This window comes from Mobula hypostoma, chromosome 3 (genome assembly GCF_963921235.1).
Source record: "Mobula hypostoma chromosome 3, sMobHyp1.1, whole genome shotgun sequence".
NCBI classification, from domain to species: Eukaryota; Metazoa; Chordata; class Chondrichthyes; order Myliobatiformes; family Myliobatidae; genus Mobula; species Mobula hypostoma.
The window spans coordinates 147,118,811-147,187,210 of record NC_086099.1 but is presented as its reverse complement, the minus strand read 5'-3'; the positions used below and the strand labels follow the sequence as shown (position 1 = coordinate 147,187,210).

The 68,400-nt window shown below is 38.1% G+C and overlaps 1 protein-coding gene across 2 annotated transcripts; it reads left to right on the top strand.

Moving 5' to 3' along the window:
• Positions 1-10,553: 10,553 nt before the first annotated feature.
• On the top strand, positions 10,554-59,742 carry zgc:85777 (uncharacterized protein LOC405871 homolog). Of its 2 annotated transcripts, none has more exons than XM_063043830.1 (9): positions 10,554-10,766; positions 30,467-30,587; positions 34,588-34,717; positions 37,859-37,965; positions 42,346-42,513; positions 43,967-44,140; positions 49,601-49,762; positions 55,911-56,061; positions 57,885-59,742. In XM_063043830.1, the coding sequence occupies exons 1-9, from the start codon at positions 10,572-10,574 to the stop codon at positions 57,976-57,978; spliced, it is 1,302 nt and encodes a 433-aa protein (XP_062899900.1). In that variant the 5' UTR covers positions 10,554-10,571; the 3' UTR covers positions 57,979-59,742. The 2 variants fall into 2 exon arrangements, with proteins under 2 accessions (XP_062899900.1, XP_062899901.1); XM_063043831.1 differs by lacking the exon at positions 10,554-10,766 and adding an exon at positions 13,585-13,795.
• Positions 59,743-68,400: the final 8,658 nt, after the last annotated feature.

The following is a 68,400-nucleotide window of genomic DNA, read 5'->3' as shown; positions in this document are numbered from 1 at the left end:
TCAGGATATGATCATTACTGACTATGACTGAGAGGGTATGAAGATAGCCAATGTCAAGACAGTACTGTTTGAAAGTATACATTTCCAAAATTATAATTTAATTAATTTAACATGCTTAGTGAATAATATGTTTGGATGTAAGCACTTTACTCCTCTCTATAGCTGCTGCCTAACCTGCTGAGTTCCTCCTACAAATGTTACTAAGAAATTTGAAAGAAAAAAACTTGATTCGGCAACCAGTTAAGGTAAATATAAAAATAACTGGAGGGACATAATATAGTACAGAATGTTCAGTGCTCTCTGTGCAGAATTTTGTTTCCAGACTGTCTGTTTGAGATTATTACGAGACAGGTTAGTTTTGGTCCAAGAATGCACGTTGCAGACTGCTTACAAAACTTCTAAATATACTTCTTCTGAATTACTCTCATTGCACTCTGCAGTCTGTAATTTCCCTTTAAGCGATATACATTTGAATTGTCTTAACGAACTAGTGATTTCACAATCTTTTGAAGGACTCAGCAGACTTAACTCCCAAAGTAGGTGCGGCATCATTAAGCAGACAAAGGGACATTGGCATGGCTGGAAGAGAGGGAAGAGGAAAGGACTGCAAGCCAGGCTGAAATGGCGAGGAATGAAACTGTCCACGCAACATCTTGCTAGCAAATGTACACTCATTGAAGAACAAGACTGAGGACCTATGGACAAGATTGATGTATCGGTGGGAAATGAGGAAATGTGCTTTGTGCTGCTCTGACACAGCGATCTTGTCATGCTCATGTTCCCCTGACCTGGAAAATCTCATGATTATGTGCTTACCATCAGAATTCTCCTTCATGATCATGGCTGCAGTTTAAATACTGCTGAAGGCAGATCCTAAACAGGCACTTAAAGTATTGAGAGCATTGATCAGCAAACAAGAAACAGCCTACCCTGACTCCTTTCAAATCATTGTCAGGGAGTTCAATCAGGTTTGTTTGAAGAAATCTCTGCCCTATTATTATCAATGTATTACCTGCAGCACCTCTGAAACGACCTATGAAAAACCATCTCACGGGCGAAGTCGCAATTTCAGACCAAACTTGAATCATTAAAGGATGCTCGATTGATGTGGCAGGGCTTAAACATTACCTGCTACAAAGTGAGGCTATGTGACAGAGGTGACGACAAGGCTTCTCTCTCAGATGAAATCAATGCCTTCTATGCTTGTTTGGACTGTCAACACATGGAGGCACCTTCCCGCGCTCCCACAGCCTTGATTGCCCTGTGATTTCAGTCTCTGAGGCTGACATAAGGGCATCTTTCAGGAGGGTGAACCAAAGAAAAGTATCTGGCCTAGACAGGGTACCTGACCAGTACTAAAGACCTGCGTTGATCAACTGGTTGGATTGGTTATGGACATCTTTAACCTCTTGCTTCAGCAGTCTGAGGTACCCACCTACTTCAAGCAGGCTTCAATTATGACAGTACTTGGTAACCTGCCTCAGTAGCACTTACATCCACTGTGATGAAGAGCTTTGAGAGATTGCTGTTGAAAAGTATCAGCTCCTGCCTGAGAAGCGACTTGGATCAACTCCAATTTGCCTGCAGTCACAACAAGTCAACAGCAGATGCTACTGCATTGTCTCTGTAGTATCCAAGACATCTTCAAGGAGCAGTTCCTCAGGAAGACAAAATCCATTATTAAGGACCCCCATCACCCAGGGCATGCCCTTTTCTCATTGTTACCATCAAGAAGGAGGTACAGAAGCTTGAAGGCACACATTAAGTGACTCAGGAACAGCTTCTTCCCTTCTGCCCTACAATTCCTAAATGGACATTGAACCAATGAACACCACCTCACTTGTTTTATATATATTACGTCTGTTTTTGCACTATCTTTAATCTATTCAATATACATATATATACTTGCTGTAATTGATTGATTGATTAATTGATTCTTTTCTATATTATCATGTACTACTGCTGCTAAGTTAACAAATTCCATGAGACATGTTGGTGATAATAAACCTGAATCTGATTCTTCATTTAATCCTGGAACATCTGGACAGGGAAGATGCATACATCAGGATGCTCATCATTGACTACAGCTCACCATTCAATACTATCATCATCTCAAAACTAATCAATACCTCCTCGATTTTCTCACTTGCAGACCCCAATTAGTTGAATTGGCAACAGCATCTTCGCAATCTCCCTCAGCACAGGTGAGGGAGTGCTGCACGGAACTCTGTCGCAGGACAGCAGCATCCATCATCAAGGACCCCCGCTACCCAGGCCATGCTCCCTCCTCACTTCTGCCATCAGGAAGAAGGTAAAGGAGCCTCAGGACCGGAACCACCAGGTTCAGGAACAGTTATTACCCCTCAACCATCAGGCTCTTGAACTAATAGGGATAGCTTCACTCGACCCGTCACTGCACTGTTCCCACTGAACTGGATTACTTTCAAGAATTCTTCATCTTGTGTTCTCCATACTTATTGCTTTTTCTCATTTTCTCTTTCTTTCTGCATCTGAATGGTTAGTTTTCTTTTGCACATTTATTGTTTGTGTCCTTTTGGGTGCAGCCTTTCACTGAGTCTACTGTGTTTCTTGTATTTATTGTGATTGCCTGTTAGAAATGAATCTCAGGGTTACTGGCAGGAAACTAGACATTTCAGCTATGATATGACTGTGTGACGATGAGTGTAAATATGCCAGTTTCTGTAGACTTTTAAAGAACTAAATGATTGAATGGTGGCTCCAATAGAAAGTATGTTTGGAAAATTAGAAATTAAGATGGTTGATAATTTAAGAAAGGAACTTTTTTTCATTTCTGACGAGGGGACTGTTTCTCTTTCCACATACACGGCCTGACTTCCTGAATTTCTCAAGTATTTTTAGTTTTTGTTCCCAGAAATGTCTGTAACTTGGAAACTGGAAAGCAGAAGAACACAGTAAAATGATAATTACCTGAGCAGTGGGGCCCTAAATTGTTTGGAGCTGCTGACTGCAAGTTCCAGGGTTCTGATCGACTTCATCCTAGCATTTTAAAAGAAGTGGCTGGCGACAGAGTTGATCTATCAGCTTTAATGTTTAAGAATTCTCTAGATTTGGAGAATAGCAAATGTAAATTCTTTATTCAAAAAGGGAGGAAGACAGTCAACAGGAATTCACTGGCTCCTTAGCTTAATATTTGTCACATCAAAAATGTTAGAAGCAATAGTCAAAAATGTTATTACAAGTTACTTACTTAAAATAAGCCAAAGCAAAAGTTAATATATTTTCATGAAAAGGAAGTCACATTAGAGTAACTTATTCAAGCTCCCTGAAGAAATAATGTGTGCTGTGGATAGAGAAGAATCAGTGGATAAATTAAGGTTCACAGTGACAAAGCACTACATCAGAAAGCACATGTATAGGTGGTGGAATATTGGTTGGATAATAGATTGGCTGCCTAACAGGAAACAAACAGTTGAAATAAATGGCTCCATTTCTGGCTAGCAAAATATAATGATTAATGTCCCATAGAAATCAGTGTTGGATCTGCAAATTTTTACAATTTATATAAATGATTTGGATAAATGTTTTGCTACTATTTCCTTAGTAATTAACTTGAGCAGTTTCCTCATGAGAAGTATTTGGATTATAATTTCTTGCTATCTTTCTCCTTTCTCAGATAGGGCTCATGCTACCAATTTCACGGACAGTTATTATCCCTCAACCATCAGTCTGTTTAATCTGTGGGGATAAACTTCATTCAACTGAACTGTTCCCAGAACCAATGGACTCACTTCCAAGACTCTTCATCTCATGTTCTTGACATTTATTGCTTAGTTATTTATTATTATCATTTCTTTATTTCTGTATTTGCACGGTTTGTTACCCTGTTGGGTGCAGTCTTTCACTGATTCTATTATGGTTCTTGGACTTACTGAGTATGCCTGCAAGAAAACAAATCCCAGGGTTGTATATGGTGTCATGTATCTACTTTGATATTAAAATTACCTTGAACTTTGTTGTCCAAGGAATTTTTCAGCCTTTAATCCCATTAGTTTGCCTAGTACTTCATCTCTAGTGATAATTATTGTCTTAAGTATTTCTGTTTTCCCTTGATTTTATATTATCATTGGAATGCTATTAGAAAGAAAAATACAAAACATTGCTTTCCAAGTCTTATTTCCCATTTTTAATTCCTCAGTCTCATCTATTACAGAGTCAAAATTTACTTTAGATACTTTTCTTTTATATTTTTGTCCTATTTTTAGAAGCACCTCCATTTTTTATATTTATTGCTAGTTTGCTCTCATAATCTATTTTCACCTTGTTATAATTTTCTAATTTTTGAAATGTTACCATTTTTCTAGTTGATTATATGCTTATCTTTCATTTTGACCTTAACCAAGCATTGGTCATCTTTCTTACCTTTAAACTAGGGGTTCCCAACTTGGGGTCCATGGACCCCTCAGTTAATGGTAGGCATTCATGGCATAAAGAAGGTTGGGAACTCCTGCTTTAAACCTATTTTCCTTGTCCAATTTGGTCAAAATTGCCTTTATAATTAAGGAATAGTTATATTTAAGACAGTAGTTTGAGACCAACTTTATCTCTCCAACTGAATGTAAAAGTCTATCATATCTTCTCTAGAGGATCCTTTATGAAAAGATCTTTAGTTATCTGATCTAATTGCACTTGACTCTATCTGAAATTGCCTGTTCACTAGCTGATTTTGGTAGGGCCCACTCATTGTTTGCAAAATATATTGTTTGGCAAAACTGTCTGAAATTTATTCATAGATCATAGAACAGTACAGTACAGTCTAGGCCATCAGCCCATGATATTGTATCAACATTTTAACTCACTCCAGGATCGATCTAACCCTTCTCACCCTCATAGACTACCATTTTTCTTTCCCTATGTGCCTATATAAGAGTCTTTTAAATGCCCCTCATATATCTGCCTCTTCCACCACCCCCAGCGGCACGTTCCATGCATCTAACACCCTCATTGATAAAAAAAAACCTAAATGAGATATCCTCCCCCACTTTCCTACAATCATCTTCAAATTATGCCCTGTTGTAACAGCTATTGTCACCCTGGGGAAAAGGTGCTGTCCAATCTATCTATACCTCCCATCATCTGATACACCTCTATCAAGTTATCTCTCATCCTCCTTCAATCCAAAAAGAAAAGCCTTAGCTTGCTCAACCAATCCTCATAAGACAGGCTCTCTCAATTAGGCAGTTTCCTGGTATATCTACTCTGTACCTTCTCTAAAACTTCCACAGCCTTTCCATAATGATGCAACCAGAATTGAACATAATACTCTAAATACTCTAATTTTATAGAACTGGAACATTACCTCAGAGCTTTTGAACTTAACCTCTTGGCTAATGAAGGCCAACACACCCTATCTTTCTGAACCGCCCTATCAACCTGTGCAGAAACTTTGAGGGATCTGTGGCTGTGGACCCCAAGATCCCTCTATTTCTCCACACGGTCAAGAAACCTGCCAATAACATTGTACTCTGTTTTCATGTTCGACCTTCCAAAGTGTATCATTTCATACTTTTCTGGAATGAACTCCTTCTGCCACTTCTTTCTGCCCAGGTCTATATCCTATCTATTGTAATCAGAAAAATGGTCCCATGATTGGGCTAATCTTAAATTGGGGCTTGTTGGATGGTGCGGCTCGAAGGGCAGGAAGGGTCTGTTCCATGCTGTATCTCAATAATAAATAAGATGAAGGAAGATAACTATTTCTTTTCCCACAGATGCTGCCTGACCTGCTGTGTGTTTTCAGCATATTCAGTGCCATCTTCTTTACCATTATTGTCCATTCGTAGGTTCTATCCTCAAATGCTTGTATCTTATGCCCTCATTTAATATCTATGGTTATCAATCACCTCTCATAATTTCACTATTTCTCATATCAACATTTTCATTCAACTCGCCCAATTTTCTGCCCATCTTAACTATCCATTTCATGGATGCAGATCACAGGTTTCATGCTAATTGGAGACCTCCCACAATTCCCCACAAATTGTTTCCCTTAATACTCCATTTACAATGTGCTCTGCAATCTTTCCCCACTTAATTGCACCTCTCAAGATCTATATTTATCAGTAACCTCTCCCATTTCCCCATTGGTTGAAGACCACTATAATTCCCTTTGCAACTAAATACCTCATGTCTTCATTGGCTGACCTCATTCAGTGCAGATTGGTAACAACAGCTCCTCCTTGCTGATTATCAGCATCGTTGTACAATTGACAGGCGGCGATGAGTCATCTTACCAGAGTGAGGTAGGGCACCTGGTTGATTGGTGCCACATCAGCAGCCTCTTGCTCAGCATTAGCAAAACTGAAAAGCTGATTTTTGTCTTCAGGACAGGGAAAGAGGGCGAATATACACCTGTCTACATTGGGGGATCGGCGGTAGAAAGTGCCTGTCCATTAACATCTCAGACCACCTGTCCTGGGCCTAGCACACAGATGCAAACATAAGGAAAGCATGCCAACAAATTTACTTTCTTAGGAGTTAAGGAGGCTTGGCTTGTTACCGAACACCCTCACAAACATCTACAGGTGTTCTGTGGAAAGTATCTAGACTGGTTGCATCAGGGTCTGGTACAACAGTTTGAATGGTTAGGAATATAGGAAGCTGCAAAGAGTAGTGGACTCTGCCCAATACATCACAGACGCATCTAGAAGAGGCACTGCCTCAAGAAGGCAACAAGTACTATCAAAGATCCCCACCATCCGTGCCATGCCAGCTTTTCAGGCAGGACTTACAGAAGCCTTAAGTCCCACACCACCAAGATCAAGGACAGCTACTTCGCTTCAATATTCCATTCTTGAACCAGCTGACAAAACCCTCATCATTAGTTTAATAACACTATGAACATGTTGATCATTTTATTCTAATTGTATTTTCCTGTGAAAATTTGAAACTATTATATTTATTTTTGTTTTTCTTGTAAATATTATTCATCTGATGCATTGTGCCTGTGATGCTGCTGTAAGTTTTTCATTGTGTGCAGACATGTACTTGTGCATATGACAATAAACTTGACTTTGACCTCCCTTAAACTTCAAGTGTCTGTCAGTGAAATGTTTCCTACCTCAAAGTGTCTTTAAGGCCAGAGTAGTTCTGAATGGCATAAAGCATGAAGTGTTACTATATACTTATGTCTTATGAATAAAGGTCTTTTCATATAGTGAATATAAAGGGAATCTGTACTTTTAATTTCCTGAAGTGTTATTAGCTCTTAATTTATACACCTGTTTTAGATGCAATCATGAAAAGAACTAAAAATACAAATTGTCATAGCAATTTTCTAAAGCACTTTTACAGATAATTGCTTTTGCTATATCATCAAGTAAAATCTAGTTGAAACAGCATTCAAATCACTTAAAGGGCCATAAATTGCAATGTCAATGATCAATGAATCTGAATTTTAGTGATGGTTGAGGGATATGTATGGGCCAGTGTACTGGAAATAACATGTTATTTACTGGAAATAGTAAGGGATATTTTGAAATTAAACTTTATGAAAATATTCCTATACGAAAATGTTTTTAAAACTATGACTTTGAAATATTTAAAAATAGTTTATTTCTATTTTCATTAGAACAGTGTATTTATTCTATTTTCACAATTGCAAACACATTGCTACACAGAGCTGCCCATATCACAGAAATAGTCTAATTTACAGACTTTGAACATATTTACATTTTTAAATTGGCAAGTTGAATAACTTTTATTTTACAAAAATAAAATACACCAGTATTAGTTAAACTTTAAACTAAAAATATGTGTCTTTGCTTGTTGTAGCCTTGTCATGGCCTTGGCATTTTGCATTGTTTGTTCTTTTCGCGCACACCATCCTTGCACACAAGGTCAGTAATGTGTTTGAAACTCCCCCATCTGCAAGCCATAACGGCAAAATATATTTAGAAACCTAGCCACTCAGAAGTCCTCACGACATTTTCAGACCATCTGGATTTTGGTGGATTTGTTGAGGGAATGTTGATGATTTTGGAACTAGCTACATTAATAAAAAAAACACCCAAAATTATTTTAGTTTTGATCTCCTGCAAGCAAGCAAAATGGTCAAATGTCGCTCGTTTATCTTGAAATAGAGAGTTACCCAGTTCAGTTGCGAAATCCATCATTAGGTATATTGACAGATGGATGGCTGTAGAAAATAGTTCAGGGTTATGAACAGTGTAAGTTAAAATCAGGAAGATCAAAAATCCAAAAGTATGCACCACCATATACAGTTTATCTTTTAAGTAAATGATGCATATAATGAACTGGGTGGCAGGTGGAGATATGTCTCTACCAAAGGAGATGCAATGTGTGCCTTCCCTCCACTAGCTTGCAGGTCACCCTTGGATAAGGTGTAGCACCTGCTTAGTCGCCCAGTCAGGGTCAAGTGAAGCCATGGGAGCAGGTGATGGATAGTCATATGAGTGGCTGGTGCATATCACAACTCCTGATTATTCGACCACGGATGCCGGCCAGGCAATCACTGAAGAGCATTTATAATGGCTGAAGTCACATGCCTTGTAAAGACACTGCCCAAAAGAAGGAAATGGCAAGCCACTTCTGTAGAAAAATTTGCCAAGAACAATCATGGTTATGAGACCATGATCACTTATGTCAAATGACATGACACATAATGATGATGACAGTGATGACTTATAAATGAATCACAATACAAATATTTTAATTCCCACTTTAACGCTGTATAAATTCTGATATCATTCCAGTACTTATCCTTGCCTGTAAGATGTGGAAGAAGGTCTAGTGTTGGATGAGACTAAAGTGGAACTACTTGACCTCAGTACTACTGCTTAGTGTGGTATAAATCTAATACTGTGCATCAGCCAGGTAACACTACCCCTCCTGTAAAGTATGGTGGAGGTAGCATCATGCTATGGGGGTGCTTTTCAGCAGCAGAGAATGGAAATTTGGTCAGGAATGATGAGAAGATGAATGCTGCTAAATACAGAGAGATCCTGGGTGAAAATGTGTTCAACTCTGCCAGAAAGCTTAAACTGGGGAGGAAATTCATCTTTCAGCAAGAGAACAACCCAAAGCACACTGCCAGATTAACCATGGGGTGGCTTCAAATGAAGAAAATTGATGTCCTTGAGTGGCCCAGTCCTGGCCTTTTCTCCTTGGAGCAGTGGAGGATGAGAACTGACCTGATAGATATGTATAAGATGCTGACAGGCGTTCATCGTGTGGATAGTCAGAGGCTTTTTCCCAGGGCTAAAATTGCTATCACGAGAGGGCACAGTTTTAAGGTGCTTGGAAGAAGGTACAGAGGAGATGTCAGGGGTAAGTTTTTTTCCGCAGAGTGATGAGTGTATGGAATGGGCTGCCAGTGACGGTGGTGGAGTTGAATAGGGTCTTTTAAGAGAATAGGGTACTTGGAGCTTAGAAAAATACTGGGCTGTGGGTAACTCTAGCTAATTGCTAAGGTAAGGACATATTCGGCACAGCTTTGTGAGCCTGTATTGAGCTGCAGGCTTTCTATGTTTTACCTCTGTATCTGTCATTGCAACTTTTCCCCATCATGCAGGTCCCCAACCTGCACTACCATAATAATGCCCAGGTCACTCCTGTTTCAGTTATTGGTAAGTTGGTTTATTATTGTCAGATGTATCATATGTGTATGGTGAAAAAGCATAGTGAAAAACTTGGTTTTGTAAGCCATCCATATAGATATTTTTATTACATCTGTGCCTGTGGTAGTGCAAGGGAAAACAATAGCAGAATGCAGAATAACGTGTTACAATGACAGAGGAAGTGTGGTGCCAGCAGACAATAAGATGCAAGGTAATTGTTGTTCAGTCGTTAAGTTGATTCTGACTCTTCCTGACCTCATGGACTCCTGCACCCAAGCCTTCTTGTTGGAAACTGCCTCTCTAAGATCCTCCAAGATCATACACATTGTCTGAGTAATAATATCTATCCATCGTAGCCTCTGCCATCCTCTCCTTCTTTTACCTTCTGTTTTACCTAACATGGGAGTCTTCTCCAAGGAATCCTGTCTTCTCATGATGTGGCCAAAATATTTCAGTCCTTTTCTGTTGATCAATGTCAAAAAAGCCAAATTAAATCTACTGTGATTCAATGTTAAAAACAATAAAACGTAAATCTCCGGGGAGTTGGGGTGAATACTTTTTGCAGGCACTGTATACAACTCTATCAAGTCACCTCTCTTCCTCCTTCGCTCGTCAGAGAAAAGCCTTAGCTCGTTTAACCTTTCCTCATTAGACATTCTCTCTAATCCGGCCAAAATTCTGGTAAATCTTCTCTGCACCTTCTCTAAAGCTTCCACAGCCTTTCTAAGATTGGGCGACCGGAGCTGAACACAGTGTGCTCTAACCAGAGTTTTAGCATTTCTTTTTCCCTTTTTTGCATTATATATGTATTTTATGTTTGTTAGTTTAGTAATTTCGTGTCGTTGAACAGTACTGCTGCCTCAAAACAAAAAAAAAATCACGTCCTACCAGACTGATGATAAAACAGATCCTAAGTCCGACCGCTGACTGCAATTTCGGGTGCCGTCACGGCGCATGCACAGTTTCAGCGCTATGGCTTCTTGCTGTACTCGGCTGCTGATGGGGTCTCGGATCGCAGCCGGTTGGCTGTTGGGTCCTGGGCCCAGATTTTACTCCGAGAAAGTGAGCCTGAAGGTTCTTTCCTCCTCGCCGATCCGAGATATTATCTACACTCAGGATCATGACAGTCTGAGAGAGTCGCTCCGGAAGGTAACGCGAGCTGCGGGTCCGACTTAACTGGGAGCCGCCTCCCGGACTCATTTTGACAGTGGCTGGTGACTGCATGGAATTGGTGCACACGCCGTCTGTCGAAACCTCCCGCTATCAGCCTTATCCTCAACTTTAACACTACCTCTTGTCATTCTTTAAACTGTAGTAAGTCCATTAGGACTTCGTAAACTTTCTGGAATAGGTTAGTGGTGACTTCCTGTATTTTAAAAGCTATGAAAGAGAGAGAAGGATTTAGTGTCCGGATTCCTGGAAAGCAGGATTGGTAGGTCAAAGTATCTGCCAATCGCACGAGGAAGAGGCAGTGGGTGAAACACACTTACAGTGAAATCACAGAGAGATTTGAAGATGTTGTTGAGTATTTTAATTCTGATCCCGCGAGGGAACTAAACGGTAATGTCAGCTATGAAGGTGTGGGACTTTAAGTGAGACTAATTGTGTGTGTGGAGAATTTTTGATGTTTCAGTCCATGACTCCGGTGTCTTGTGTCTGGTTAGTGACCCGGAAATGAGCTGGAAACTAATGAAAACTTGAGACTTTTGGTCACTTTTAATATTGAGTTTCGGACAATATTGGAAAAGTGGAAATGAGCAGTATTTATGAGGATTGAGATCCGATTCCAGGTTGAGCAGAATATTAGGCCTGGGTTGAGTTAGTGACCAGGAAGGAAATGGAAATTCAGTGAACAAATGAAATTATTTTCAAAATACTTTTGAAGAAATGTTGACATATTTTCACTTAATGATAGTCAAGCAGGTTGACAACACAAAAAAAGGTGTGGAAGATAAAGAACGTGACACCACCCATTTCAGCTTCTCTGCCAGTGTAATAATGGAGCCTGGGTCTGGCATGTTTATAGAAGAAAGTTGGCAAAAAAAAATCTGGTAATATATACAGTGGATTCTGGTTAATTGGGCCGTTGGTTATTCAGGGCAGCTGCTTCTTTAGAACAACCCTTATTTGGGACACTGTGTTACTTAATTGGGACAGAAGTCTGTGCCAACAATTTCTAACTAGAGTCAGACATGTGCACTTGTGTCGCCATTAGACAACACTGGGTTTCGAGCAAACTTTTTAAAAAGATTCAGTTGCGTGTATTTGTGTTCAAAAAGCAGCGTTTTTTTTTGTCACTGATAGTTGGTGAGAAATAGGCAGTAAGACAATTCAGAATTGTTTAGCTCACTGCAGTCTCAAACGTTCAGGCTTGGAGATGCTAGAAACAACTGTAGTGAAACTGAAACTATATTACTACTTTCACAAGTTAGGAATCACAAAGAATTTTAATGTATTGGCAATCATCTTGAATGTTATGAAAATGAAGATTTGGAGGATGCGATTGTCAAAAATTGTATGAAGGCAGTCTTTTATTTACACTAGGTATCTGTGCTGATTTTCATTTATTACAGTCGAGAACACTAGCCTATACTGTATACATCGATAACTGTTAAGGAACTAAGAGTTTTATAGTACTGTAGTAGTATTTGTAGTATTTGAATTTGTTCTGTACTTTATTTAAGTACATAATTTGTTACTCAGTTAAATTTAATTTGTATTTTTTTTATACTTCTTTAAACTATTTCCATGAAACTTTGGCTAATGGGGCAGCCGCTTAACTTGGCCAAAATGTACTGGTCTTGATCTGTCCCAGTTAACTGGAATCCACTGCATATAGAAATATAGAAAAATACCAAACATTGTAGAGCAAAGTTCAGATCATAACAAAGAAGTCTTTTTGATTATAGAAAGTCAGAATGTATCTGTATTTTCTGAAATAAATTATTTGAATTTATCACCGTGCACAGATCTGTTTTAAGGTTGCACAAACAAATTTGGTCGCATGTGGCTAAAATATTGTCAGGCACCTAATTAAGTTACTCTTCATATATGCTGGTGTCTGAACAGAATTTATGGCAATCAAGTCATGCATGTATTCAAAGGTAGAATCAAAATTAGCATTAGAAACATAGGAACTTCCTTTTTTTGTTTTGCAATAAAAAATATTGTTGACCAGTACTGTTGTCAGTTTGTTTATACAATACACCTTCAGTTATTTCTCTTGGAATTTGCAGTTGTGAACCAACTTGTGCTTTTTCTCTTTTGATGGTGCTCATCTTGAATCTCAGACTTTTTTCATTCCACTTCAGTGACTTGAGTAGGAAATTTATGCTGATGTGGCGAACTTCTAGGAAAATTCTTTTTGTTAGACTATACTACCTTCCAGAAGTCAGGATCACAATGATGTTTTGAAGAGTAGATCTGTTGTATCTGATGTTCTAAAGACATTTTATCCTTTAAGCATCATCACGTACACCACTGACAAAAGGCTGGAGGAGTACAGCAGGCCAGGTTGGCTCCCTCATCCTAATCAGTGTGGGCCAAGCATTGGTCCCTGTCATCATGCCAGCCAAATAAAGACCCATTTATTCGTATTCTGGTTCCTGTCTGTCATACCAATATGGTGAAATAAAACTTTGATAATCCACTATCCATATAATTGGAAATGCTGATGGTTTGGCATCTAGCTCAGCGGTCCCCAACCACCTGGCCGCGGACCGGTACCGGGCCGCAAAGCATACGATACCGGGCCGTGAGGAAAGATATGATTTGGCGATATGAGTTAGCTGCACCTTCCCTCATTCCCTGTCACGGCCACTGTTGAGCCATTACACATGCGAGGTCATTACCCGCGCGTCATCCATGTCAGCGCGGGAAGGAGATCAACTCCTCGAACTTGCAAATGACGGCGGGCTGGAAAGTCTGTTTGACATAACATCTCTGCCGGCATTCTGGATCAAAGTCAAGAGTAAAAATCCTGAGATAGCCACGAAGGCACTGAAAATGTTGCTTCCATTTCCAACATATCTCCGCAATGAATGCAACGAAAACTAATTTGTGGAATAGACTGGACATAAGGGACCCCCTTCGAGTATCGCTGTCTCCCATCACCCCTCGATCGGACCGTCTTGTTGCAGGGAAACAAGCCCAGGGCTCCCACTGATTCAGCGATATTGGTGTGTTGCAATGATTTTATATGTTCATACGGGGAAAATATGTGCTGTGTGTTTAATATCTAAACGTTACTTAAAATGTTATGATGCTATTGACTTATATAACCATTTAACAATTACAGCACGGAAACAGGCCATCTCGGCCCTTCTAGTCCGTGCCGAACGCTACTCTCACCTAGTCCCACCGACCTGCACTCAGCCCATAACCCTCCATTCCTTTCCTGTCTATATACCTATCCAATTTTTCTTTAAATGATAATATCGAACCTGCCTCTATCACTTCTACTGGAAGTTCGTTCAAAACTTACTTCAAGCTCCCCTGACAATTGACTTATCACTATATTCATGCGACGAAAATACGCGCTGTGTGTTTAATATTAAATTCGTTAGATAAACCCTTTTAGAAAGGAAATTGAGTGTATTAGCCACTTATCACCGATATTCCAGTCGTGATTAAGATGCCCCGAACAGAATAGCCAAAAACAGTTTGTAGAAAAAAACCGTGCACGCATGCGCGCTGGTGCCCGCGCAAGGCTTCATGGTCATTGTGGTCTTTCTCGGTAAACCCAGTGTATTTGACTGCTACTCTCGTCCGTTGGCAACCCTACCCCCCCCCCCCCCCGGTCGGCCGGTCCGCAAGAATATTGTCAATATGAAACCAGTCCGCAGTGCAAAAAAGGTTGGGGACCCCTGATCTAGCTCACCAGGTATGTTTGTTCACTTGTTAGGGTTACAATTACGGCACTTAGTGGAGTTAGATAAACTAGGCTGGAGACCCCTGTTTTCTCTCTAGCCCCTTTTGTAAGTAATGGGACTTTAATTTGGTACCTTCTTGAATGCCTTCTGCAAATCCAAATAGGCCACAGTTTCTGGTCCCTCTTGATCTACCCCATTTGTTACTCTTTAAACCTCTCTTAAATCCCCTAATACTGATTAATATACATTACCGATTGTTAAAAGAGATGGTCATGAAAATAACATGGGCATTGGTTGTCATTTTCCAAAATATACATTACAGAATAGGCCTTGGAGAAAGGTGAACAGCAATCTGTAATGTATATTAATCAGTTTTAGGGGATTTAAGAGAGGTTTAAAGAGTAACAAATAGGTAGATCAAGGGGGACCAGAAAATGTGGCCTATTTGGATTTGCAGAAGGCATTCAAGAAGGTATCAAGTTAAAGTTGTAGTACTAAATGCACTGGTTTGAGGATTTTCTATTGGCATGGATAGGTGAAGGACTAAGAAAATGAAGTTGGGATAAATGGGCCATTTCAGATCAGAGAGTGCTACAAGGTGAGTGCTAATGTGGGAGGTAGCGCTTCATTTGTTTAGAATCTATATCAACTAAAATGAGGTATTTTGGTCAAGAAGTTAAGGATCCAGTTACAAAGCAAGGTGTTGAGGCCCAGGCTTAGTTGTTTGAAGATGAGTTTACTTGGGACTTTGGTATTGAAGGCAGAACAGGAGTCAATAGTTGGTAGACTGACATAGGTTTCTTCATTATCCATATGTTCTAGAGATGAGTGTAGGGTCATCTGTCTTTTTAAAAGATTAATATTAATAATTTTCAACAGTCTTTCTAAAATACTTCATTTCAATCTGTCTCAAAACATTTATTAACAGTAAAACTATTAATACAACAGGACATCCTTTTTCTTTAAAAATGTCCATAATTATTGTTACTAATTCATTAATTAATGATAATCTCTGCTTAAAATTACCATGGCACACAATAGGATTTTTTTAGATTATCACCAGTTTGAGCACGTGTTGTAAACAGTTACTACCCCTGCTCTACAGACATGTAAGAAAATGTTCAACTTGTATTCCAGAGCCAGAGCCGAGCCAGCCCATTAAGTCAGTGAGCTAGAGTGAACAGACCAGTGCATATCTGAATTTTGGTTTCTTTCACATATGAAGCAATGGGCTTACGATCTTTCAGCCTGGTCCCACTGATTAACGCTGTCCTCTGAGAATGAAGGTCCACAAAATGAGTAAGGAGATTGTGGGCCATTTCCCATATTTCAGGAGTCACCTCTCAGCAAAGATGGACATTGATGAAATTTACCATCTTTAATAACAAATGACTAGTTAAGAAATCGAATAAAGCTTTGAATTCATCAAAATTAAATCTATTAAATTCTTTAAAACTATTTTAATATGTTGATCAATTGTTTTGACCAAAATGAAATGAAAAGTACAGTACAGTGCAGAAGTCTTAGGCACGTCCTGTATATATCGCTAGGGTGCCAAGACTTTTGCACAGTACTGTTTTTGTCAAGGTGGAGTGGAGAGTGAGTTTGTAAATCTCATGGGAGCAAGGGATGCCGGGGATAGTGAGGGTTGAGAGCCATGGGACAGGTGTGGGACAGGAGGCCAGTGGCACAGGTACGGACATACTTAGCCCTGAGATACCAGGCAAGGTCATTTGATTCCAAACAATTGGTTTTATTGATCATTGCAGAATGTCTCTCTGGTGCTTCTTGCTCTCTCTCGTCTCCCTTCCCCTTTTCCCAACCATGATTCCTCTCTCCCTGTCCCGTTTTCCCACTCTCAGTCCGCAGTAGAGACCCACATCAGAATCAGATTTATCATCATTCACATAGGTCATGAAATTTGTTTTTTTTTGGCAGCTTCAGTACAGTGCAATATATAAAATTACTGAAGTACTGTGCAAAAGCCTTAGGCACCCTAGCTCTATATAAAAATATAAAATATGTATACTGTATGTGCCTAATACTCTCCTGTATATTGTGTTGATGCCTTTTGTTTATGCAAAGTTGTTTGTAGTTTAAAGTTAAAGGCTATGATTCACTGCCACCTTTTGTAATCTGATTAGCTAAATAAATCAATCAGTACTTTTCCATCAGGTAATTCAGTATTATTTGTTATTCATCACTTCTCCATCTGTGGCCTGCCTTTGCCTTTTCCTATGTACATTGGCTAGAAGTAGGATTTAGTTTTAGCTTTGTTAATACAATTTTTAGATTTGGTGTTGTAATTAGTTTAAATTTATTACTGTGAAATGTTTTTAGAAGAACCCTTTTCAGGTAGCTTCATGGAATAGAAAGAGTTACATTTGTTTACATGTCTCAGTTGATGTCAAAATAGAAAGCTGAAAATTGCTTTCAGAACTCTAAGGTTCAAATTCAGTCAAGGCTTATCAATACTAAATTGTGCTTTTTCTATAATTTTGATTAGGTGGTGTGACCAAGTTCGATTCATTAGATTCGATATTGTAGAATTCTTTTATGAATAAATGTCCATAAATGAAAAAAGACAAGTCCTTGTTTGTTATAGCACTCATTATTGTTTTTATACTTCTGAGGTAGTAGATGTTTCCTGTTTCACTGTTGTTAGTAAACTATCAAAATACAAGTTGTTCCATTTTAAATTTAGGCTTTCATGCTAAAATGTTTGGTGTTGGAACTTGTGATTCAAAGTCTGTTTTAGTCTGTCAACACATGATCATGAAATAGGCCACCCCCACATTCTAGGAATTGTATTTCTAGAAAATGTGCCCTGCCATGATTTCTCAACATGGGAAGGCGCGTCACCTTGTGCATTGAGAAATGAGAGATGTGAAAGAATTTTGTGTTACTCACTTATTGTTTTATCCACACATGTTTCATGAGACTGAATTTCATTCTGCATCTCAAATTTTTGGGGAGTTGAGTTGTGAATTCTGTAAGAGTGAATTTCTGCACCCTGAATGGCCTTCTCGGGGTCACAATGTAATCCACAGATGAAAAATTGCTTGGCAAGTGTAAGATAACCAGACAAAGGTCAGATTTGTATATTATTGTTAGAGACTGCTATTAAAACTTTTTTCTTGATTGGATATAACTAAGTAAACTGTCATATTTTCCATGTCTACTGTGCACACTCACAGTAGGATATGAACACGTAAGATTTATTATTCCATCTCTTTGCTCCCTCTCCACCCCATAAAATGTTTGTGCATTGTAGTATGACCAGTCTATTGCATCTTTGCCTCGTTCACCATCTTCCAAGCTTAATATTGTTAGTAATTTTCAATTAATTAGTAGCAGTAAGAATGAAAACATTAGATTTATGCCGGGAATGTTCAGGTACCTCTCCTTTAATATGCCACCAGTTTGCAAATTTTGAGAGCATCTCTTATATTTTTGTTTTGTACCTATTGATCAATATCGTCACCATAGCCTCATGCGTGGAACTTTATGAATCACTTTCTAAAAATCCAAATATATCCACGGCATTCATGGTCACCATATGTTTGGTAATAAACACAATTTAAACAAGTTAGTCATGCATGATCTCCCACTTACAAATCTGTATTGAAGGTCCATGATTATTCATTCTTTATTGTAATGGCAATTAAGTTTTCTAATGCCATGAGGTGAAGAAGTCTATAATTATCTTCCATTATTGACAATGCTATCAATAGAAAGCAGTTTATACTGTTTGCTTTTTAATTTGTATATAGAATGGAAAATAATTGACGCAACATTTAAATAGTGGAGTTACTGCATAATGTATCACTTCCCTAAGAGTCCACAAAAACATTAAAAAAGGTAAGCATACTCCATCAATACTAGCTGATTAAGCTTGACTGATTAGAGCATGGGTGTTGATAATTCCTGGCAGATTGGTTTATTCCTGTATGTGTCAGGAACTTTCAAGTGTCGGCCATGGTTGTTCAGTAACATTCCTGTCTCTTGAATTGGGGACTAATAAGATCCAATACAACACATAACCATCTGAAATCTCTGTATTCACTGTGTTCTTCCCTCTATTTCATTTCTGGTTTGCTTTACTCCACCATTGGAATCAGACTGATGTGGCCCCAGTGCTTTAAATCAAAGTTCAAAGCAAATTTATTATCAAAGTGCATGTATGTCACCTTGTATAACCCTGAGTTTCATTTTCTGCTATAAACCTTTCCATTCCTTGAAAATACTCTCTAAAACTCCTTGACAAACCATTTTCAATTTGCTTGCTATCTCCAGTATGCTGTCATCAGTGAACAGTTATTTCTCTCAGCATGCAAGAGGGTTCATTTGCTCTGCAGCATCCGGTTCATTTCTTAGTACCTGGTGACATCTTTTTCCATCCTATTGTAGTTTATCCATGAAATGCCTTCCTTAAATACTGTGTTTCAAATTCACTAAGTGCACAGCATCCACTTCATGATGCTTTGTGGCAAAGTTTGCGGATGATACGAAGATAAGTAATGCTGAGGAACTAATGCAATTGCAGCAGCGCTTAGGCAAATTGGAAGAATGGGCAAGAAATGGCAGATGGAACACAGTGTTGGAAATGTATGATAATTCATTTTGGTATAAAGAACAATAGTGCAGACTATTGTGTAAATGGGGACAAAATTCAAACATCAGAGGTGCAAAGGGACTTGGGAGTCCTTGTGCAAGGTTAATTTACAGGTCGAGTCTGTGGTAAAGAAGGCAAATGCAATGCTGGCATTTATTTTGAGGCGAATAGAATATAAAAGCAAAGAGATAATGCTGCACCTTTATAAGAGACTAGTCAGACCAAAGAGTTGGAATATTGTCAACAGTTTTGGGCCCCACATCTCAAAGTATGTGTTGTCATTGGAGAGAGTCCAGAGGAGGTTCACAAGGATGATTCCAGGAATGAAGGGGTTAATATATGAGGAGTGTTTGGCAGCTTTGGGCCTGTCCTCACTAGAATTTAGAAAAATGTGTGGGGATCTCACTGAAATCTTCCGAATGTTGAAAAGACTAGATAGGGTGGATGTGGAGAGGATATTTCCTATGATGGGGTTATCCAAAAATAGAGGGCACGGCCTCAAAATTGAGGGGTGATCTTTTAGAACAGAGGTAAGGAGAATTTTTGTTTTTAGCCAGAGAGTAGTGAATCTGGAATGATCTGCCACAGACTGCAGTGGAGGCCAAGTCCGTGCATATATTTAAAGCAAAAGTTGATTGCTTCCTGATCAATCAGGGCATCAAAAGGTATGGTGAGAAGGCAGGTGCATGGGGTCGAGTGGGATCCAGACTCAGCCATGATGGAATCACAGAAAAGGCTGAATGGTCTAATTCTGCTCCTCTGTCTTATAGTTTATGGATAAGGGAATCTTTATAGAAACCTGCAAAGTTCAAGAAGTACTGGACAGATTAGACATAAAAAGGACGTTCCTATTGGTCCGAGTGACCAGGACTGTGGTTACAATCTAAGGTTGAGAGGTAAGCCATTTAATACCACAAAAAGAGAAACTTCTCACAGAGTGGTAAGTTTGTGAAAATCCTTGTGACAGAAAATAGTTGAAGTCAAATCATTAAAACACATTCAAGAAGATGCTGTGTATTTTTCTAAGGATTAAGGGATATGTGGAGTTAACTGAATAGGGTGTAGAATTTGGATGATCAGTCCTGATCATATCAAATGACAGAACAGGCTCAAAAGACTGAATAGCCTAGTCTTATTTTTCTGTTTTCATGGTTGAGAGACTTTGAGGAAAATGGCTGTCTTGGATGAGGTGTTAATGTGAGGCCCATATCAGATCCTCATGGGTTAGGCTACAGGAGTAAACCCCAAGGAAAACCCAGAGTTGGAGCCCCCAAGGCAGCCAGCATTGTTCAGTGCTGACTGGCAATTCCTATAATGTCACTGGTGCCAAATTGTATTGGTCTGTGCTGTTCCTTTTAATTCATGAGTTAGAGAGGGGGTTCCTGCTGCACGGGCAACAGCTTTCACTCCATATCATATTGCTCTGGTTTGCGTACCACCTAGACAGCTAGGACACATTATCTATAGTCAACACCGATCAATGGAGGGCCTCAGAAGCAGTCTAAAATTCTCCCCTTGGGATCCAGCTCCAACCTGATTTTCCCTATCAACCTGCATATCGAAATTCCCCATAACTATCATAACATTGCTCTTATTACATGCCTTTTCTATTTCCCATTGAAATTTACAGTATATCCCAAATCCTGGCTACTTGTTCTGGGGCCTCTATATAACTCTCATTAGGATCTTTTTACCCTTACAGCTTCATAACTTTACCCACAAGGATGCTGCACCTTCCGGTCCTATGTCACCTCTTTCTAAGGATTGGATTTCACTTTTTACCAACAAAGCCACCCTCACCATCTGCCTATCAGCTGATTGACAATGGTTGCAGGGGTCAGTACTGGGACTGCTTGTTCTGGTTTATCAGCCCCGACACAGTAGATCAAGGAATAGTTAAATATACTCACGATCATCCATGATGCTGGGGAGATCATTGATGACAGTTTTAGTGAACACGGAAGGCACAGGCTACAGATAGATGGGTAACCATCAGGAAAAGTAAGAGAATGGTAGCTAATGCAGTGGCAATTCCCTTCACTAATAGATATACCTTTTTGTATACTGTTGGGGTTTGACATTTCAGAGCTCAGCAACAGTAGCTAAGTCAGTGGCACCACTACGGCTGTTGAAGAAAAGAAGGAAAAGATGAAGCCAGACAGTGATACTGATAGAATGGGTGTAGTTAGGTGTTTCTGTGACCATACTTGAAACTCCAGGATGATCTGCTGCCTCCTTCGTGCCCAGATCAAGGTGGCTTGCAACAATACAGGACGTTTTGAGTGGGGAGCGTGAACAGCCAGAGATCATAGTTCCTACTGGTACCAGTGACGTAAGTGGGACGGGAATAAAGGAATCTTTATAGAAACCTGCAAAGTTCAAGAAGGACTGGATAGATTAGACATAAAAAGGATGTTCCTATTGGCTAGAGTGACCAGGACTGAGGTCAGTCTGCAAAGTGATTTTAGAGGTTAAGGACAAAGTTAAAAAGCAGGACACACAGGGTTGTAATCTCAGGGCTATAATCTGTGCCAAGTGCTTGTGAGATGAGAAATAGATGGTGTAGTTCAATTTGTGGTGCAGGAGTAAGAGCTTCCAATTTATGCTTCATTGGACTCTGTTTCAGAACAAGTGGGACTTGTACAATCAAGGTGGTTTGCATGTGAACTGCAAAGGAACTAATGTCCTCACCAGGTTTGCTAGAGCTACCCAGAAAGGCTTAAACTAGAGTTAGAGGGGATGGGAACAACAGCAACAGTGCAATAAGTGCTAGGGTTCAAGGCAAGAAAGATGGCATAACAAGAAAGACTGAAAGGAAGGGCAGTAAGGGCCAGGCTAATAAACATGGTGGGAGTAATGAGCTGCAATGCATTTAATTCAACACTAAGAGTACTTATGGCTAAGGAGGATGAATATAGAGCCTGGATCAGAACATGGATCTATGATCCCTTTGCCGATGTCAGACAGACTGTGGAGGAGCTGAGCACCGTAATCAGCAATCATAAAACAACACACCCTGATGCCTTTCCTGTTATTTCAGGAGATTTCAAGCAGGCCAGCCTGAAGAAGTCTCTGAACAATTACACCAACATGTCACCTGTGGAATTGGAAGAGCCAACACAGTTGACCACTGTTATACGACTGTCAAGGCCACTTACCTTGCCATCCCATGCCTGCGCTCCGGAAAGTCCAATCACCTGGCTGTACTTCTACTCCCAACATATAGGCAGAGACTAACGACTGCAGCACTAGTGAAGAGGACTAAGAAAGTATGGTCAAGGGAGGTGGAGGAGCACTTACAGGACTGCTTTGAGTTGGTAGACTGGACAGTACTCAGGGATTCATGTGCAATCCTGAATAAATGCACCATATTTGTCACTGACTTCATCAAAATCTATGTGGATGAGTGTGTGCCTTTGAGAACATATTGCACATACCCAAATCAAAAGCCGTGGATGAACTAGGAGATTTGTATAGAGGGCTAGATCTGTGGCAGTGAAGACTATACAAGAAGTCCAGGTATGGCCTATGGAAGTCTTATCTTAAGGGTGAAAAAACATTTCAGATTGAAATTAGAGATGGAATTGGATGAACATCAGCTCTGGCAGGGTTTGCAGGCTGTTACTTCCCACATGGTGAATACTAGCATCACAAATGGCTGTGATGCTTCACTCCCAGATGAGCTCAACACCTTTTATACATGGTTTGAAAAGCGGAATAAAATTACGCTTGTACAAATCCCTGCAGCATCTTGTTACCCTGTGATCTCTGTCTCAGAGTCTGATGTCAGAACACCTTTCGAGAGGGTGAACCCTTGCAAACTGTCAGGCCCTGATGGTGTACTTGGTAGATCATTGAAAACCTATGTCAACTGCCTGGTGGGATTTTTCAACGACATCGTCAATCTCTTGCTGCTGCATTTGGAATTTCCAACCTGCTTCATGGTAGTATCCAGGAAGAGCAGGGTAAGCTGCCGCAATGACTGTCACCGGTTGCACTCCCATCAACTGTGGTTCAGTGCTTTGAGAGGCTGGTCATGACCAGAATTAACTCCAGCCTGATCAAGGAATTGGACCCACTGCAATTTGCCTTTCGCCACAATAGGTCCACAGCAGATGCAATCTCACTGGCTCTTCATACAGCCTTGGATCACCTGGACAATAGCAATTCTGTCATAAGGCTGCTGTTTATTATTTACTCGTGCTGTCAGTTCTAATCAACAAGCTCCAAAATCTGTGCCTCTTTCCCACCCTCTGTAACTGGATCTTTGACTTCCTCATCAGAAGACCACAATTTGTGTGGATCAGAAATAGCTTCTCCTCCTTGCTAACAATCAACACTGGCACACCTCAAGGATGCGTGCTTAGCCCACTGCTCTACTTTCTCTACACCCGGACTGTGTGGGTGGGCACAGTTCCAACGTCATCTATAAATTTACCCGTGACACAACTATTGTTGACAGAATTCCAGTTGATGAGGATGTGAGATGGATCAGGTGTTTGAGTGGTGTCACAATAACCTTGCACATAATGTTAGTTAGTCCATGGAATTCATTGTGAGCTTCAGCAAATGGAAGTTGAGGGGGAACACATACCAGTCCTCATCAAGGAATCAGCAGTGAAAAGGAGTTTCAGGTTCCTGGAAGGTCCAAAATATTGATGCACTTACGAAGAAGGCACAAAGTGGCTATATTTCATTAGGAGTTGGGGGAGACTTGGTATGTCACCACAGTCTGTTGCAAATTTCTGGAGGTGTACTGTGGAGGGAACTCTAACTGAGGGCATCAACATCTGGTATGGAGGGGCCACTGCACAGGATTGGAAAAAAAAACGCAGAATGTTCATTTATAGATCTTTTTATTAATATAATCTTCTATAGCTATAAAATACAGAGATTCAGCAAATTAGTATACATATATATTTAATAAAGCTGAAGGAAAAAAAACATACATATGCTAATGAAAAAAAATTTTATGAAAGAAAAAGAAGGAAAAAAGAGAACCCCAGCTAACTAAAAAAAACCCCACTAACTATAAAACAAAAAAAAAGAGAAAAAAACCCCATTAGGAACCAACTGTAAGTGATACATCTTACAATCATTTTTATATATATATAAAAAAGAAAAAGAAAACAACCACCATCAAATCACATCTATATAATATAAAATTGCAAGGAAACCATGTAAATTGATTCAAATTAAATGATAATATTTAGCAAAAGAGCCCCACCTTCTCTCAAAATCAAATCGGGGGTCCAAAGTTCTACTTCTAATTTTTTCCAAACTAAGACATAACATTACTTGGGAAAGCCATTGAGTTAGTGTAGGAGCAGAGGTATCTTTCCACTTCAATAAAATAGCTCTTCTTGCCAACAACGTGACGAATGCAATTACATGTTGATTTGAAAATGAAATACCCTGAATATGATGCGGAACTATTCCAAATAGAACAGTCAATGTGTTATGTTGTAAAGTAATTTTAAAAACTGCAGAATGTTGTGAACTCAGTCAGCTCCATCATGGACACTAACCTCGCAGCACTGAGGACACACTCAAAAGGCGATGCCTCACGAAGACGACATCTATCGTTAAGGGCCCTCATCCCCTAGGACATGGCCCTTTCTTATTGCTACCATCAAGGAGGGGGTAAAGGCGTTTGAATATATATATATACACTTAACATTTCAGGAACAGTTTCTTTCCCTCTGCTATCAGATTTCTGAATCGGCAATATTCCCATGTACACTACCTCACTTGTTTTGCTCTCGTTTTGCACTACTTATTTAATATAATTAATTATTTTTATCTATAGTTATTGTAATTTATTGATTTTGATTATTATTTAGTGCAATGTACTGCTGCCCCAAAACAACAAATTTCACTATGTATGCAAGTGTTATTAAATCTTATTCTGATGTGGTTGTCGTTACAAAGACCTGGTTGGGTGAGGGACAGGACTGGCAACTCAATGTTCCTGTTCACTTGTTGCTTTAGACCTGATTGGGGGGTGGTTAAGAGGTGGAAGGCTTGCACTGCTGATACAGGAGAATGTCACAGCTGTTCTCAGAGGACACACTGGAAGACTCATCCACAGAATCAATTTAGGTGGACCTCAGAAACAGAAAAGGTCCAATTACTCTGGTGGGATTAACTATAGGCCTCCAATAGCCACCAAGAGGTGGAGGAGCAGATATGTACATAAATTATGGAAAGTTGCAGAAAAGATAGGGTTGTTTTAGTGGAGGACTTTAACTTCCCCAGTATTGATTGGAATTTCCTTAATACAAAAGGTTTAAATGGGGCAGAACTTTCAGGAGGGGTCTTGAAACAGTATGTGGAGAGTTCATCTATAGGAGAAAACATACTTGACCTGGTTTTGTGAAATGAGTCAGGCCAGATGATTGGAAACAGCTGTTGTTAAACCTCTCCATGTCTAACGTGGGCATTGTTTTGAGCCCAGCTGATTAGAGTTCAGGATTGGCATGTTCTGGTAAGCAGTGAGGACAAGGATGGTAAGGTAAGGGAACTTTAGAGAATTCTTAAATTTAGTCAGAAAGAAAAGGCATCATACTACGTCTTAGGAAGATAAGACTCTTGTGGAATATAAAGATAGTGCACAACAAGTGATTAGGAAGGCCAAAAGGGCTATGAAATGTCCTTGGCAGGCAGAATCAAGGATAATCCCAAGATAATTTATACTTGTATTAAGAAAAAAAAACAGAGAGCATAGATCCCTCAGGATAAAGGAGGGAATTTGTGCTAGGAGTTGGAGCAATGGTTGAGGTACCAAATAAGTATTCAGGTATATTTTTGTAGGTATTTACTGAGGAGAAAGCAGGCTGGTGGTGTAGTGGCATCAGCATCAGACTTTGAGGCGAATGGTCGTGGGTTTGAATCTGGCAGGCCCCTTGTAAGCTGTTTGAGCATCAATTTAAAAAAAAGCAGACAAGTGCTGAGGAAATGGGGGAAAAAAGCCGCCCAATGAGTTACAAGGTGGGAAAAGGATTGGCAACAACAACGGAGGAGAAGGATTTGGAGAATAGAGATAACAGAGTGGGTCATGCTACCTTACGAGGACATTTGAAATTGAAGAGGTAGTGCTGGGTCTTCTGAAAAGCATTAAGCCCCCCCGCCCCCCCCCCCCGGGCCTGTTGGATATGTATTAAACATGAATTCTCTAATGTGAAATGATAGAAATATCTATAAAATTGTGGTATTAATTTAATTGTATCTTATAAATGATATTTGATTTAAATGCATATACCTGAGGAAATCCTTATTTCTCTGTCCTACTGTCAAATTATGTCACCCCTTTAGCAATATCTTAGTCACATTCACACTTCACTCAGCATTTGTTTTATTCCTTACTCCATTTCAGATCAATGTGTGTTGTTTCCCTCTGCTTTCTAAAATGTTCTGAACTGCTCCTCTGTTAAGTACTAAATTTATGAAATTATAATGTTTAAAATTTAACTAATTCTAATATTTCATTCCAGTTCTTAATTCAAGCTCATTGTCACATTGTAATTGCACAGACAGATTTTTTTTAAAAATGGACAACTCTCAGTTTTATAAACAATACTTGTATAATAAGATTAAATTAATAAGCTTAGAATGCTATTTAGGTCACACTAAATGGATAGAAGGTTTTAGATGACCATTGTGTTTAATGGATCGGCATCGACACCGAGGTGTCAGTGAAATAAGCTGTTCCATAATAACAAGATTCATCAAATAAATTAAAAATAGATTGTCATGTCATTAATTCAACATGTATTTTATTTTTTGTTATAGCTCAATCACATGGAAACCAGCAATACAGACAAAACATCCCTTTATTCCATATGCATGTGCGCACAAGGGAAAGCCTTCTGGATTATCAGAATACTCAGATTTATTTTACACTTTTAAATGAAAGGCAATGTTTGACACTTGACAAAGGGTGATGTGACCGTTCATTTGTACTGCCAGTAGACAAATGAACTCTTTACCAACCCACTAGATCTCCATGTGATTCTCAATATTCCTACACATTGACAATGACAAAACTTTGTCTTTTAACCAAACGCAGCCCTCTGGGCTATTCATCCCTTTACTCTTGCTTTCCAATTCTTGAAGTAGAAATGCGATTCACATTCTTATTGCAAATATTCTTATCCAAATGTCTTATAACCGTCTTTTATGGCTTGAACAGCCAACACTGAGCAGCTGTCTCTCCAGACCCAATCCATCAGAAACTTGGGTACGTACACATACTGTATTTAAACTTACAGTGTGTATGTATAGGTTTTAGTTGAGGGATACATATGTGATTTCAACGTATTTAATAAAGAGGTAATATTTTAACATACATGTACAAGATCAACGTGTATGTATAGCAGCTGCTGGAAATATTTGCGGGAAAAAAATTTGTTTGCTTACCCACCACTATTGTTCAGTATGCATTTTCCGGTACCGGCTTTTATTCCTTGTTTTAAACTCTAGTTTTGTGTTTCTTCCCCCCCCCCCCACCCCCATGAGATTTGACTTTTCTGCCCTTTGTATCATGTTTTCCTCAGGTTTTACTTCTTGAGTTCCCTGTTTTTTGCCTTTGCAATGTCTAATATCTCAGCATTATGAAATTTTAGTAAGGTTAGTATAGAACCTTGGGTTAGTCGGACAAGAAAATATTTAGCGTCTTGTATAAATGGTAGTCAAAAATCAATTGTACCTAAATAAAAATTGAAGCATCATTGTACACTTACACAAGGTGATATGTAGCAAACAGATACCGTTGTCACTATGGCAGATAGGGTGAGGAAGTCAGTACCAATTGAGGAATGCGGTGCGGGAATAAGTGAGGGCCAGGGAGGGGATGTGCCAGCTTTAACTAAGGGGAATAGGGAAAGAGACTGAGTGGCATTATTAATGGAGTATGGTGTCCATGTGTGTGTTTGGGGTTGGAGGAGAGGACTGTTGGTTGTTGAGAGAGTACTAACATTAACGTTGAGGACCAATGTGATTTTGGAATTGCCATCCTATTCTGCTTTTCTGTTGATCATATCCTAGATGGGAGTAAGCTGTTAGAGTGTAATTATTACCAGGTTATAATCAGCAGTGACCCAAACCCAACTGAGTGAACATGCAACTTCCCAAAGACAGTGGATTCTGGTTGATTACTGCTATCAGTTAATACATGGGCCAAATCCTAAAGAAAAAAAATTGAGAGAATAGCCGGGATTCCCTTTATTTATTTGGGGAACTATGCTGCTTAATTTTGGCAGGAGACCATTGTCAAACAGTCGCTACCTAACGTAAGTCATGTACACTTGCGTGGCTGTTAGAAAACACGATGCTTCAAGCAAACAGTTTTTATATAGTGTCAGTTGTGTGTTCAAAAAGCAGTGATTTTTGTCACTGATAGCTAGTGAAAAATGAGCTGTAAGACAATTCTGAATTGTTTTGCTCACTCTGGCTTCAAGCATTCGGGTATGGAGATACCAGAAATGGCCAGGAGTGAAAATGAAATGATTTCACTACTTCAACAAGTTAGGAAGTATGAAGAATATGAAGGTATCAACAGTCATCCTGAATGTTAAAATAAAAACGAAAATTTGGAAGATGCAGCTGTCCATAGCATTATATGAAGGCAGTTTATTGCCTACACTAGCTGCCTTTGCTGATTTTGTTCATTTACGGTCAATCAAAAGAACATGGCAGCATATATATGATGAACTAGTAAGAATTAATATACAGTTGTATCATACTATAGTCGTATTGAAACTGTTCTAATTTGTTTTGTATTTCATTTAAATACTGTATATAATTTGTTACTTGGTTTGTCTTTTTTATACCTTTTTATTTATTTCCATGAAACTTTGGGTAATTGGACAGCTGCTAATTAAGCCAAATTGTATTAGTTCCGATATACCCCAATTAACTGGAATCCACTGTATTCACTGTACTCCTACTGGCAGAAGTTCTGTCTTCTGCAGATGGCTTTGCGTGAGTCTGTGACCTCCATAATCCGTTAAGATGATTAAGCTGCTAATCACTTTTGTGTGTGCCATATGTTATGTAATGAATTAAGGCCACTGCATCTCAGTGATTTGAGTAGAACAGGGTTTGTTTTTGGTCAGTGGCCAGTTTTTATATATACAGTGTAATTTTATTTTAACAAGTAACTGAAATATTGGATCCACAACTGATGAGACTTGAATAAGTGGTAATTTACTGTGAGAACAAAGCTTGAAGTAAATTTATTAACCAAGTACATGTATGTCACCATATATAACCCTGAGATTCATTTTCTTGTGGACATATTCAAATAAATTCAAAACAATAATAAAATCAATGAAAGATTGTGCCAACACAGTGGACAATCCATGTGTAAATGCAAAAAGAAAGGGGGGAAAAGAAATAATGTTAATAAATATTACAATACTACAGGTGCCTAGCTTCACATTTAAAGTTCTGAATCCTCTCTGCAAAGTTCTTTAGCGCAGTGTTTTGCATAGTTAGTGCTAATAATGTCAACACCATGCCAACTTCCCCTGCAAAGAAAAGCAATCCTTTGTGAATGAAACTACAGCTTTTTGTTGTGATTAGACAATTGTTGAAGCGTATGTTCCAACATGCTGCTTGAAAATAGAACTGCACTTTTCTCTTGGGTATTCTTCTCCACCCCTTTATTACTATGCTTCTTTGACCTTCAAATCCCAAAGGACTTTAACCTAAATAAATTAATAGCTCTTCGTAGGTTGTAGATCAAATTCAGGCTCTGATTTCAGTGACACTTCCAACACATTACGCCACAACAACACACACAAAATGCTGAAGGACGCAAACACGAGGAAATCTGCAGATGCTGGAATTTCAAGCAACACACATTAAAAAATGCTGGTGAACGCAGCAGGCCAGGCAGCATCTATAGGAAGAGGAACAGTTGATGTTTCGGGCCGAGACCCTTTGTCAGGACTACCGAAGGGTCTCGGCCCGAAACATCGACTGTACCTCTTCCTATAGATGCTGCCTGGCCTGCTGCGTTCACCAGCATTTTTTAAATGCTGAAGGAATTAGCGGGTCAGGTAGCATCTATGGAAATGAATAAGCAGTCAACATTTCAAGCTGAGATTCTTCTTCAGGACCACAAGTACCTGTTAAGTGATCTCATGTTATTAGATGAGGTCTGGTGAGGATCACATTCTTATTGAGTGTCTGTGGTGCAGCAATCCTTGAAATACAACTAAAATGCATTAGTGGTTCCTGTGTAAAACAGAGGAGAAAAAATACCAGACACATATATTTAAATGAAATAATATGTAAAATATCTTCCTGATTCATCCATGTCGAAAAATGCTAATAAATGATTATTTTGCTTCAAGTAGATAATTGAGAAGAAAATCAATCCCTTTGTTGACAAATGGGAAGAAGAAGGAATGTTCCCAGCTCATAGAGTCTTCAAAATTCTTGGAGAAGCTGGCTTTCTGGGTGCTAACAGACCGAAAGGTAACTGGTGTTTCAGATTCTGTAATTACAGTTATGTAACATATGCTGCTTGAACTTGAGAAACTGGAATATGAAATTGGATTTAAAATCTGTTTAAAATTACACAATGTGTATAATCTCAGGTGTACATTACTGTTTATTTGTAAAACTCAGAATATCTTGCTGCAATGGGTTGTTTCATTTTATAGCAGACTGTTCAAGACCAATCCAACTGCTAGAAAAGAGTTTTGCAGATAATGTCTGAAAAGTGGAAAAATGATCTTAATACACTGATGCCAAAAAGACACACTTCTGAGATTCTGAGTTAAATGTAACATCAAGTGAAATTGTGTTATCACCTCACTGAGTGGTGTTTTACTTCGGGGCTTCTGATTTAGGTTTGAGGGGTACCAAATGAGCCATTCCTTCCTTGGAATTCTAGGAAGTTCAGACTAATTGAATTTAGATGGTGCCAGAAAAGTTTCAAAAGTCAGCAAAGTTCAGTTTTCTCTTCTGCCCCCATTTACCACTTCCTTTTGTTTGACTCCAGTGCAACATTTGGCTTGTTACTTTCTCCCTTCCCACAATCCAGGTGGAGCAGTGATTCATTTGCACCTCTTTGAATCTAGTGTTCTATAGTCGGTCTTCCCTGGGCACTGGGGAAATCAACTGCAGTTGAGATGAACATTTAGAGGAGTGTATGCTCACTCTGCTGGAATAACCTTGAGCTTCCAGTTGTATGAAATTTTAACTCACTGTCTCACTCCCACTCTGATCTCTGTATGAACTCCTACATTGTTACAATGAGACCCAGTGCAAGCTGAAGAAACCCTTTGCCTTCTGTTGGAGCATGTTTCTGTATATGAAATCAGACTCTAACTTTGGATAACATGTTCTGTCCTCCTATCTGTATAAGAGCTATTTCTGCCTGCCTTTTTTCTGGCCTACTGGGCATATCTGAGAATGCTGAGAATGTGCCAGAACCACATTAGCAACAAAGTAGAATGCGCTGGTAGTTTAACCTAATCTCAGCTGCCACATATCTTCACTCTATCAGAGAAATTATTTTTGTTCCACTTTTATTTCTCTGCTACTTAGACTAACATTTCTTTCTTCCTCGGGTTCAATAAAGGATCCCTCACCTGAAATATTAGACTGTTTCTCTTTCAAAGATCTATTTTAACCTACTGAGCTTTTTTCCAGGAATTTTTATTTTGTTTTTGTATCACCTTGGGCTCACTTTTCCATATTCAACTCGTACAGTTGAACCACTACCTTACTGTTGGCACCTCATTACACACACCAGAAAGCTTAATGTGCTGGTACGTACCACCAGTAAACCATTTCAACTTGTCTTACCGCAGTCGTTGCCTTGGTTATGTACATCCCTTTCCCACCTGAAAACTATTTTACATTTCTCACTTTCTCAGTTCTGATCAGGGGTGCAGGGTCAAAATGTTGACTGTTTCTCTTTCCACATTTGCTGTGCAGCCTGTTGAGTTTTTCCAGCATTTTCTGCTTTCGTAGGATTACCTGTAACTTAAGAATATTTAAGGATTTTCACTGAATCACTTTTGCACGATAAGGCTATCTTTTTTGAACAATGAACAATATATATTTAAAATTCATTTCCCTACAATTATTAATGTGATTTTTTTTTGGAATAACAACATGTACAGTTAACTGGGATGTTTCAGTACCAGTACATTTTGACCAATTAAGTGGCTGCCCCAATTAGCCAAATATCATGGAAATAGTTAACAAGGTATACAAAAGAAAACAGACTACCATTTAGCTGAGTAGCAAATTATGTATTTAAATGAAATACAGAACAAATTAGAGTATTACCAATATACTACAGTACCATAAGCGTGTATTGGTTCCAATTAGTTATTACCAGAGGAATTCATCCAGTAAAGGCTGCTGTGTTCTTTTGATTGACTGCAAATGAAAAAAGTCAGTTCAGGCACCTAGTGCAGATGATGGACTGCCTTCATACAATGCTTTCAAAGGTTGCATCTTCCAAATCTTAATTTTCATTGTAGCATTGAGGATGATTGCCAATAAATTCAGATTCTTCATAGTTCCTTGCTTGAAGTAGTGAAATCATTTCATTTTAACTCATAAACAACAGGAATTCTGCAGATGCTGGAAATTCAAGCAACATACATCAAAGTTGCTGGTGAACACAGCAGGCCAATCAGCATCTATAGGAAGAGGTGCAGTCGACGTTTCAGGCCGAGACCCTTCGTCCTGAAGTTGCTTCATTTTAACTCATGGCTGTTTTTGGCATCTCTAAGTCCGAATGCTTACAACCACAGTGAACGAAACAGTTCTGATTTGTCTTACTGTTTATTTCTCTCCAACTATAAGTGACAAAATTCGCTACTTTTTGAATACAAACACATGTAGCTGACACTATTTTAAAAACTGTTCGCTGTAAGCATGCTGTGGTGAATAATGGCCACACAAGTGCACACAACTGATGCTAGTTAGAAACTGTTCAGCAACAGTCTCCTGTCCCAGTTAAGTGGTATAGTGTCCCAAATAAACAAAGGGAATCCCAGCTCTTTTCATGATTAGTTTTTTTTCTTTAAGAGTTGTCCCAAAGAATTGACTGTGTCAATTAGTCGGGGGCCCAATTAACCGGAATCCACTGTACTTTTTTGAAGTGGGTGCTTATAGTGGCTTGTGAAATGTGGAAAAAAATGTGTTTGGAAACTTGCTATTTTTTCATTTGATGATCAATGATTCAATAACCCAATTTTAATTATTTTTATAAGAGATTTAGAAAAACATTATTTTTAAATGTTGAACTTTTAGAGCAAACTGTATTCTAGCTTAAATGAGAACAAAATCACTTGTTTTCAGCATTTACGAAGAGCTAGTCTTTAGCCTGAATCTTCAAATTTAATGCAAAGAAAGTTTATACTCATGGAAAGTTGTTATGTCATCTGTGGAATAGACTTTGGTTCTGAACAAAGGAATTTATAAGCAGAGACACAAAAAGAAACACACAATCAAGTTTTCAGAAACAGAAAATGGAAATAAAAATTAACTCTGAATGATGGAACTCTAAAATGAAGCATGAAGATGCAGGAAATACTTCATAACGTGACCCTTTGGAACCTTCCTGAGGCCTACCATTCAGCACAGATTTTGGTTTTGCTGAATCCATGAAAAGAGTGGGAATGGAAGAATGTGTGTGCTACAATTCCTGTACTGCTTCTGCTGTTTCATTCCCTAAAGGATAGAAGATTTGAAAAATGGATTGGTAAGCAATGGTGTCACCTCTGGGATTTTCATTTATAACTGACCTGCACAATTTATTCTACTCTGTAGAGTCAGGTATCTGAAAGGTCAGCTTCTGCATAACATAAAGGGGAGTTGCACAACAGAACCCATGCAAGAATAATGCTCTTCCTTTTCAGAGTCTTTTTACTGCAGATTGATCTGGCATATTTCAACAAATACAGACTAAATAAATAAAATCCAATGATGGATTAAATAATGAAACCTTGAGACTTAAAAATATAATAAAGTGTAGATGTTAATTAAGAAAAGGTTTTGCCTGAATATCAAACTATCCAGATGGGTATGCCTTCCTTAACTTTTAAGACTTGTGATCTAACAACTTAAAGAATATATTCTATATCCGACCTGGCTGGTGGCGTAGTAGCACCAGCGCTGGACTGCAGGTCCGGATTTTAAGTCCAGCTGGCTCCCCTGCACACTTTTCATCCGTGCTGGGTTAAGAGCTGGTGATCTCTATGAAAAACTCACCCGGCAGAAGGCAATGGCAAACCACTGCTGTAACATGCCTCGTATGCGATTTCCCACTACGTCAAGAGCGGCGTGGGAGGAAGTTGTTCGCTAACTGGGGAAATTCCGGGTGAGATGTACCTTTCCTTATTCTACATCCAAATCTTATAAGTGTTTCCTATTTCTATTGCAGACTTACTACTGTGATTTGTAGCCCTTAATTTTTCTAGCTGAGTCAAAGCATTTTAATTTCTTCCAGAATATGGTGGCCTGGGTTTGGATTTTAGCTACAATATTGCAGTGGCAGAAGAGCTAGGAAACATCCGGTGTGGTGGAATTCCAATGGCTATTGGCGTCCAGTCTGATATGGCAACACCTGCTTTAGCCAGGTATGATTCCACCTTCCAGCAGGCATCTGCTCAGACACTGATTCAATAAAGGCAAATTAAGGATATCATTAAAGAATTTGAAGGCAGAACCTCAACCACTTAAGTCTAGTGTCTGTAACATTGCAAAGTCACAAGGAATTTGAAAGCAACAATCATCATTCCTGACACAAGGAATGATAATTGGGCAGGTAACCAAAAGTTTGATGAAAGGTGTGCTTTCAAAATTGTATTTATAAAAAAAAAAGCAGAATTGAAAGTTAGGGAGTGTTGAGCATGTTTGGCAATGGTGGAAAAAGCACTGGAGAAGCACAGAAAACCAAATGATTGCAGGGCTAAATGGGTCTGAAAAATATTGAGAGAATTTTAGAATTGAGGCATTGCTAAACCAGGACTATGTGGTGTCTATGAGTGGAAGTACAGTAAATAAACAGGGTATGGGAGTTAGAACACTGAGTGAAGAATCAATACTAATATTTAGTCTGCCAGTAGCAGTTATAGTTGTTTAATTATCCCTTTCAGTCAAAGCTTTTCATTCGCTCACAACTGGGAATAATTAATCATGGCGTAAAGATATTGGTGGTGAATGTTTTGTAATCAGAGGCTGGATTCTCCTGAAGACTGGAAAGTGAGAATTCTCTACCTGTCAAAATGATGCTAGATAGGAATCATTATGTGTTTATTACTGTATTTCAGAGAAGATTTCCAACACCAAAGTAATCTTCATGGTTATTGTATATTTTCAGACCAAAGCCTGTAAATGGAATTTGTGGTCAGCAAGGACATGGTTGGCAGTAAGGCACAATTTTGTGCCATATGACTTTGTTTAAATAGGATAGCGATTGCATTGTAATGCTCCTTAATTAAGAAGTAATTCTGTAAGTGGCATGAATGTTTTGCCATATTATTTGTCGTAGTTGTAAATGATGTGATATAATTTTTATGGAAGGTCAATAATTCGAAGTCAGAATCTTTCCTGTAAATAAGAACAAAACTTGGTATACGAGGGGTGATTGATAAGTTTGTGGCCTAAGGCAGAAGGAATCAATTTTAGAAAACCTAGCACATTTATTTTTCCTACATTTACACACTTAGTCCAGCAGTCATGGAGCATACGGATCCCTTCTTTATAGAAGTCAGCATCTTGGACCTCCAGAGAGTGGTCCACAGCAGGGACGATTGATAAGTTTGTGTCCTAAGGTAGAAGGAAATGTGTTATTAACTTCAAACTTTCTGCATTTTCACTCAGAGTTGAACTGCATGTGCATGTAACGAGAGCTGATCTCCTTCTACCTTAGGCCACAAACTTATCAATCACCCCTGCTGTGGACCACCTGGAGGTCCAAGACACTCTCGTTATATGCACGTGTACTTCAACTCTTTAAGTGATAATGCAGAAAGTTTGAAGTTAATAACTCATCTCCTTCTACCTTAGGCCACAAACTTATCAATCACCCCTGCTGTGGACCACTTCTACAAAGAAGGGATCCGTATGTTCCACGACCACTGAACTAAGTGTGTACATGTAGGAGGGGAATATGTTGAAAAATATATGTGCTAGGTTTTCTAAAATTGACTCCTTCTACTTTAGGCCACAAACTTATCAGTCACCCTCGTACAACTTGCCCAAGTGATCATACACTTTAGTGTAGTTAGTTAGTTGTAGAATTTCTTCATGAAAATGCTTAGAATTGTGCTCTTGGTTACTGATGCTGTGAACTCTTGCACAAGAGCCAAGGAGCAGAAAAAATGATTTTTCATTTAAGTAGCAATAATAACATCAGTAAGCCTTTTATAGTACCATGCTTTGTGTGCTATGCTATCGAATATATGTGAAAAGTAAAGAGATTTAAAGTATGCTAAATGACAACTAAGGTTTTTGTTCTGAATTCCACCATCCACTGAACACAGCAGGTTCTGAAAATGGAAGCAGTGAAGCAGTATCTGAGGTTTTCATTTGTAACTGAGTGGCTGCTCGGTAGAAGCAGGTTATCTGTAAGGGTCATCAAGGAGGAGGTACAGGAGACTGAAGACACATAATCAGTGACTTAGGAACAGATTCTTTCCCTCTACCATCAGATTTTAAAAGGTCACGAACCCATGATGATCTATGCATCACTACCACGTCATATTCTTCAGCTCCCTACCTCTTCCAATGATATCATTGAGGTAATAACATTACCTTGTTATTCCTTTTCATTTTGCACTATTTATTTATTTTAACTGATTTTTATGACTTTGCATTGTACTGCTGCCAGAAAACAACACACTTCTTCTCATATGTCAGTGATGTTAATTCTGATTATGAGTAGTATTAATGACATCTGTGCTTCCACAGCAACTGTCACCTGCATCAGTAAGAGTATGTGACTGCATTGCAGCCTTTGCAGAGGTGAGCATACAGTCTCCAAAGAAGTCTTGTCTCTTACCGGCAGAAAATCACCTGCGTAAGCATACAGGTAGACGCCTTCGTGCTTCCTGCCATTGGCTGTATTCAGTCAGTGAGAGTATGCTAGCCATGTAGCAATGCATCTTTAGCTCCTTGTCATGAAAATATCCCATTTATAACCTCACAGAGTCCTCTGGTGCTGTACAAATGCATAGATTACTCCTTGTGCCATTGCTCCAGATTCCCAATAGCTGCAGCCTGATAAAGTCTGATATAGTTTCTTCTGATGTACACCACTCTCCTAATCTGTTCATCATTGTGGTGCTGTTTTTTGAGATGGTACCATTGGCTTTGAGAGAATGATAGTGCATATCACATCCTGTCTCTGTGCAAAGAGAAAATAGAAGTGATTTTGGATGAAGGTTACAAAATAAACTAAAATTTTGTTGATATAGCAGCCCAACTGCCTTGTACTGATGGAATCAAAGTAGTTGTTGTCATCACTTGTGCTCATGGTATCCACCTTGTATCAATACCATGGCCACTAACTTTACATGTAGCATCAGTGTAGATGACTAATGAAAAGTAAAGTCTAGTTTCTAAATAGGATAAAAACCAATCCAAAGTTGCATTTCTCATTTCTTGCAGTATAAAGCATATTTTTCATTTATTGGTGTCAAATTCTCTGCACTATAAGGCTTCGGTGACTGAGGAGGTAAAAAAAAATCCAAAATTAGTTTTAATTTTTTTCCTAGATTTGGCTCAGAGGAATTGAAACGCCAATTTCTTCAACCTACCATCGCTGGGGACATGGTAGCCTGCTTGGGAGTCAGTGAAGCTGGAGCTGGATCTGATGTTGCAAGTACATACTTAGTAACAGTGTTGAACATAGCAATACAAATAATGTTAAATGTTTATTTAACCTATTGTAAGACAAGTACTAAAGTAGATTGTACTATGTTTTTGACTGTTTGTGAGCATTACTTAAAACTACTAAGCACGACTCTTTCTAGATTTTAATAGAAATCTGATGGAGGGGTAGAATCTTTTATTCTAGTAAAAGCCAAGCTTTGAATAGGGTGAGAGAGGAAAAATAATATACTTTGTTTTGCCAGAATTCTGATTGGTCTGTGTATTGTTGACTTTGCTCAATCATTATTTATTTGTCAGTTGCGAGCTCAGTTTGGCCATATTGTTTTACTAGATGAGCCCACAGCAGTATAACCACATTTGTTTTCAAAATTTAGTTTTACTATTAACTACAAATTGAGGCTTCAATTAATTTTTCTAAGAATTGCCTGTATCGTTGTTGGGCAATAAGATGAGGAGATAGAAAAAAAGCTAATGAAAAAATGTAGAATTTTAAAATCAAACAAAAGCACAGTGGTAGAGTGGATCAGAGTAAAAAGTAAAATTAAAATACAATTGTTTAGAGTGGAACAAAAAGAAAATAAAGGCATTGGGAGTCTAACTGCCTGATTCTGCTTCCAATCATAGAGCATAAATATGAATATCATCTTTTTATTTTTTGTTCATTGAAATTTTTTATCTTGAATATAATTAATAGAAACGTTATCATAATTTCATTTTTGGCACTTATTTAATGTTCTCTTTCTAAATGGGGCTTGACATTTGTTGCATCCAAGACAAGAGTGTCAATACTATGATGTGGACTGCAGTGCACAGAAGTGGTACTAACACTTGTGTTCAACATTTATGAACTGTTCTTTGTAATTTGTGACTTTCACCTCCTCAATTGATTTCCTAACTGAATTATGTAAAATCAAAGTGTACCTGCTATTCCCTTGAATAATCATGAAAAGAACTAAAAGTTCAAACTTAACCAAAGATTTTTCAAAATGTGTTGCTGTTCCAGATTTACTTGTTGGAATAGCACTGTGCATGTTTTACATGGCTGAACGTCAGTGTGCTTCAACTATGAATACAGCCTCCATTTACATATGGCTGGTATCTTACAGAAAATAAACAAAACATAATGCTGTTGAAATAATGTTTGCGTGAATATTGGGGAAGTGCTGTGAAACACTTGTTCATCTCCTTCTGCAAGTCAAGCAGATTTAAGAAAGTAACCCCTTTCCCTCCATCATCATCATCATCATCAGGTGCCGTGCCCAGTTTGAGCTTTGACTGCCATGGCCCACACACTCCTGTTTCGGGTTAAGTGGATCAATTCATTGGTATTTATTTCCAGTTCTCTGGCTGCTGTCTCCATCATCATTTGTCTTTGCCTTTCTCTTGCTTTCTTCCCTTCAATCTTTCCCATAATTACCGTGCATTCTAACTCCTCTTTCCTAATCACGTGTCCAATGAAATTACGTTGCCTTTTCATGATCTCATATTATTTCTCTTTTTGTGTGTGCTCTGTTCATGACATCCTCGTTAGATATTTGTTTCGTCCATGATATTCTTTGCATCCTCCTCAAAAACCACATCTCAGCTGCTACAATTCGTTTCCTCATGTTACTAAATACTGTCCAACATTCTGATTCATATATCATAACTGGATAAACGTAACATTTCAGTACTCTGAGGCGGGTTGTCGTGCCTAGTTTAGTATTGGTCAGTATACTCTTCATTCTGGTAAAGGTGTATATTGCCATTTCAGTGGGACAACGACATTAATCACGGGTTTCATTACTGAATCCAGTGTTGTGTGATGTAAAGTCCCCTGTCATGTGTCCATTATGCCGTGTTGTCGTTGGAGTGGGCAGCGTGGTGTTTGTCTTGATTTGGGTCATTTCACAAGAATTGCCAGCGGAGTCCACACACCGTGTATTAGTCAACAGAAAACCTCTCGTCCCTGCAGTCTTTGTCTCCTGGTAAACTCAACGCCCTGACAATGTGGATCATGGGATACCCCTTCCTCTCAAAGTCAGGAAATCATTCTGACAACTGATCGCTGAGAGGAATTATATTTATTGGTCATTAAATTACACCCAGATTCGTTTGGACGGATTTGATGTGGAGTTCGGGGTGTCACAGTGAAAAGAGTCAGACGGCCGAACTCTCTCCGTTGTCCAAACATCCTTGCAGGTGAGGCGACACTTCACCTGTGAATCTTCCCGGGTTGCCTGTTGTGCCCGCTGCTCCCGATGCGGCTGCCTCTACGCTGGTGATACCAGCTCCTCCGCAGTTGTGCGGGGTAGGATTGTTTTTTCTGGGGTTGCCGATGTTATTAAGTCCTGGGTATGACTGCAAACTGCAACTGTTGATGAGGCTCTGATTGGGAACTTTCAGAGCTTTGGGGAAAGTGGAGTTACCCCTTAGTCATTCATTGCTCCCAGGGTTGCTTTGACCTGGAACGGTAGCACCTGCAAGGGTTCCTGCTCAGGATACGAGCGAAGGCCAATGGTAGATCCGGCAGGTTCAGTAACTGAACTTATGACAGAGAAGGTGGATGAGCTAGGACCTCAAATGTCAACGGCTATAGTTTCCCTCCAACATTGTGAAAAACCCTAAGAGATATCAATAAATAGAGAGTGAGCACAAAGAAAGATTAGAGAATAAAATGGTATGAATAAGGAAAGGAAATATTTAGCTTTAGTTGGAGTTCTGTTTATAAGATGTTTTCATTTGATGAGACTTAATAGCTCCCACAGTGGACCTATTGTTGTAATATTATTGTTTTTTATTTTATTATTTCAGGTGTATGTAAAAATTACCTTTTAGGTCAGTGACATGAAAGTTACTTCTACGGTCAGTAGCTAAGGTTTATAGAAGAAAACAATCTGTATCAGCAGCAGTGGAGCCATCTGTTACTGAACACTAACTTGCCTGGAAGAATCTAATAAACTTTGTGGCATGGATTTCTTTTTCTATGACACTAGATTTGTTGCAGCCAGTAACAATGATGTCGTGAAGCTGGCTGAGCAACTAATCATATTGAGGAATTCTTATAAACTGGATTCTAGGAAGTTGAAATAAATGTTTAATTTTATACACTGTACAGTAAATAAACTGGTCTGTTTATAGTATAAATTTAAATATTACAAACTAAGTAAAAAATTAAATCAGTGAACTATATTGTTGAGGGAATTATATTCAATTTTTAAAAAAGGTAGTCTTTAGGACTCAAGATAATAAATTATTTCTTAAGAAATAGGAGCATGAGTAGGCCATCCGACTCATTGATCCTGCTCTGCCGTTCACTAAGATCATGGCTAATCTAGTCGAGGACTCAGCTCCACCTGCCTGCTTTTTCCCTATAGCCCTTATTTCCCTGCTGTGCAAAAATCTGTTTACCTGTGTCTTAAGTATATTTAATAAAGTAACCTCAACTTCTTCCCAAGGTAGATAATTTCACTGAATCACAACTTTATGGGCAAAGCAGTTTATCCTCGTCTCTGCTCTAAATCTATTCCTCCAAGTATTGAAGCTATGTCCCCTAGTTCTAACAACACACATCAAAGTTGCTGGTGAACGCAGCAGGCCAAGCAGCACCTCTTCCTAGAGATGCTGCCTGGCCTGCTGCGTTCACCAGCAACTTTGAGGAAGAGGTGCAGTCGACGTTTCAGGCCGAGACCCTTCGTCAGGACGAAGGGTCTCGGCCTGAAACGTCGACTGCACCACTTCCTAGAGATGCTGCCTGGCCTGCTGCGTTCACCAGCAACTTTGATGTGTGTTGCTTGAATTTCCAGCATCTGCCGAATTCCTGTTGTCCTCTAGTTCTAATCTCACTTACCAGTGAAAACAACTTTCCTGCCTCTACCTTACCCATTTATTTAATAATTTTATACATTTCCATAAGGTCACTTCTCATTCTTCTGAAATCCAAGGAGTACAGTCTTAGGTGACTCAATCTCTCCTCGTAGGTTAATCCCTTCATCTCTGGAATCAGCCTCCCAAGCCAGTATGTCTCTCCTTGCCACATGACATGAAAATAAGTATGGTGTATTTAGTACTTTCTAAAGCTTGCATTTGTTTACTGATGTATTTTGCAAGAGAAGACTATGAGTGGCTGTATGTAAATGATTGCTTTAATCCTGATGAGCAGATTTTTTGTAATTTTACTTAGATCAAGTAATTGCGTTAACATTTCCTGCAGTGGAGATTTGGATATCACATTAAGAGTATATTTCCTGAGATTTCTGAAAGACATCCATTGAGATTCAGTTGATAATTTTATTGCAACAATTTTGAATTCATGCCAGTTTTGGATTACTATATTTTGTAGATCTTGTCCTATTTTGTTTTATATCTTAAAACTTGTTCATCCTTACAGATATTAGGACAAAAGCTGTTAAGAATGGAGATGACTACATAATAAATGGAGGAAAAATGTGGGTAACTAATGGTTGTCAAGCTGACTGGATGTGTCTTTTAGCAAACACCAGTGACGGGCCTCTTCACAAAAGCAAGTCTCTTATTTGTCTGCCTTTGAAGTTACCAGGTAAGATTTTGAGTATGAAATACACATAAAATGAAAGGTTTATCAAAGGTTCCACTGTATTGCTAATACATAATTAGATGTCAGGAATTTTGTGAACCATTTGATTTCTATTCATTAAGTGTGAATTTGGTTGTCTCAGTGGTTGTGACCTGACCCAACCCTGCACAATCAGTGATGTTTACTGAAATTCTTATAATAAGTACTTGGAGTAACTTATTTGATAAGGTAGCACTGTAATTGATGTTTAAGTATGCCCAGATTTATAGTAAAATTGTCTTGAGAATACTCAGTATGGTCCTAGAGTGTTCAAAATGTCTCCAAAGAATATTTTTTTTGCATGTTATTTTTTCCTCAGCCGCAGATTATTGACTGTTGAAAGCAATTAGTTCCAATCATTACAACAATGTCTGTAAAGATGTCCACTGGATAGTATTTTATGCCTTCATTAAGGCTTCTACTTACAGAACCCTGGAGATGAATGGTATTTTTGCATGAAACTAAAAGCCTGTAACTTGAATTTGGATTTTTTAGGCTCAGCATCAAAATTGTAGCTTATACCCCTGAATTCATTACTGTTAATCACTCAGCTCTACAAATGGAGCATTACCTTTGGCATTTTAATTTTCAGCCTGCATTGCTTTAATATTTTGGGAAGATAATAGAAAATTCAAAATGGAGGAGGTGAGCGAAAGAGAGAATGGGATCTGAGGGGTATAAAGCAAGTAGGAAGGGAGAGAGTCCAATTATAAAGAGTTGAACTTCAACGCTATTGTTTATTTACCTATGTTTGTTAAGAAATTTAATTATTAATACCTTACAGCAATGTAATGGAACGTATTTAGTTTCTTCTCATTTTTATTTAATTAATGAAAAATCAAATAGATTGCCTCGACAAACAGCTTTGAAGGAATGGATAGAATTGGTAGAAATGAGTGAGGGCGAGATTAAGACCATTTCTACATGGTCATATGTTGAAAGATGAAGGAAATACATAGCCTCATTAATCTAAATGGGTTTAGACAGATAGAGATAAAGGCTGAAGTAAGAAAGGCAGAAAATATATGAAAGGTAAAAGAGAGAGATGAAGGTGGGAGGAACTTTGAGGACAGGGCGAGCAGAAGCAACACCTACGGAGATCTATTTTTTCTCCATACTCTATCCTAAATGTAGTTTGAAGCTGCTGGTGGCTTTTTCCTTACACTATGCATCATTCAATGATCTGATAGCGCATTGAACAGTGTATGTCCACAAAGGTGGTTTTGGGAGCCTGGTATCAGAGTGCATGTCTGGGTTATGACCTTAAATTTGTAGAAGGACCTATAACTTAAAATATAGTTCATTGGTTGATTTAATAACCAGTACTTATTCTTAATAAGTATTTCTTCAATATAGGAAATGCAGTTCAAAGTGCTGTGTAATTTAATTACCTCATCATAATTTTAATATTTTCCAGGAGTTAATGTGGCTAGGAAGATTGATAAGTTAGGCATGAGATCATCTGATACAGCAGAGATCTTTTTTGAAGATGTCAGGGTTCCAAGAAAATATCTTATTGGTGATGAAGGAATGGGCTTCTCCTATCAGATGTTACAATTCCAAGAAGAACGTTTGTGGTGTGTTGCATCAGGTAAGTAATTTCTGCTGTTCGCATGCAAATTCTCTCTCTCTTCATGTGCCTTGCGCATTGCACAGTTGGGCGATCATGGCTCTCCACATCTTCTAGGGCTTGTATCATTTCCACTGAAATTCCATCAGGTCCAGTGGCTTTCTCCTTTGCCTTCCTCTACCATGTTTCCCAGGCATACAGCAAGATTGACCAGATGTAATATTTTAGTAGCCTAAGCCTTGTTGTCATAGAAATGTGTCTGTTGGTAAAAATAGGTTTCATTTATTGGAAGTTGGTTTCGGCAATGGCAATTCTTCTTTTTATTTCTACTTTACTTCTAGCATCTTGTGATATAAAGCTACCAAGGTAATTAAAACTGCTCTGATGGGGCTCATTTGCTCGTTATTATCATTTGAGCTAATTGATAGATTTTTTCCACTATCTAGTTATAAATGTTTTAGTATCTTTTCTTGCTGGCGGTTTGATGTTTATTTTTAGAAGCTTTTTGTATGACGCATGACTCCGGGGTTGTACACCTAATGGGTTTTTTTTTCTCACTTTTTCTGCTTAGTAGGTTTTTTTTGGTTATCACAAAAGTTTTTTTTTCAATCTTTAAGATATTGTCTTTTTTGAGACATTATAAGTTGTTATTTCAATGTACTCATGTTATTTCTTTTGTATAATATAACAATAAAAAGATTTGAAAAGAAAGAAAACTGGTCTTTTGTTCAATCTCTTGGTTACCGATGTACAATTGGCAGTTGGGAGTATCCTACTGTTTTGATATTACCATACATTTTGTTTTTTTTTACAGTTAATGATTAGACCAAAATCTGCACTTGTTTGTACCACTTTGTCTAGGAGGATTTGTAGGTCTTCTGTAGCACTTGCTATTAGGGTGGTATTGTCTGCATATCATATATTCTTGATGTTAACACCTCCAATTTTTATCCCATCTAGGTCTTCTATTTCTCTGAGAATCAGTTCACTATAGATATTGAATAATTCCATTGAGGCAACGCATCCCTGTCTAACTCCTCTTTGAATTTTAGTCCAATTGCTTATATTATCATCAATTTTTACCGCCGCTGTTTGATTCCAATATAAATTTTGAAGCAATTGTTGGTCCCTTCCGTCAATGTTTAGTTTAGCGAGAATTTGAAATAATTTTTCATGTTGCACTGTCGAATGCTTTAGTGAAATCAGTTAAACATAAAAAAAAGGCATCATTTTGATATTCAATTGCCCTTTCTGAAAGCATTCATAGTATGAAAATTGCATTCCTAGTTCCTCTATCCTCAATAAACCCATATTGCAGTTTAGAAGTTTCTGGTCTTAACTTGCTTTTAGTTCGACTCAGAACAATTCTCAACAAAATCTTTATTATGTGACTCATAAGACTGATTGTTCTATAATTTTCGCAGTCAATAGTTCCAGGAATTTTGGCAGAGTTATAAATACTGATTTCAAGAGATCGTCAGGCAACACCAGACTCATATATGCTACTAAACAGTTCAGAAAGAATATCTATGCCCAGATCTTCTAGGGCTTGTATCATTTCCACTGAAATTCCATCAGGTCCAGTGGCTTTACCATGTTTCATGCTTTTCGTTGCTTTAGTTATTTCTTCTCTGGTAATAGGTGGGCCAGAATTAGGGTGTTTAATATCTGGGGGTTCCCCTCTATTATCTTCAAAAAGCTACTCTATATACTGAATCCACCTCTCACATACTTTATCTGGATCTGTTAGTATGGATCCATCTGCTGATCTTATGCATCCTGTAGAGGAGGTTTTCTTAATTCCAGTAATTTCCTTAATTTTCTTGTGCATTTCTTTGCTGTTGTTAATATTGCCTTCTACTTCATTGTGTTTTTGATTTAACCATTCTTCCTTTGCAATATTGCACAATTGTCTGGTCTGTCTGTCCAGCTCTCTGTATTGCACTTCATTATTCTTCACTAACCTTCTTTGTTCCATCAGATCTAGAATTTCCTGGGTTATGCACCCCTTGTTGGTGTGTTGGATTTCTTGTACTGGGATTATCTCCTCTGCTGATTGCGGTATAGTGTATTTAAATCTGTCCCAAATAGGTGTTGTTTTGTTTTCATTGAGGTGTTCTTCTACAGCTGTTTTGAATTGTTGCTTAAGTATGCTATCTTTTTTAAGTTCTCCCAACATATACTTCCTTCTCTTTTTTTCCACATTTAAGTTTCTTTAATTTTGTTTTGATGGTAGCTATTACTGGGTGGTGATCTGAACCACAGTCTGCTCCTGGGTAGGCTTTAGAATATGTGATATTATTTCTAAAGCGTTCATTGATGGTAATGAAATTTATTTGATTCCTTGTTCTATCTCCAGAACTAAGTACACAATCTACGTGGATGGTTTTTATACCAAGTATTGGTGATCACTTGGTTGTTCCTGACACACCAATGAGTAAACTTTTCTCTATTTTCATTTTTCTCCCCGAATCCAAAAGGTCCTATGATGTTATCAACCCTTTCCTGTCCAACTTTGGAGTTAATATCTCCCATGACTAGTTTTATATCCTGAGATTTACATTGCTCATAAGCACTGTCGAGATCTTCATAAAACTTGTTGATATCTTCTTCATCCGCATCATTTGTTGGTGCTTAGGCTTGGATTATGCTAATGTTAAAAGGGTTACCCCTTAATTTAACTAAAAGCAGCTGGTTGGATATCGTCCGATATCCCATAAGACATTTTGATACTTGTTTGTTTAAAATAATTCCAACTTCATACATATGCTGTTGACCTCCAAAATATATTATCAGAGAACTATTCTTAGTGAATTTGCCACTGTTGGTCCATCTAATTTCTGACAGACCTAAGATATCCACTTCCAACCTTTTCATTTCATTTAATGTGTTGTCCAGCTTTCCTTTCTGGTAAAGTGTATGGATGTCCCATGTTTCTATTCTTAGCCTTTCCCTATTGCTTACAGTCTCTGGATGACGGTCTGGTGTCACCTGCAGCACATGACTATCCCTACCGAGCAAGATGTTGTTCTATTGATTAGAATCAACCCCATTCACGCTGTTGTCTGGTTTCCTTCTTTTGTTCCTTTCCATGATTGACTAGACAGAAATTTCAACAGTGGTTTGCTGTTGCCTTCTGTTGCTGCAGTGCTCATCTAACTAGAGCATTTGACCTCTACTGGTGTTCCCGATTGGGAATCATACACTAGACGTCGTCCAACCTTTGCTGTTGTTGTACAAAGACAATCCTCCACTAAAGCCTGGAATCCATCTCCCTGCTACCGGAGACTTCAGTGGTTTTAGGTGACACCACCACCATTGGTCTGGGTATTTTTCTGGTGCCAAACACTCACCATAGACAGAGATCCTTCAGTGAGACAGGGTGCACGTGTAAGTCCTACGTGAAGGTGGAGTTGTCTTGGGTGGTAGAAGCTACATAATCGCTATTGGCATTTCTTGATATTTAGTCAGGACCCAACCGCCCCATACAGCCCACATGCAAATTAGATATTTTTAACTGGACTTGTGGAGCGGAAGTTGGAGAATAAAAATTGAGGACTTAGATTATAACTTTAATCAATGAAAGAATAACTGTAGCAAACTGAAAGAGCTTTAAAAAACAAGTAAAACACTCCAGATTATGTTAAAAAATGTGTATTTACAACTCTATTTAGTTAACAAGAAAGTCAAAGACAAAATTTATTCTCAGACTTCAAAGAGGAAAAGCAAAGTTATACTTGTATATTGTTTTTCAGGTTAGTTTAAATATTTACTGTATTACACAGATTGAATTATGTACAGTAGTCATTTGATAAAGACCTTATAATTTTGGAACGTCACTTGGCCTTCCCATATAAACAGAAGGCTTTGCTGACAAATGCTGCAGGTAGCATGAATCCAACCTATGTCGATCTGCTTGTTTAATGTACTGCTTCCGGAAATTAGAGGATGATCTTCTAAATTGCAGTAAGTCTTTGGTAAACAAGCTGCCTGAGATTTAAGTGTCAGATACATTTTTAATTGGGTCACCAGCTAGAACTGGATTCCTGGTAATTAACCCCTACTATTCATTTTAGAATTTTTGCTAATACATGTAGTGCAAAATCCAGTTTTATTGTGTACTGTTTCTACTGATGAAATTAAGATTTTCAAGAAGGTGGTCCCCAAATCATTTGGTTTCTGACAAATTCAGCACACTTGTGAATCTCTGCTTTACCTGGAAAGACTGCCAGGGTGTTTTTTTCATGGAAGGGGTAATGTGAAATATTAGGTATTTCATCTCCTGTGGTTGCATGGGAGAGGATGTGGTTGGTAGAGATAAAAGACTAGTGTTGGGAATTGCAAAAGGAATGCTTTGGAATGCTGAAAGGGGAGGGAATGGGAAAATGAGTTGTGGTGGAAACTCATTGAAGATGGCATAAATTTTAAAGGATTATATATAGAATGTGGAGGTTGGTGGGTTGGAAAATGAGCAGGAGAATATACTTCCTATGGCTGGTGAAAACGAGTGAGAGAAGAGGAAATATAAAACATATTTGAGGACTCAAGTGACTGCAACGGAGCTGAAGTCAGGATTAATCAAAAAGCAAGACATCTCGGGCATTGATCCAGCACTGATTCCTGTGATAAGTCACTGTCTACTGTTGTGATTTTGCAAAAATGATCCTTGACCATCACCCTCTATTTCCCACCTCCATCCAATTTCTAATTTATTTTGTCAGATTAGCCTGGATGCTTTGGGCACTGGCTTTTTTGCTTCACTTTCCCCAAAGGGACTTTGTCAAAGTTCATGCTGGAATCCATGTATACCATATTAACTGACTCATCATTTTCCGTCACCACTTCGGAAGATTGGAAGATTCTATTAAATTGGTGAGACAGTACCCCCTCTTACATAGCTATATTGATTAATTTTTTTGATTAAAGCTTAGGTTTCCAAGTGTAGATTAATCCTGTCCATCGTATTTCCTCCCCCACCCCCCGTAACTTCCTTACCGCTGAAGTACTTGGACACATGTAATTACTTGGCTTATTCCTGCAGCCCTTCTGGAATAAAATACCACATTACTTTTCCATAGGTAAAGAAGATTTAAAAATACCTGTTTTTTTTGTATCATTTATGATATTACCTGGAACCATTTTAGTGAAACATTGAATGCAGAAATGCACAGAAACAGTTGCAGAAGAGACAAATGTGACAAGTCCTTGACATGCTCAGGGATAATGGAAAGGAGAGGACCTGGGTGTTAGAATTCCAGGAAGAGGACAAACTTGACAAAGCTCACAAATAACCATTAATGATCCTCTTAATTACTCAACAGATATACTAATAATGTTCAAAACTTAAGGTACCTGGAGTATATTGTTGGGCTATTTTCTATATATATTCAAGATAGTTCATACATTAATTTACTGTGTGGGTGTTTGAATGTGAAATATCATTGCTGTAACATCATACCTTTTTCCCCTTTCCTCTTTCAGCATTGTTGCCGATGCAAAACATCGTACAAGAGACAATTGAATATACACGACATCGTAAAATTTTTGGCCGGCCAGTGCTGCATAACCAGTCTGTGCACTTTCGCCTTGCTGAACTTGAGACTGAAATTGAACTTCTTCGTTCTCTTCTTTATCGTTGCGTTGGTATGAAGCTTTAGTAACTCAATTGCTTCTGAATTCAAATAGTGTTAATTTGTTGAAGTAGATTTCAGTTACTCTGGTGCTAATCTTAAGAGTTGCGTGGATGTCTAGGGTAGAAATGGCCTGTCCTGAAGTTGTATCGGGAAATCCAAGGAAATGAAGGGTGATCTTATTCAATGGTGCTCGTAATTTTTATTGCACTGGTGTCCAGAAAGTGAACTGCAAAAGCAAATCTTTATGGGAAAGAGGTTAAAGCTTGGACTGTACAATTGGCTTTGGGTAGAGAGATGAATAGTTGGAAATTTATTGGAGTCAGGGGTTCAGGAGAAATTGTTCAGGGAAATGGAGACAAGATCTGGATCACCCAATCTACACAGTTTGAAGAAGACTCTGCCAGCTTTGGTCTTGGCCTGTTAACTGGTTGATAGTGGAACTTGGGAGAAGGCAGTAGGGTGAGGGTAAATTGGTCCTGATTTATCTTCCCATGCTACTGAGAACCTGCCAACTGCATCTTTTTTTTAAATTGCCCAGCTGAAAATATAAAGTTAGACTCTAGAATACATTGCTATCAGCGTTATTTTATTTAAAATATCGAATTTTGTTAATAGGAATTGTTCTAGAACATAGAACATAGAGTAGTACAGCATATTACAGGCCCTTCCGCCCACTATGTTGGGCCGACCCTCAAACCCTGCCTCCCATATAAGCTCCCACCTTAAATTCCTCCATATACCTGTCTAGTAGTCTCTTAAACTTCACTAGTGTATCTGCCTCCACCACTGACTCAGGCAGTGCATTCCACACACCAACCACTCTCTGAGTAAAAAACCTTCCTCTAATATCCCCCATGAACTTCCCACCCCTTACTTTAAAGCCATGTCCTCTTGTATTGAGCAGTAGTGCCCTGGGGAAGAGGCGCTGGCTATCCACTCTATCTATTCCTCTTATTATCTTGTACACCTCTATCATGTCTCCTCTCATCCTCCTTCTCTCCAAAGAGTAAAGCCCTAGCTCCCTTGATCTCTGATCATAATCCATACTCTCTAAACCAGGCAGCATCCTGGTAAATCTCCTCTGTACCCTTTCTAATGCTTCCACATCCTTCCTATAGTGAAGTGACCAGAACTGGACACAGTACTGCAAGAGTGGCCTAACCAGAGTTTTATAGAACTGCATCATTACCTCGCGACTTTTAAACTCTATCCCTCGATTTGTGAAAGCTAACACCCCATAAGCTTAACTACCCTACCTACCTGTGAGGCAACTTTCAGTGATCTGTGGACATGTACCCCCAGATCCCTCTGCTCCTCCACACTACCAAGTATCCTGCCATTTACTTTGAACTCTGCCTTGATGTTTATTTTTCCAAAGTGTACCACCTCACACTTCTCCGGATTGAACTCCATCTGCCACTTCTCAGCCCACTTCTGCAACCTATCAATGTCTCTCTGCAATCTTCGACAATCCTCTACACTATCTACGACACCACCAACCTTTGTGTCGTCTACAAACTTGCCAACCCACCCTTCTACCCCCACATCCAGGTTGTTAATAAAAATCACAAAAAGTAGAGGTCCCAGAACCGATCCTTGTGGGACACCACTAGTCACAATCCTCCAATCTGAATGTACTCCCTCCACCATGACCCTCTGCCTTCTGCAGGCAAGCCAATTCTGAATCCACCTGGCCAAACTTCCCTGGATCCCATGCCTTCTGACTTTCTGAATAAGCCTACCATGTGGAACCTTGTCAAATGCCTTAGTAAAATCCATATAGATCACATCCACTGCACTACCCTCATCTATATGCCTGGTCATCTTCTCAAAGAACTCTATCAGGCTTGTTAGACATGATCTGCCCTTCACAAAGCCATGCTGACTGTCCCTGATCAGCCCATGATTCTCTAAAAGCCTATAGATCCTATCTCTAAGAATTTTTTCCAACATCTTTCAATCAATTTTCTATTCAACTGCTTTCTGCTGAGCTATTCAAATCGTAATTGACTTGATTGCACAGTCCAACTGCCAAAACTGTCAGAATCTCTCGAGTCAAAGCCTCAAAGCTCCACTCCTTCACTGGCCACTTTCCACAAGCCGCTCCGCTTGAGCGACCCCTCTATTTATTTGTTTGAGCTGTTCAAACTGCTTGGTCACCTGACCTCGATTGCCCAATCAGCTGCTTTCTGCTGCGTCTGAGCTATTCAAATCTTGATTGTCTAATCAACTGCTTTCTGTTCATCAGCGTTGATCACAAATGAATATTTAAATAATAAATGGGGATCTTATCTGAAGATTTTTACTGATGGCTCAGTAGACCCAGAGAGCAGTAGGGTAGGATTTGGGATGTATGTGTCTCAACTTGGAGTTAAGATTGGTCACCGGGTTTCAGATGGTGTTTCTGTCTTTGCAACAGAATTATTGGCAATCCTCTGGGCCTTATGGTGGATAGAAGACTCTCGACCATGTAGGGTTATCATCTGTTTGGATTCTGCTGCTGCCTTAGAGTCTATAAAAGGGAATAAATCAAAAGCTTGTCCTGACATAGTTATTGAGATTCTCTTAGTGTTGTTTAGAGTAGGGAAGATGAGTTGTGCAGTTAGATTTTTATGGATTCCTGTGCATGCTGGGGTGGAGGGAAATGAAATTGTGGATGGCATTGCAAAGTCTTCCTTACAGAGCAGGCAGGTAGAAGTTAGAGTTCCCCTAGGCAGAGCAGAATTGAGAAGTAGGATTAAAAAAGGTATAGAGAAGAAGTGGCAGGAGGATTGGAAAAATGAATTAAAGGGCAGGCATTATTTTTCTAGTCACCCACTAGTTAAAAAGGTCTCAGACTGTTACCTTTTAAATTGTAGAGATATGGTGAAATTGACAAAACTTAGGTTGGGGCATTGTGGGCTAAACTATTATTTAAAGATAATAAGAAAACATCCTACTGAATTATGTGACTGTGCTAGTCCAGAGACAGTCCAGCATGTTTTGCTGAGCTGTAATCGATACAAAATTGAAAGAAGCATGTTGTTCAAGAGGCTATCTGGCTTAAATGTATTTTGGTTTTCTATTAAATCTTTGGCCATCAAGTGAACCAACATCTGATTGAAGAGTTTATTATTCAGTTTATACGTGAGGCTCGGTTATATTCGAGAATTTGAGTTCCTTAAAGTTCTATAATTAATTAAACATCCTGCGGAGGGCAGTAATACGCCTAGTTGCATCTAAGCTGCCAGAAATAGAAGAAGAAGAACTGCTTTCTGCTGAGCTCTTCAAATCTTGATTGACTCGATTGCACAGTCCAACTGCCAAAAGTGCCAGAATCTCTCGAGCCAAAGCTCCACTCCTTCACTGGCCCACTCACTCACTGGCCGCTTTCCACAGGCCGCTCCGCTTGAGCAACCCCTCTATTTATTTGTTTGAGCTGTTCAAACTGCTTGGCCACCTGACCTCGATTGCCCAATCAGCTGCTTTCTGCTGAGTCTGAGCTATTCAAATCTTGATTGTCTAATTAACTGTTCAAAGCCTCAAAGCTCCACTCCTTCACTGGCCACTTTCTGATTGCTGACAGTAGATGGAAACCATTGTAGGCTTCATAAGACTTTCAAGCATATAACCAAGACAAGTGAATACCCTTGGAAAAGAGAAGGGTTGTTGTGGATAAATTGATACAGGTTGAGTACCTCTTATCCACAATGCTTGGAGCCTGAAGTGTTTAGGATTTTGGAAGATATAATGAGATAGCTTGGGATCGGCATCATTTCCATCTCTCAATTTATATGCTAACAGTAAGCATCGTCTTGTGCTTGTTCATCACATGTATGTACTTAACAGTAAAAATGATTACATACCATTAATATAAGGAAAGCATAATGTGTGCAGGGTAACAAAACCAGCACGGCAGCATTGGGAGAATTCCTGCTTCAGCTTTTGAACAAAAAACAACAGCAAGCTTTTATTCTTTAACCACGATGCTGTGTTTTGATTAAAAGGTTACAGTACACTCTATTTGTATTTTACTTTTTTTTAGATTTTATGTAAGGTAGAAAAACAATCAACATCGTAGACTTGTTCTATGTTAGATTTTCATCAGCAATTATCTTGGCAAACTCATGAATCTTTCTGCTGCTTCATGATCAGCAGATGCATATCACTACAAATCTTTAAAAATCTAATGCCATACCTTTTTTTAAAATTTCTGTACCAGCCTGAAATTGCCTTCAATTTTTGTTTCATTATCAGCAAACCGTTGAGATAAGTATGTTCACTCTGATACTGACAAATCCACTCTTTCAATACACGATGGAGATCTTCATTTTTCATTTTATGCAGTGTTTTTCTATTTTCATTAACTTCTGTTCACTACATATGAGGTCACTTTTCAGAACTGTCTGTGGTGTGCAGAGATATGTGCATCGTCTAGGAATCTTCACAGTGCCTTGCGGAATTTTCCACTTCGGCATCATGTCAGCGCTCAAAAGAATTTTGGATTTTGGAGGTTTTCAGATTTTTGATTTTTCAGATAAACCTTTATTGGAAATGTTGTTAAGTTAGTTAGTTTATTTATTTAGTGTGACACAGCACAGAATAGACTCTTCCAGCCCTTCGAGCTGTGTTGCCCAGCAACCCCTGATTTAACCCTGGCCTAATCACGAGACAATTTACAATGACCAGTTAACCTACTGGTACATCTTTGAAAAGTGGGAGGAAACTGGAGTACCTGGAGATAACCCACGCATTCTGTGGGGAAGACATACCAGATTCTTTGCAGATGATGTTGGAATTGAACTCCAAACTCCGAGCTTTAATAGTGTTGTGCTAAATCCTCTGCTTCCATGGCACTCTAAATGCATCACCAAGCTAAATTCTCCCTATAGCTTGAGTGATATTATGAGTATGGCAAGTTTTTATGAGAAAGTATAAAGATATTTCTGAACCATATAACTGGATAAACGTAACATTTCAGTACTCTGAGGCGGGTTGTCATGCCTAGTTTAGTATTGGTCAGTATACTCTTCATTCTCGTAACGGTGTCTTTTGCCATCCCTATTCTTCTTTTGATGTCCAATTCGCACCTGCCATCTGATGTCACCCAGCTTCCTAAGTATCAAAAGTTCTTTACTCGTTTTATGTCTTCCCCATTTATTCTCACCAATATCTAGTAACATGAGGAAACAAATTGAAGCAGCAGAGATGTGTTTTTTGAGGAGGATGCAAAGAATATCATGGACGAAACAAATATCTAACGAGGATGTCATGAACAGAGCCAACACAAAAAGAGAAATAATGTATGAGATCTAGAAAAGGCAATGTAACTTCATTGGACATGTGATTAGGAAAGAGGAGTTAGAATGCACGATAATTACGGGGAAGATTGAAGGGAAGAAAGCAAGAGGTAGACAAAGACAAATGATGATGGAGACAGCAGCCAGAGAATTGGAAATGAATACCAATGAATTGATCCATTTGACCCGAAACAGGAGTGTGTGGGCCATGGCAGTCAAAGCTCAAACTGGGCATGGCACCTGATGATGATAAAGATATTTGAATTATTCAGAATGAACATACTTGATTCATACTAATGTGCATCTAAATAATTAACAGTTTTCTAAATAGATTTATAGGGTGTATCATTTAATTTAAATACATGATTTTTTTCTTATTTTCAACTGCATTTAAAAGGGAATAAATTTTTTGCTACATTGTTCAGATAAGATCTCTGAACATATTTTAATACCTATTGTAGCATGAGACTTAGCTTAAATAATTTATTAAAACACATCGCAACATTAACTTGCTGAATTTATCAGGGGAATTTGTATAACTGTCAGCAGTGGTATTCTGCTGCCAAAAAATGTAATGTCACAATATTCAAAATTTGTAAATGTCACAAAGAAGAACTCAACTCCAGGACCTTTTAGAAAGGTCATCGGCCATATATGTTGACTGCTTCTCCTTAAAGTGATGCTGAGAGTATGCCCATGGCAGAAAATGTTTGAGACTGAGGTGACATTTCACTTAAAATTACCTTGTAGTTATAATATCATCTCAAAGCTGGTCTCCTTGTCCTTAGCCATCAGCAATTATGAGACTTTTTATAGCAGTAGGCTTTGTAATGTTTCCATCATATAAAAGTTGAGTTGTGTTTTTTTTTCTTAATTCAGCTCGATATATTCAAGGAGAAGATGTGACCAGATTAGTCTCAATGGCAAAGCTGAAGGCAGGCCGCTTGATTCGTGAGGTTACTGATAGCTGTCTCCAATTTTGGGGAGGCATGGGTTTTTCCAATGAATTGTTGATCAGCAGAATGTATAGGTAAGCAATATTTTTAAGAAATTGCAGGAACGAAAAATGGAGCAATGATTTATTTAACTTTATAGAGAGCCTCCACTGAAAATGCTGTCTACTTGTTTTTTTAATATTCAGATTTTATCACAAATGATAACCATAAAAGTGTATATACAACTAAGGCAACAAAGATAACTAAAGATGCACAATAGAAAGCGATCAAATATTGCTAACAAACTCCAGGGTCCAACAAAGGACCAAGCCCTCAATGAAATAGCATATTTTCATAGTTGTATTGAAACTTCAGGCTACTTCTTGAATGATGTCTGCAGTCCTTTGTCTGGATAATATTTTCTTTATTGCCTTTGCACCTTCATCAATTTCTAATTTAACGTTTTAAGGAAAATTATTTATTAAAATCTGTCTTTGTATTTCGACATACCAGGCAAATTCCATTATAAGTGTGAACTTTACTCCATTTCCCTGTAAATATACCATTACTCCAATTATATTCTCCTTCATATGACAATTGTGTATTTGTAGCAAAACTTTTTTATTCACTTTAAAAAATTTAGTAAATAAAGCTTTTGCCATGTTATTGCTCTTTTTTTCCTTTCATTATTTTCTTTTCAAAGAGCTGGATCAAATTTAGGTTCATAGGTGCAGAAACAGCATCTTTGGTCGACTATCACCCTGACAACCATCAAGCAGCCATTTATATTAATTACATTTTATTCTCTTCAAATTCCCATCAGCATTCCCTACATTCTACCATTGCATTTACCTATGACTCTGGGGTGGGAAGGGACTAAGAGCATGCAAAAGAAATCCGCATGGCTAAAGAGAGAATGTGCACATTCCACACAGCATGTAAGGCCAGAATTAAACCAAGACCATTGGAGATGTGAGGCAGCACCTCTACCAGCTACATTATAGTGTAAAATATACCGTTACCTAATTACCAGTTTCCTTTGGCTTACCCTAATTTTAATGTCCTAAATTTTATTACTTTACAAAGATCTTGAAAGTCTTGAAGGCATTAAGTAATCTGATATCCAAACAACCACTTTATTTCATAAATCATTGTAGTGCACGATACTCGTTAGTTTTTACTGCTTGTCACAGCAATAAATGTTGGAAATTAGAGTATTAAAAGATGATGCTTGAATCATTAGTTTGGATTTATTTGGAAAATTCTGCCATTTCTGCTTGGAACTGCCAAGACTTCCATTCTTATCCATTGGGATTCTTGGGCTAGGGATACAAATTTTCATGAACACCTGTTTTCAGGTTTTCTTTCCAATTACACACTGATGCTGGATCAAATGTTGAAGCATCAATCTCCTGTACCCCGCAATTATTCTAGAAAATCTGCCTGATGAATCCATGCCCAGTCTAACTTTGTGAAGGTTCAATGACACCTTTCATTTCAATAGAGAAGGCGAAGGAGAAGGAGTTAGATTCAGCTGTGTTTTTAATTAACTGAGTATCTTTTTTCTCTAGCATTCTGTTTGTTTTGAAAATGTTACAAAATGAATTGTGTGATTTATTCTTGAGTGGGAAACATAGCAAGTTGTTTGGTAGCTTTGAACATGAGCCCGAGGGAATGCTTTGGCTAGCTGTCAAAGCACTCCTGTGAGTGGTGCCCATACATTATGTTATGGCCCTTAGGTAATATACTAAGTGACATTTCATTCATTTTCTTTCAAAAATTGGCACCAAAAGACCTTCAACAAGCAATAATTGGATAGAGTGAGAGCAGGATATTCTGGGTCATTGATTTGCTCAGCTAGATTTCAGCATATTTTGTATGCACTCAATAAATGATTGTTTTCTTATTTTTCCTTGAGGGATATGAGACTTCTGTCAATTGGAGGTGGTGCAGATGAAGTCATGTTGTCCATCATATGCAAGTACATGGGAACTTTACCTGGAAGGACATGATTGATTAAAACAATAGCTAAATCAATCAAAGGACAATAATAAAATCACAATGTGTTTGCCTTAATTTTTAGTGTTTTCCATGTGTCATTTTATGATTTTCATGAAAGATTTAGAAATGGTTAACGTGAAGGAGTGTAGGTAAATTCTATACTGTGTGATGTATCGTCTTTTCTAGAATGATTATGCTTTGGACATGAAAGATCATTTTCACTTGTACTAATGGTATCTTTCAACTCAAATAATGAAGAATTATATTTTATGCAGTTTAATCCATTATCTAACATCATACTTGGGAAGAAGCACTATTTCCTTTTTTAAAGTAATTATACCTGGCTGTGTTAGTACTTAATGGTATTCGATACCAAAGATGTGAAATTGTTCTGAACTATGAATTATTGGAGCTTTTCCGGCTGGAATATTTGTCTAAAGCAATTAACAGATTTTTGAAATTTATATAGTTTTGATAGAATTAAATAAAGAGATTTATAGTGTCATCAGTTTAAAATTCTGGATGGTTATGTTGAGGGAAAAGCAATTATGCAGAGTACTACAGTACAAATAAATATTTGAATTGGAACAAACTATTGTTCAGTGGAAAGAAAGGATGTTTGTTTTTTTCTCTTTAAATTCTTCTAGCTAAGACCTATAAACCTCTTGTATTATTTTACCTTTTTATGACAAAAGGTTTTGTAGTTCCACTGGCTTGCTACTGTTTAGGGTCACAATCTTCTTAAACTCAGTGGTGTTTATTAAAAGAGGTTTTGGAATGTTGGGGAGTGACTCCATTCAGTTTGTGTAAGTTAGCACTCAAAATAGCCGGTGTCCAATCTTATACTGTGGGAAAGGAGGACAGATCAAGCAATTCCAAGGCCAGAACAGATTTCTAATAATATGTTAAATGAACCTTAATTAATGCTAAGTCTCTAGTGGTAAGGGCAATTTGGGATAGTAGGGCTCAGTGAAATTAGAAAATACTTCATAGAGTATATACTTATATTAAAGTAATTATATAGGTAAAGTTTTGTGAAAACATTTAACACAAAATACTTGTGATTGATTGTTTTTTAAAACAGTATGAACACTGGATGGTAGTGTTGAAATCCACTATTCTGATGTAAAAATCCTGAATCTATCAATCACATTTTGGGAAATTAATCAAAATGTTCCAGATTGGAATTCTAATAGTTTGGCAAAATATTGGCCAAGATGAATATGACCAAATATAAACCATGGGTAAGAGAGATTTTCGTTGGGAAGCTCTGGAGAAAAAAAATTGTAATTTCTCTCCTATGTAGCACTTTAGACTAAAGTTGAATGTTTTCTATTCATTATCATGTTGATACCTTAAAACAGGGTGACATAGTTGGTCCTATATTATATTTTAGTACAGTATTAAACCTTATAATTTTATAATACTGGTTTATCATTTGTGTTACAAATAAGATGTTCTACTAGAGAACCTTTGATTTATAACCAAAATTGTGAAAATGAAGTAACAATAATAGAATCTCCAAAATATGATATGGAAAAATGAAAAATATACAGTCATATTTCTCTGAACTTGCTCTTCCTCAGTTAACATAAAAAGAAACATGTTTTTGTTACTATCTCAGCAATGTATTTTACATTAATTTTATGCAACAATTAAAAAGGAAAATAAGGATGTGTGGGATTAGTATTTTGAAATTCATATGGACTGTATGATTTTTGGTATTAAACTGAATAGTTACTTAAAATGTATTATTTAAATGAAATAATAAAGAACCTTTAATGCAATTTAAAGTTTATATTAACAAAAACTGTATTTTAAGGACATACTGTATAGATTAAACTGTCAAGCAAACAACCTCACACATATTGAAAACTAATTTTTAATAAAGAATAGTCCAATTTCCTAAATTGTTTAAGTATCTTTATATTTTGCCTTGACTTTTAATTCATCCTCTCTTTCAATCTAACTTTTCTTTAGGCATCATTTCACTGCAGTTCCTAATTTTTATATTGAATTAATTATTTTAGCATTCATTTCCCATTTGTCCTGTTCATCAAAGATCTTGAGTGTCATTGGTTAGTGTCATCAAATTTGCTTGTCCTGTTCCAGGGGTGAAGTATTTGTGCTGCATTATCTGGATCTGTAACATACAGCTATTATTATTAAAAATGTTCATTGGAGATGTAAGCAAGTCTAAAATTTCTCAGCTGATAATAAATTCCATTCATTTGATAAAACTTGACAAATTTAGCGTAGGTTAATTGGCCACTGATTTGTCAAATGTGGGGGAAGCTGAAGAGAGAATACGTAGGGAGAATAAAAATAGGATTAAGGTAAATAAGTCGTTGATGGTTAACACAGATTTGTTGGGCTAAATGGCTTGTTTCCTTGTTCTATCATTACATAATGCACAGACATTGAACTACAGAGAAGATAGCAAGGTAGTTGATGAAAAGTTTAGCCGATGAGTTTAATGGAACACTTTGAAGAAGGAAAGAGATACAGTACCGGAGAATTCTCCAAAATAAACATTTATAATACAGAGCCTGTGTGTTGATCTAATACAAACACAATTCTGCTTCTGATTCTTTTGGAATTTCCAAATGGCTAACTAAAAGCAAAAAGGGGAAAAAGTAAAATCACTTTCAGCAAAGGTGTATAGGATTGAAAACAAGCAAGGACTGAGAAGTATATGCTGCATTTGGAAAGCAAACCCAGCTGGATCAAATAAAATTTAAACATGACATCAGCTGAAAGACAATATTTTCTAACCATTTAATATTATTTTATATTTAGAAATGTATCTCTTGTACTCATCCAGGACTGATAATAACTCAATGTTAGAAAGAAATGGGTTACTGAAGAGATATAAAAATTAGAATTGGAAATTTGAAATTCAAGTGCTGCAAGTTGAGAAGCAGTTACTTACCCTATTATGCAAATATAAATTTGAGTATCAGGAACAGGTGCAAATTAAACTATGGCCATAATGACTATTGGTAAAGAATGCAATTTGGACAACAGAATTTTAGATGAACCAAAGATAAAGAACAGAAGAAGGAAGCTTATTAGAACATTTGGTACTGGCATAAACTAGGCATGGATGAAGCCTTAACACGAGGAAATCTGCAGTTGTTGGAATTTGAAGCAACACACATAAAAGTTGCTGGTGAACGCAGCAGGCCAGGCAGCATCTCTAGGAAGAGGTACAGTCGACATTTCGGGCCAAGACCCTTCGTCAGGACTAACTGAAAGAAGAGCTAGTAAGAGATTTGAGAAGGGAGGGGGAGATCCAAAATGATAGCAGAAGACAGGAGGGGGAGGGATGGAGCCAAGAGCTGGACAATTGATTGGCAAAAGGGATATGAGAGCATCATGGGACAGGAGGCCTAGGGAGAAAGAAAAGGGGGAGGGGGTAGCTCAGAGGATATAGTGAGAGAGACAGAGGGAGAAAAAGGAGTGAGAGAAAAAGAATGTGTGTATGTAAATAAATAATGGATTGGGTACGAGGGGGAGGTGGGGCATTAGCAGAAGTTTGAGGAGTCAATGTTCATGCCATCAGGTTGGAGGCTACCTTATATTCCGTCTGGGTAGTCTCCAACCTGATAGCATGAACACTGACTTCTCAAACTTCCGCTAATGCCCCACCTCCCCCTCGTACCCCATCCATTATTTATTTATTTATATACACATTCTTTTTCTCTCTCTCCTTTTTCTCCCTCTGTCCCTCTCACTATACCCCTTGCCCATCCTCTGGGCTCCCCCCCCCCTTTTCTTTCTCCCCAGGCCTCCTGTCCCATGATCCTCTCATATCCCTTTTGCCAATCAACTGTCCAGCTCTTGGCTCCATCCCTCCCCCTCCTGTCTTCTCCTATCATTTCAGATCTCCCCCTACCCCTCCCACTTTCAAATCTCTTACTAGCTCTTCTTTCAGTTAGTCCTGACGAAGGGTCTCTGCCCGAAACGTCGACTATACCTCTTCCTAGAGATGCCGCCTGGCCTACTGCGTTCACCAGCAACTTTTATGTGTGTTGGATGAAGCCTTGATCTGTTATCTGTAACAGTATAGACATAGCCCAAATATTGATCCAGGTAGATTTGAAATCATGGAGAGAGGTGGCAGTGCCAATAAATTCAGATTCTTTGTTAATTACTAAAATAAAATGGGCCTAAATCCATTGCATTGTTCTAAATCTTATAAATTGATTTACTATTGACCTTAAGTGAAATGGAAATTCTGATCCTAAATGGCATAACAAACCACTCAGTTAGAATAAAGTCTTTCGTGCCATTCTGGAGCCTTCATCAGAAACATTGCAGAGACCCAAGTGGCCGCGACACATTCTCAAGAACAGTGAATTATTCAACAAGTGCTGGCCATAACTACAATGACTACATCCAAAAATAAATTTTAAAAACTAGAATGGTTTAAACAGTCCAGATCAAATGTTCTTAAATATTGCTCACGTCAGTTGTTTTTCTACAAATAATTATTTTTTCTCCATAAATCCAAACACATTACATTACAGAAATTTGACTCATTTAGATTGCATTTAAGATTAAAAAAACACCAATCAACACAAATTCATGAAAAGAGAAATCCAATTAACAATAGCAGCTATCATTTTGAAGGCAGTGCTGGTCAGTCTATATTTAAAGGTATGTATCAAGACGGTATCAAGCTATGTATCAATAAACTGGACTGGTCTAAGAACACTGAGGCTGTCTACAAGAAGGGGCAGAGCCGTCTCTACTTCCTGAGGAGACTGAAGTCCTTTAACATCTGCCGGACGATGCTGAGGATGTTCTATGAGTCTGTGGTGGCCAGTGCTATCATGTTTGCTGTTGCGTGCTGGGGCAGCAGGCTGAGGGTAGCAGACACCAACAGAATCAACAAGCTCATTTGTAAGGCCAGTGATGTTGTAGGGATGGAACTGGACTCTCTCACGGTGGTTTCTGAAGAGAGGATGCTGTCTAAGTTGCATGCCATCTTGGTCAATGTGTCCCATCCACTACATAATGTACTGGGTGGGCACAGGAGTACATTCAGCCAGAGACTCATTCCACCGAGATGCAGCACAGAGCGTCATAGGAAGTCATTCCTGCCTGTGGCCATCAAACTTTACAACTCCTCCCTTGGAGGGTCAGACACCCTGAGCCAATAGGCTGGTCCTGGACTTATTTCATAATTTCCTGGCATAATTTACATATTACTATTTAACTATTTATGGTTCTATTACTATTTATTATTTATGGTGCAACTGTAACGAAAACCAATTTCTCCCGGGATCAATAAAGTATGACTATGGGTTAGAAGCTTTTTTTTACATCAAACCTTCTGCATTTGCCCAGTTTAAACATTACTTTGACTATGTACACAATTTTCTGAAGAACCTATCATATGATTATATATTTTAATATGCTGAATGAAAGCTCAGAAATTGCACTGCCTTTTACAAAGAATTTTTCATTTTAATACAGGGTTGATGGTTTCAAAGATTGGTCATTTGCTGTGTATGTCACAATTATGCATAAATTATAATTCAAAGTGATCTAATTAACAAATAGTATACCTTTTAAATCAAAAACATATTGGTAAATAATGAAAACAGTGATTGTGCATTTCCCCTCAGCAACTGAAGTAAAAAAAAGTACTTACTTTTTAAATATTGTACAGCTGCATTGAGTTAAATGCTTCAGACATAATCTTTTATGTATTTCAGATCAGAGCAGATAATAGAAATCTTATGAAGTTAATTCTACTCATGATATCTCAATGGATTCAAACTTGGAAAATCACCTCTACCTGCATAAAACAAAAATCACTTAGATAGCAACATATGATTGTTGTCACTTTGTTGGCCGCACAGTCATTCTTGGGAATCTGTTCAGTTTATCTGGCTTTTATTAAATTTTCACGAGTTCAAGACCTACATACTGGTAACACACACAAAATACTGGAGGAACTCAGCAGGCCAGGCAGCATCTATGGGAAAGAGTGCAGTTGATGTTTTGGGCCGAGACCCTTCAGTAGGACCCTACATACTGGATTTTGAGTCCCTCGTTGTACTTTGATTAGTATTCCTGCCTATTACACAGAAGGCTATTTCAGTTCTCTGGCAGTAAGCTTATATGGAGTATTACTATCAAGGTAGAGGGAGCCTGAGATGGTAGTATTATTCAAAAGGAATAGAATTAAAATAGATGGTTGATAGAAAAACTTCATAAACTCTAATAGACTTATTGGTGAAAAGTAGAAGAAACTACCTATCAGGTGCAATGCTTTTATTGCGCTTTTGTGCACCACAAGACATCTCCTTTCTCCAAACGGACATTCTGCTATGGATGGATCTTTGCTTCCCAGGGTACCTGGCTTCTGGACATGACAGTGCAAATGCAAAAAGTTCTGAAATGAGAGGTTTGGCAGTTGACAAATTACAAGTTTGCTCTATGTTCAGGCATAGCTACACTGAATTCACAGTCTGCATTCTGCTTCCAATAGGCAGCACTGTTCATTTTAAAGAGGTGATTTGGTGTGTTCCACAAGTAATGATAACTTAAGTTTTCGAATAGCCTTGCCCATGGGATTACACATTGCAGATGAATTCCATTTTTCAAGCTTTTGATTGTATTCTAGCCAAATGGAGCATACAGCTATTATTTCAAAAGATACGATGCATTTTCCTTTTGAAACTATCATTAGCTTTTGTTGTCTTCATATTTGATTTTCATTTTGCATTGTAATACTTTCATATGGAAATTTGGCATCCAGCAGTCATTTTCCTTGCTCCAACCAAAGTTGATTGGATGAGAAAGCCTTCCATTCCAATGGCCCTTGAATATCTCTATGAGAGCTATCAATTTAATAAAGGAATAAAGAAAGTAATAAGAAAAATAACTAAGGAAAATATTTGTGCTTCATGTGTAATGAACAGCCTTTACCTCAGAGATTCTGCCGCAAACAGTGATTGCCAAATACCTATACCAACTAGACTTAAGTAAGGCTCTTGACAACGTCCCACATGGGAGGTTGGTCCTGAAGGCAAGATCACATGAGATCTAGGATCGAAAGCCAATCAGATACAAATTTGGCTTGGTGGAAAGAGTCAAGGGCTTGTAGTGGAAACTGTTTTTTTCAGGAGGTCTGTAGTCACAGGCATCGGTGTTGGCGCCCCTGTTGTTTGTCAGCTACATTAATAATCTAAATGATAACGTAGATGGCACAATTGGTACGTTTGTGGATAACCCCAAAATCGGTGGAAGAGGTTGTCTCAGGTTACAACAGGATTTAGATCAACTAGCAAAGTGGGCATTGGAATTGCAGATGGAATTCAACATGCCAATCAACTACACCCTGACACTCCTACCATTTAGTGATACACAGGGTAATGTACCAATTGATCTACCAAACTGCACCTATTGAGATGTAGAAGGGGACTGCCCCTGTCTGAAAATGGAGTAGCAGTAATTTTGTGCTGCTCTTAGTTTTCTTTCTCTCCCCCTAGTTTAAGCTTTGAATTTAAAATTTTTACTTGCTGATTCTTGAGGGGGAACTATGTCTATGTCTACAAGAAGTGGGAAGAATTTACCTGAACCTCGTGATTAAGGTAATGGGAAAGGAAAGCTGCAAAAGGAAAGATCTGATGAAATGCCATCATGGGCTGAAGATATCGTTCGGACACTGAATTCAATTAAGGATCAGAATGGATCAATTAAGGACCAACTGGAAAAGAATAGTAATGAAATGAAGTCATTTCTGGGAAAACTTAAAGACCTGGAAACTCAAGTTATTACACATGAAGAGGAATTGAAGATAACTAAGCAAAAGTTGTCTGAAGCTACAACGCGTTTGGAAAGATATCAAAATAAGATTATAGACCTGGAAATTAGGTCTCGACGAAAGAATATACGAATTGTTGGGCTGCAAGAAGAAGCCAAAGATGGAGATTTAACTGCTTACTTTGGTGAGCTTTTCCACACTTTATTTCCTACCATTCTATCAAAGCCGCCTGCTATAGAAAGGGCACACAGGGCGTTTATCTCGAAATTGAAGAATTCTAGTAAACCAAGATCTGTTCTGGTTTGCTTTCATCACTTTAAAATTAAAGATCAAATAATGCGACAGGCAAGAAAACAGAGAGTTTTTAGATTTATGGAATCTGAGCTCCGCTTTTATGAAGATTATCCAAGAGAGATAATGGAACAAAGATCAAAATTTGCCCTGGTAATGAAACAAGCATATGATAAAAAACTTCTTCCATCTTTGAGGTACCCAACAAGAATTAAAGTTTTTCCTGCTAATTCTCCTCCGTGTACTTTTTTTGATCCAAAAGCTGCACTGGACTTTGTTCAGGCTATACCCGCTGCTGTTATTGACACCGCTGTTGAATGATCTATCTGAAAGGCTGTTTGGCTATCTGTATATTGTTCGCATTTTGGAAAGAAGATTTATGAAGGTCATTTGTATATTTCATTGAGAGACTAATTAAAGAAGATAAGGAGAGTTGTTCATTATTGCATATTGTTGGTTTTCCTTTGGAAAGATTTATGGCTTAAGTATCTGTCTAAATGATCTCTGAACATTCTACGACTGAGAGAAGAAGATAAAGGTTAAAGATAAAGATTAATTTAATACTTGGTTTGTTTCTTTTTTTTAATCATCTAATTGGTAGTTTTTTCCTACTAATAGGGCTTTTTATATATTTTTTGTTTTATTATAATGTTTTATAATTGAATTTAAGGCTTTTTTAGGGAATTAATATTAAACTTAAAGATGGTATTGGTTTTCCTCTCTATGAGATAACATTATTTTGATTCTTTCTTGTTTATTAGTCGCTGGAATGTAAATACCTTTTTTTTTGCTAAGACTTTATTGTTTTTTTCACAAGGTCACTCTACTTTTTTTACTAACTGGGTGGAGGGAAAGAAAACACAGACAGTGCAGTCAGTAGTTTTGAATTCTATCGTAGATCACTTGCCTTTTTCGGGCTTCCGGGTGTGGGTGCGTGGGTTTAGAGTTAGGAGTTTTTTTCCCATTGGGTGGTTCCGGAGCATGCGTGTTTTTTATCTGGTTGTATTCTTCATCACAACCATTTTTGATCAACCCGTATTGGTATGTGCTCTGTGCATGTATAACGTAGAATAAAATTATAGTATGGTATTTAAACGGATTAAAATAATAAGTTGGAATGTACATCCTATTAAACAAAAAAAGACTTTTAAAATTATTAACCGATTCCAACCTGATATAATTTTTGCTCAAGAGACACATATCAGGGCGGGAGATCAAAATAGATATTTTAGATGGTGGAATGGTTTGCAATTCCACTCTACTTCTCAGGGTAAAACAAAAGGCCTATCTATCTTTATTAAACCTAATATATTTATTCGAGTGGATATTGAATCAGATTCTAATGGTTGATTTTTAATTGTTAAAGGAACAATCTGTAACAGAAAAGTTGTTTTGGTTAATTTGTATGGTCCTAACTTAGATGATCCTTCTTTTTTTAAAAAGGTATTTGCTTTACTGCCTGATTTAAATGAATATATGCTGATAATGGGTGGGGATTTTAATTGCTGCTGAAAACCTATGATTGATAAGAGCTCAACCAATCAGCGACTTCCAAATCGTTCCGCGTCATTTATTAATTCTCTTTTGATTGATTTTGGGTTGATTGATTTGTGGAGGTATCTTCATCCCGATAATGGAGAATATTCTTTCTTCTCACATGTTTATAAAAAATATTCGAGGATCGATTATATTATAATCGATCCCCACTTCTTGCCTAGTGTTAAAACTTGCGAATATGATGCTATTGCTATAACTGATCATGCGCCTCTGAGTTTGTCTTTTGAATTTGGTGATATCATTCTTACCCGCCCACATTGGCGCATGTCTCAGACATTATTGCAAAACTCTGACTTTATCAGTTTCATTGAAACACAGACAAAAGAATTTTTTCTTTTTAATGATATAGGGGATACATCTAAATTAGTTATATGGGATACATTTAAAGCATTTTTATGTGGTCAGATTATTTCTTATTCAGCTAAACTTAAAAAGCAAACTAAAGCAAAATTAGATAGAATTTCAAAACAAATTAAAGATTTAGATAATATTTATGCAATTTCCCCCAATATTGATTTATTTAAACAAAGGGTGGAACTTCAATCACAATATAACCTGTTATTAAGTCATCCCATTGAAGGATATTTGCTTAAGTTAAAGAGCAAATTTTATATGTTTGGAGATAAAAATAATAAACTGCTCGCATCTGAATTAAAAATGGCTGCAGCCAAAAGGCAAATCATGAAAATTCGTAGGAAAGATGGTACCTTAGCTCAGGAGTATGAAGAAATTAATAAGATTTTTCGAGATTTTTATGCTGAGCTTTATAAATCACAATGTCTGAATTGAATGCTTTTTTACA

Coding starts and splice junctions, on each gene's coding strand:
- zgc:85777 (XM_063043830.1), top strand. CDS start 10,572: ATGCACAGTTTCAGCGCTATGGCTTCTTGCTGTACTCGGCTGCTGATG. Junction 10,767..30,466: donor TGAGAGAGTCGCTCCGGAAG/GTAACGCGAGCT, acceptor TGCTTCAAGTAG/ATAATTGAGAAGAAAATCAA. Junction 56,062..57,884: donor TTGATCAGCAGAATGTATAG/GTAAGCAATATT, acceptor TTTTTCCTTGAG/GGATATGAGACTTCTGTCAA.